The 72,089-nt window shown below is 45.8% G+C and overlaps 2 protein-coding genes and 1 long non-coding RNA gene across 3 annotated transcripts; 1 reads left to right on the plus strand and 2 right to left on the minus strand.

Annotated features, from left to right (window-relative positions):
* Positions 1 to 3,701: 3,701 nt before the first annotated feature.
* PRELID1 (PRELI domain containing 1) lies at positions 3,702 to 11,671 on the minus strand. Its single transcript, XM_073569337.1, has 6 exons — positions 11,526 to 11,671; positions 8,342 to 8,566; positions 7,803 to 8,028; positions 6,629 to 6,742; positions 4,553 to 4,631; positions 3,702 to 4,044 (listed from the first exon to the last, which is right to left on the minus strand). Exons 2-6 carry the CDS (start codon positions 8,431 to 8,433, stop codon positions 3,905 to 3,907), a joined length of 651 nt encoding a protein of 216 aa, XP_073425438.1. The 5' UTR covers positions 8,434 to 8,566; positions 11,526 to 11,671; the 3' UTR covers positions 3,702 to 3,904.
* Positions 11,672 to 11,765: 94 nt separating this feature from the next.
* On the plus strand, positions 11,766 to 41,334 carry RAB24 (RAB24, member RAS oncogene family). Its single transcript, XM_073569224.1, has 8 exons — positions 11,766 to 12,107; positions 27,143 to 27,211; positions 28,374 to 28,452; positions 31,951 to 32,018; positions 32,094 to 32,193; positions 36,334 to 36,384; positions 37,156 to 37,218; positions 40,808 to 41,334. The coding sequence occupies exons 1-8, from the start codon at positions 11,991 to 11,993 to the stop codon at positions 40,870 to 40,872; spliced, it is 612 nt and encodes a 203-aa protein (XP_073425325.1). The 5' UTR covers positions 11,766 to 11,990; the 3' UTR covers positions 40,873 to 41,334.
* LOC141084587 (uncharacterized) lies at positions 31,868 to 56,579 on the minus strand. The gene is made up of 3 exons (XR_012231056.1): positions 56,456 to 56,579; positions 36,981 to 37,050; positions 31,868 to 32,594 (listed from the first exon to the last, which is right to left on the minus strand). It is a non-coding gene; the product is annotated as an uncharacterized lncRNA (long non-coding RNA).
* Between the last annotated feature and the right edge of the window lie 15,510 nt (positions 56,580 to 72,089).

Genomic DNA, 72,089 nt, shown 5'->3' on the forward strand with positions numbered 1-72,089 from the left:
ATATCACTAGCAATATCGCTGTAAAGTCACCGATTTTGTGACGTTATAGCATTATTGCTAGCGATATCGCTGCATGTGATACTTACCTCCGACCGGCTCCCCCGCTGGTTATCGCTGATCGCGCGAGAAGCTGCTGGACCGAGCGACGCGTGGAGCCGGGTGGGAGGACGCAGGATCGCCGCGTCTGACAGGTAAGAACACCCTAGCTAGGTGGATTAGGGAGGCTCTCTCTTTTGCTTAAACAGCAGGTGGGCTGGAGGTTCCGGAAGGTATAAGAGCACACTCTACTCGGGACATGGACAATTCCGATCTCTCTGCCCAGGATGTTGCCATCGAGGACATATGTAAGGCGGCCACATGGTCCTCTCCATCAACTTTTTTCAACCACTATAGATTAGATTTAGGCTGGTCCGCCGACCTCATGTTCGGGAGAAAGGTGCTTGAGGCAGCTATCCCTCCCTAGAGCTCTCATCTCTGTAAATCTCTCGTGGTGCTGTCATGGCGACTGAATAAATGCTCAGCTACTTACCGGTAGCTGTGTTTTTCAGGAGCCCATGACAGCACCTTCACATTCCCTCCCTCTGCTTTCACGTCTTGGATCAGCACCTTTACTTCTGGTTAAAAAAATTTTCACTAGAATAAAGTATACTTAGTTTGACTGTGCATATATAAATTGCTACTAACCAGGGAGGTCCTCTCATGCTCTGTAATCCAACTGAGGGGGGAGAGAGGGCCGCCATTTTTTTATGTCTGTAGGTTTCCTGTCCCCGATGGGCGGATCCCCTCTCTCGTGGTGCTGTCATGGGCTCCTGAAAAACAACGCTACCAGTAAGTAGCTGAGCATTTTTTTCTAAGGCCGGGGTCACACTGACGCAAAATACGGTCCGTAGTTTACAGGCGTAATACGGATGAAATGACCCCTAAATAGTGCTCCGTATGTCATCCGTAAGCAAGGTGTGGTCGCGTATTTTGCGCATGTAAGCATCCGTATGTAATCCGTATGCTAAGATTTTCTCGCCGGCTTGCAAAATGGACATATAAAACCTGTCATAGGGCTCCATTATAACACAAACGAAAGAATAAATATAGACACATAGAATACACACATATATATATATATATACACACATGTCATTGAGACACATATATATTTATATTTCACAGAGTTCTTCATAGCAGAATAGCCACTAATTCAATTGGCGGCTTTTGTGAAATCATTCCCCAACCAGACATGAAATGTCACATGGTTTACATACAGTAAACCATTTCATGTTTTGTTTGTCTTTCATTAGTAATTAGATGAGGGTTGATGTGTAAAATTTGGGATCCCACACATTTTTTAACAACGAATTAACCCCTTAAATTAACACCTACACCTCCCAAATTTCACACATCAACCCTCATCTAATTACTAATGAAAGACATACAAAACATGAAATGAAATGGTTTACTGTATGTAAACCATGTGTCATTTCATGTCGGGTTGGGGAATGATTTAAAAAAAGCCGCCAATTGAATTAGCGGCTATTCTGCTTTGAAGAACTCTGTGAAATATATATATGTATGTATTATATGTGTCTATATCCTTTTGTTTGTGTTATAAAACCTGTCATTGTGATTTTACTGTATCGCGCACTGAATTGCCGGCTTTTCTAAAGGACACCGGGTGCGTATTTCTCGCAAGTCACACATCTGGTCCGTGTGTAATGCGTATTTTTAGCGCACCCATAGACTTGCATTGGCGTACTACGGGTGTAGTACGCTGACAATCGCAGCATGCTGCGATTGGCACGGACCGTAGAATACGGACGAGAAATATACGGCTGATGGGAGCTGCCCCAAAGAGAATTATTGGTCCGTGTGTAATGTGTGCTTTTAACGCCTCTCACTCGTCCGTATTCCTCGTCAGTGTGACCCCGGCCTTAATCCTATCCTATACACTGCCAACATGTCCACCACCATTTTTCATTATTTATTTAGACGTTTGTCCGAGAGGTCATATAAACCTTGATGGACATTTTACACACTTCAGCATTATACAGGAAATTCTACCAACTAGGGTGCTGCGATATTCCTTTTCTGTATCTTGTAAGTTTGGGGCTTTTTGGTCTTAGGGTATGTGCACACGCTGCGGATTCTGCTGTGGATCCGCAGCAAACTGCTGCGGTGTACAGTACCATTAAAATCAATGAAAAATGAAAACCACAGTGCAGACAGTGCAGATTTTTCAGCGCAGATTTGCTGTGGTTTCAAAACTGCAGCACGTCAATTTTTGTGCGGATTCTGCTGCGGTTTGGCACCTGCTCCATGGCAGGTGGCAAACCGCAGGAGAAAACCGCAGATTTACCTGCAGTCTTTGACAAATCCGCGCGGAAAAATCCGCAGGACAATCCGCAGCGTGTGCACACACCCTAAGCCTGACATCTAGTAATGAGCGAGTATACTTGTTGCTCGGGTCTCTCTGAGCATGCTCGGGTGATTTCCGAGTACTTTGGTGTGCTCGGAGATTTAGTTTTCGCCGTCTCATCTGCATCATTTGCGACTTGTAGACAGGCTGAATACATGTGGGGATTCCCTAACAAACAGGCGTTCCACACAAGTATTCAGCCTGTCCAGCAGCCACAAATCATGCAGATGAGACGACGAAAACTAAATCTCCAAACACATCAAAATACTCGGACACCCGAGCATGCTCGGAAAAACACGGGCAATGAGTATACTAGCTCATCACTACTGACATCACGCGTAATCACCTTTTTTGACTACCCTGACTGTTGTCATTCGGAGCGTTGTGCTGCTTTAATAGCCATTGGAGCTATTGTGAAAGTTACAGCTTTTGGTTGTCAACAGGCTAAAAGTAGTCTTCTAAAGACAAATGTGTATTTAGCAGAGGAGTAAATAAATTCACAGGACCCTGGTCGAATCGCCACGGCAGCAGTCCATAGCAACCCACTAACTCATGCCCAATTGTACTGAAGCTATAAATTGTAAAAAGCATTGGGGATGCTGAGAGGAAGGAGGCAATTCATTAGGATCCCCCATGACTGCTGGATCAGGGTCCTGCAAATTAATTTGCTCACCTTAAGTATTACGTGTTGATAAATGGGAACATTTTTTATTGATCACAAAGGCTGTTGAGGCCCTTCAGTATTTTCCATCCATATGCTCCTAAAATGACTAAGAATGAGGCTTGAATATCGATCAGTGTTTGAAGACAAAATATGTACTTATTTTCTTCCACTGCTGGGTTTGCATTTATAAAACTGATCAAAAGCGATGTGCAAATGGAGTCCTAATGGTTCAGTGAAGCAATGCTCTGCTACTGAATAATGGAGGGGATAATATGACGACAACCCCTGTCCATATGCCTGGTATAAACCACTCCCCAGTTCAGCACCCCACAACAAGCTAAGTGGAGAACCAGTTCTACATGACCTGGTTTCTTGCTCAGGTTTACTGTGGATGTTCAGTGTTGTGAGCAGACAACCATATGGATCACACAAGTTTTCACCTATACATATACTATTTATGAATCCTGGTTTACTGGAGTTTTGAAACTGAGCTTTCCCCCTTCTAATTCACTGTATGTGATCCCTGTAAATTTGGGATTTTCTGTAAATTACAGTTAAAAATCTACATTTACTGTAAAAGTTATTTCAAACAGTGCTTTTCCTACGTCAGGAAGAAAGAAGAGACTTGGATGCTTATTGAGAACATTGTTTAATCATAAGTTAAAGCTTAGAAAATAGTAATTGTCTGACATTTCATTGCTTGTTTTAACATTCAAGTTTTCTTCTTCACTTTTAATGCGAGTTGATTGAAATCTAGAAAGAGTTACATTTGGTTCAGAAGACCTATGAACCCAGCAGCACTGCCAGCCTCCAGTGATCTCAGATTCAGGACGTCACACAAACTGCTGCTTCTTACTAGTAGCTGCCTTATTGGCCAAGTCTTTGGCTCTCTCCTTTGCAGCAAGGGCAGTTTCTTTTGCTTTTTCTGTTGCCTCCTTTGCGGTTTCTACCAACGTCCTGGTAGGCAAATCGCCTGGGGGGAAAAAAAAACATGATTAGCTTGTTGTACAGCTTTTCAGGGTTAAATTTTACCTAGGATCAAAAGTGGGAATATCACCATCAGGAACTACGACAAGCTACAAGTGAACCCGCAGGATGCTACACAGGTAATCCTTACAACACAGTGGGCAAATACACAGTTACCAAATACATGAGCACCTTACATGGGTGTCACCTCTTTCTTTACTCCAGTGTTCAGACCTGCCTAAAACATATGTAGACTTTATCTATATCTAGTGTATTATTCTAGAACCCACATGGAGACATTCTTGGCAGCAGCTGAACGGGTAAAGCAATGTCCTCATTATCCCTGGAATGATGACATGTCATTAGCATGGAGCCCATGGCTCACTGCTCCGCTACCATTACCTTCCACGTGACCTCCTAGTCACACTTCCTGCCTTGTGACTCAGACATTGCTAACGGCACTGGTCAGCATTAAAGAAGAGCTATTAGAGCCCAACTTGTCCTTTATCACTTACCTTGCATTCTTGCCAAGATATATTCATAGCCTTTCATTGCCTTGGTCACGTTACTCTTAAACCTAGCCAGCCCAAACTCCTGGAAAACAGAACACACACTTGAGAATGCCATTTATAAAACGTGAAGGTTTACAGAGTAGTAAATATATAACTCTACTACATGATGACCTCCCTTTCACCGCAGCGTGAAGAACCACTTCCACTGTGTAATGTGGCCAGCTACACCTGCCAGCATCAGCAGATAAATGGGCATTATACTGGGTAGAGGCAGAAGACCAGAGACAGACAATTCCTATAGCACAAGACCTTGGCCCTCCATTCAAACATTTCGATTCTAATATATCCTTGTGTAAGACATACATTGAAATTAACGTCAAGAGCTGCAACATCTTAGTGTTAAGGTGACCATACGATTAGATTAGACCTAGGGAAACTAAGGTCTGCAGGCCCAATCTGGTCTTTAGCTGGTCCTATCAAGCACGGGACCAGGACTGCAAAAGGAAAGGAAGCTCTCCCCACCTACATCTCAATTTCACAGATATCTGTAATGGTGGAGGAGGGAGCCGTCGGCTTTGTCTTCCACCATTCAGCCTGTGCGAGTGCCACAGTGTCTTTGTGCAGCAGGCTCTGTGACGCCACCAAATCACGCCTGTGCCGGGGCAAGGTGAGTAGTGATAGTCGTGTTTTGTCATTCACTGATGGGGGGAATATCTGAGATCGTTATTTTGTATTTGAGGGCTGGGGTCATCATAATATGTGTTCAGGGCAGTGGGGGTCATCATTCTGTGTTTGGTGACTTATGGATCATAATGTGGGGGTTATTCTTTGTTGGGGGTTTAAGAGATTATAATATGTTGTTCAACAATCTGTTTGGGGGACTAAGCTATCATTCTGTGTTAAGGAGCTGTGAAGGATAGTGTGGGGGTCATTCTGTGTTGTGGGTGCTATCATACTGAGTTGGAGATTATACTGATCATAACACAAGGGCTGGATAACGAGCAGTATGATTTACTGACTTTTATAAACTTTAAAACAGATTTTATGGTTTTGATCTGCTCAACGACAAGCAAAAAAAAATTAATAGTAACAAAAATATATTCCTGTTAATATTGAAGAGAATTAATTTCAATATATTGGTCACAGTTTCATGTGGCTCCTCAGGAATATTCATTGCCCACTCCTGCTTTAGACTAATGTTAGCCAAAGCAGCTGCATATACTGGAAGAACCAGCCTACAGGCACTTTCCAATAGGGCCAGTAAGTGCTGCTCTTAGGCTAGCCTGATCGCTAGAGCCCACCGTTTGCTCCTGATCCTTTACTTGCAGCACCAGAGAGGGCATAATTCAGTCAGGTGGTTGAGATGGCAAGCCAGAGCAAGCTTTCCCCCTCCTCCCGCAAGCCAGAAGGCTTTTCCTAGAAAAATGCCATCACTCACAAAGAAGGTCAGAACCACCTAAAGTGGATGGGACATAATTCTACGAGTTTATTTAAAATAAACAAGGTTTTAATCTTTAAATTGGAAATCTTTACATGGATATAGACGATGACTAGTGATGAGGGAATCGACTGAAAGGACTCCAGTCCATCCACCGGTCAGTAATCCATGGCTACTGTATGGAAGGCCTGCGAATCACCTTCTGTGCATTCCTGGCTCTTTCAACACCATTGACACACAATATTGTGCCACCCTGGCTAATAAAACAATGCCAGGAGGTAAGATGATTGGCAAGCCTTCCGTATAGCGTCAACAGATTACAGACGTGGATGATGGACCGAAGTCCTGCGATTCACCCATCTCTGACAATGACCTTTGTTAAATCTTGTCACCTCGAGCACTGGTTGGTTTCACATGGCAGATTAATTCAGTCGACATTCATCGCAGACACAGTGCTGCTCATCAAAATAGAAATCCCAACGTCCAACACCACAAATTTAACAAAAAATAGGAAATTCTTCTATATTTTTCAGAATTCATTAAAATCCCAGCAGAGAAAACCATGTAACAAGTGAGCACAACAGGCCTATGCGTCTCCAGCAACTGACCAGTCTTAGTCAAGGTACTCGTATTTATCTCACCTGTATTGGTCTGCTAAACCCAAACACCCTGGAGGACACCCAAGCCTCTCTTCTTATCTCGGTCCAATTTTTGTTTCCTGAATTTTCACAGTATACACAGCGTTCTTCCACAGACTGCAAGGAAAGAGGTAAATAACTAACAATCTAATATATAAAGCTCAATGTGTGTGTATGTATGTATGTCTGGTATTGACATCCGCACCGTCGCAGCTACAGCCACAAAATTTTGCACTGTCACACGTCTGGACCCCGAGAGTGTCATAGGCTATGTTGTGAGGCAAAACTTTAACCCCGCACGTTCCAATTCACCAAACAATTTTGCCCCTATCTACATAATGGGGAAAAAGTGTATGTATGTATTGGCATCTGCACCGTCGTAGCTACAGCCACAAAATTTTGCACAGTCACACGTCTGGACCCCGAGAGTGTCATAGGCTATGTTGTGAGGCGAAATTTTAACCCAGCGCGTTCCAATTCACCAAACAATTTTGCCCCTATCTACATAATGGGGAAAAAGTGAAAGGAAAAGTGTTGGAGGCAAATTGACAGCTGCCAGATGTGAACAAGGGGGACTTAAAGAATGAGAGCGATGGCGCCAAAAGAGTATATACCGTACAGTTGCTAAGGTGGCGCCCTGACATGGGATACTTACCACACACGGGGATATGAACACACACACAAAATGCTTCAACACATATACCACCCTCAGCACACATTTCACCACACATACACCAACCTCGCCACATAAAAGTCGAAACACAAAAGTCGTCACTCAAAACTTGCCACTCTGTCCCAGAGCTGTTTAAAAGATGAAAAATGAGCTGTGATTGGTTGCTATCAGCAACAGTTTTCTTTGTAGACAGTTGTGGTAACTGAGGCCTATTATTCTTATTTCTATGGTGTTATCGTCCTTCTGTAAGGCTGGAAATAACACAATTACCGTGCCAACACAGATCACCCTCTGACACAGACTGCAGGGGGAGCCCAGTATCACACAGGATAGGATTAGATACACGGCTCAGCAGTCAGTATCACACAGGATAGGATTAGATACACAATGTGCAATATAATCATAACTAACCACAGTTGGTTACTGTGCCCAGGCAACGCCGGGCTCTTCAGCTAGTATACATAATAAACCTTAAAAACTATTCTTCCACATTGGCTTTCCTACCATGATAGTGCTGTGGTTTATGTTCCACGTGTACGTGGTCAGGGTCTTCTTGTGGACATCAATTATGGAGTCTTCTAAGACGTACACAGCATGGGCCACGTTAGCAGGGAAGAAGCGCTCTGCCCACCTTGGAAGGCGGTTGGTCTTGGTTAACAGTCTCCTGGTCAGTAGCTTGTGGTCAGTGGTTACCTCGCGGTACAGAATGTCTTCGGTCAGGACATGTTTGCTGCATTTCCAGAGGAAAATTGACATTCAAATATTTTATGCATTTAATAAATCACATAGTAAGTCAACAGGCAGCAATTGGACGTGGAACTAGTTTTTAACACACAACTTTAATATAATCTGGAATTTCATTTATACTGACTAATAATTTGCATCCACAGAATTAAACATGGCTCACAACTATCATGCCATGGCCATGACAAAGCACAAACGTCCCAGGAGGTTCCCTACAGCGGCCATTAGTCAGCAGCGGTAACATTTTTTACAGGTGTTGATAAACAAACATTTCCTCTCACCCAGAAGTCCAGTCCTACCTGTAGGGGTTTGGATAACGCTGCCAAAAAGCGGTGAACACTTGGTCCCACGAGCTTCGCAGCTCATTCAAGCCTAGAAAATACTTCACCATTGTTCCCAGGAGAATCACTGCGTCAAGCACGACAGGCTCAGGAAACCATCAGCGGGTGGCAGTGATGAGGGGAGGGCAGCTGGAGAAACCGTCTGAGTCCAGTGTGACGCTGGCGTGCGTCCTAATAACGGCACTGGGGACAAAACAGACAAGAGAAGTATTAGGCTCCAGCAGTGGTAATGCTGGGTCATCCATGGGTCGTACTGAGAGAAGGCAGCAGGGATGGTGCAGGTGTCACAGTGTTCTGCAGAGGACCCCCCTCCTACTGCCTCTATATGGCCCATCAGGGAGTATACCACCAGCAGCGATAACGCTGGGTCATCGATAGGTCATACTGAGAGAAGGCAGCAGGGATGGTGCAGGTATCACAGTGTCCTGCAAAGGACCCCCATCCAACTGCCTCTATATGGCCCATCAGGGAGTATACCACCAGCAGTGTGTGGCCCAGATGTGTTCACAGCCTGAAGGTTAGGTTACACTCTAAAGGTACTGTCACACTTAGCGATGCACCAGCGATCCCGACCAGCGATATGACGCTGTCAGGATCGCTGGTGCATCGCTAAGTGGTCGCTAGTGAGCTGCCACACAGGGAGATCTCACCAGCGACATCGCTGGGGACGGGGGTCGCTACTTACCTGTCAGATGAGGCGATCCTGCGTCCTCCCGCCCGGCTCCACGCTAGCCGCTCGTCTCTTCGCAGGAAGCTGACGACGAGAAACAGTCCAGCCTGTTCTCGCACGATCAGCGATAAGCAGCGGGGGAGCGGGTCGTAGGTATCAGACACAGCAATATCGCTATAACGTCACAAGTTATAGCGATATTGCTAGAGATATCGCTTAAGAGTATACTTTTTTTGTTTTGTTTTTTTCCCAGGATTTCCAAAGCCACAAGTTTCCGAGCAGAAATCGCCTCAGTAAGCTAAAATAAATTGGAAACATTTTTCAAGAGCTTTGGAGGATTTTGGAAAGGACCTGCTCCACAAACCTGAAAGTCCCCCGTGTGAACACAGGCCTATGCCGCCTCTGATTTCCTGGTTAGTTTTATGGTTTGCGGGAGATTCTCTTTAAGGCCGGGTGCAGACTATCCAGAACACCTTCAGTCTCGGACAGCTCATTGAATCTCATGGCTTTCAGTATCACCTCTATGCTGATGAGAAACAGATTACATCTCTGGACCAGATATCACCTCCCTACTAAACGGAATCCCTCAATGTCTGTCTGCCATTTCATCCTTCTTCTCCGCTAGATTTCTTAAACTTAATATGGACAAAACAGAATTCATCATCTTTCCCCCATCGGACCTATCCATTAAAGTAAACGGCTGCCCACTCTCTCCAGTCCCACAAGCTCGCTGCCTCGGGGTTATCCTTGACACTGATCTCTCTTTCAAACCACATATCCAAGCCCTTTCCACTTCAACTCAAAAACATTTCACGGATCCGTACATTCCTCAACCAAGAATCTGCATAAACCGTAGTCCACGCCCTCATCATCTCTCGCCTTGACTACTGTAACCTCCTGTTCTGTGGCTTCCCTTCTAACACTCTCGCACCCCTCCAATCTATTCTAAACTCTGCTGCCTGACTAATCCACCTGTCCTCCTGCTATTCCCCAGTCTCTCCCCTCTGTCAATCCCTGCAGTGGGTCTCTATTACCCAAAGACTCCTGTTCAAAACCCTAACCATGACATACAAACCCATCCACAACCTGAGTCCTCCATACATCTGTGACCTCATCTTCCGATACTTACCTGCATGCAACCTCCGATCCTCACAAGATCTCCTTCTCTACTCCCCTCTTATCTCCTCTTCCCACAATCGCATACAAGATTTCTCACGCGCATCAGCCCTACTCTGGAACTCTCTACCACAACATATCAGACTCTCGCCTACCATGGAAACCTTCAAAAAGAACCTGAAGACCTACCTCTTCCGACAAGCCTACAACCTGCAGTAACCACCAATCCTTTACACGACCAGCTCTACCCTCACCTACTGTATCCTCACCCATCCCATCTGGGTCCTCTCTCCTCCTGTACCAGTCGTGACTTGTATTGTTTAAGATTACTGTACTTGTATTTATTATGTATACCCCTCATCACATGTACAGCACCATGGAATAAATGGCGCTATAATCTACTATATAATCGTCTAATTCTGTCTGTAACGGAAATCCCGCGTCGCTGATTGGTCGCGCCCAGTGCAGCCGCGAATTGGAGCAGCATTCGAACGACGCACACCACTGCTACCATCGGGAGATCTGCGGCGCTAGCCGCAGATCTCCCGATGGTTGCCGCGGGTCATCTCCTGCCGCACGGAGGTCAGTGGCGACACAGCCGGGAGATGACCGGCTCAGCGCTCAATGTGCGGATGGTACCCAGGGTCCAGAGGAGAGGAGACTCCTCCAGGCCCTGGGTACCATAAACATATAAAAAATAGAATTAAAATAAAAAATAGTTATATACTCACCTTCCGACGGCCCCCGGACTCTTTCCCTCCTCTCTCCACGCTCCCGGCATCTTCCGATCCCAGTAATGCTTTGCGCGAAAGACCGCTGATGACGTCGCGCTCTCGCGAGTGACGTCATCTCCGATCCTTCGCGCTAAGCATTACTGGGACCGGAAGATGCCGGGAGCGTGGAGAGGAGATCGGGGGCGGTCGGAAGGTGAGTATAACCCCCGCTGGTTCAGGCCACCATCTAGTAATAAATAATAACTAGCGGCGTCATGTCCGCAGCATCCAAAGCGCTGCCGGCTACTGAACGCAGGTGACTCCTCTGTGATCCCGGAACCGTGTGGATCACGGCGTCCTATACATTGTATGGGTGAGATGAGAGACGCTGCACATGTCTGTCTCTGGAGCACAGGGGGCATGGCAGCTCTAGAGACCCCCTCCACCAGCTCCTCCTGCCCGTGTGCACCTTAGACCTCCATGCACAGGAGCTGTTACTCCCTGTTATCAGCCATTACATAACCTCTCCCATGCGACGAGGCGGAGGCTCGGGGCTCAGACACCCGGTCACGCCGTAGAGGGCACGGACTGCACAGAGCCGCCTCCTGACCACTGCTCGCTACACCCCGCGCCCTCTCCTTACCCGCCCCATGCGAGGTCTCAGCTTCTAGCGGTCGCCATGAGGGAGCCACAGGACGCCGCGAACTTCCGGCACGGCAGTAAGGGAAAGTTCACGCGTCACGTGCGGCGTCACGTACAGGAACTCCGGAACAAGGTTAATGGGCGGAGACTAGCCGGGAGGGGGCGGGGCAGCGGTCGGCTACAGGGCGTAGAGCATGAGGCTGTGGGCGTGCCTCTGGGCAGGAGGTGGGGCTGTTGTGGCTCAGTGACAGGCAAGGGGCCCGTGGCTGGAGAACAACGGCGACATGTCCCAGGATCCGGTGCAGCGCACAGAGCGGCTGTAGTGCCCGGCCTGCACCTGGGGGACGCGCCAGCGCTGTCACTACGTCTCTGCCTGTCGTCCCCATACCGGAGCGCTCCTGGATGCCCGGCCCTCACTAGTGACTGCTGGGTGGCAGATGACCGCCGCGGGCTCCCGTCACACAACATGAGCGGCCGGCGGATCGATGCCAAGGTGGTGATGCTGGGGAAGGAGTCGGTGGGGAAGACCAGCCTGGTGGAGAGATACGTCCATCACCGCTTCCTGCAAGGACCGTACCAGAACGTGAGTGTCCTGCGCTCCCGGTGCCGGCACAGGCTCCAACGCTGGTACTGCCCCATAGGAGGCCGAGCCTGGCCAGAGCTGTCACTTACCCACTGCCCCACAGGAGGCCGAGCCTGGCCCAGAGCTGTCACTTGCCCACTGCCCCACAGGAGGCCGAGCCTGGCCAGAGCTGTCACTTACCCACTGCCCCACAGGAGGCCGAGCCTGGCCCAGAGCTGTCACTTACCCACTGCCCCACAGGAGGCCGAGCCTGGCCCAGAGCTGTCACTTACCCACTGCCCCACAGGAGGCCGAGCCTGGCCCAGAGCTGTCACTTGCCCACTGCCCCACAGGAGGCCGAGCCTGGCCCAGAGCTGTCACTTGCCCACTGCCCCATAGGAGGCCGAGCCTGGCCAGAGCTGTCACTTACCCACTGCCCCACAGGAGGCCGAGCCTGGCCCAGAGCTGTCACTTACCCACTGCCCCACAGGAGGCCGAGCCTGGCCCAGAGCTGTCACTTGCCCACTGCCCCACAGGAGGCCGAGCCTGGCCCAGAGCTGTCACTTGCCCACTGCCCCACAGGAGGCCGAGCCTGGCCCAGAGCTGTCACTTGCCCACTGCCCCACAGGAGGCCGAGCCTGGCCCAGAGCTGTCACTTGCCCACTGCCCCACAGGAGGCCGAGCCTGGCCCAGAGCTGTCACTTGCCCACTGCTCCACAGGAGGCCGAGCCTGGCCCAGAGCTGTCACTTGCCCACTGCTCCACAGGAGGCCGAGCCTGGCCCAGAGCTGTCACTTACCCACTGTCCCACAGGAGGCCGAGCCTGGCCCAGAGCTGTCACTTACCCACTGCCCCACAGGAGGCCGAGCCTGGCCCAGAGCTGTCACTTACCCACTGCCCCACAGGAGGCCGAGCCTGGCCCAGAGCTGTCACTTACCCACTGCCCCACAGGAGGCCGAGCCTGGCCAGTGCTGTCACTTGCCCACTGCCCCACAGGAGGCCGAGCCTGGCCCAGTGCTGTCACTTGCCCACTTCCCCACAGGAGGCCGAGCCTGGCCCAGTGCTGTCACTTGCCCACTGCCCCACAGGAGGCCGAGCCTGGCCCAGTGCTGTCACTTGCCCACTGCCCCACAGGAGGCCGAGCCTGGCCCAGTGCTGTCACTTACCCACTGCTCCACAGGAGGCCGAGCCTGGCCCAGAGCTGTCACTTACCCACTGCTCCACAGGAGGCCGAGCCTGGCCCAGAGCTGTCACTTACCCACTGCTCCACAGGAGGCCGAGCCTGGCCCAGAGCTGTCACTTGCCCACTGCCCCACAGGAGGCCGAGCCTGGCCCAGAGCTGTCACTTACCCACTGCTCCACAGGAGGCCGAGCCTGGCCCAGAGCTGTCACTTACCCACTGCTCCACAGGAGGCCGAGCCTGGCCCAGAGCTGTCACTTGCCCACTGCTCCACAGGAGGCCGAGCCTGGCCAGAGCTGTCACCCACTGCTCCACAGGAGGCCGAGCCTGGCCAGAGCTGTCACTTACCCACTGCCCCACAGGAGGCCGAGCCTGGCCAGAGCTGTCACTTACCCACTGCTCCATAGGAGGCCGAGTCTGGCAGAGTTCTGTCACTTACCCACTGCTCCATAGGAGGCCGAGCCTGGCCAGAGCTGTCACCCACTGCTCCATAGGAGGCCTAGCCTTTCCAGAGCTGTCACTTACCCACTGCTCCATAGGAGACTGATCCTGCTCGATCTGTCACTTACCCACTGCACCAACCCTTTCCCCCAATGTCCTGACCCTGCACTTACCCTCTGCACCTCTCCATATATACACTGTGCAGAATTATCCGGCAGTTTGTATTTATGATTAATATTATTGGAACAGCTACAGCGCTGTCTGTCAATCCAAAAGGTCACTAACCCGGAGTAGAAAGTAAGAGTGAGGATTTCGTAGGAGAATCTCTGTGTGCAGAATTATTATGTAGCTGAATGACCTTTTCCCATCTCAATTGTTTATTTTCCTTGGATAAAGTGAGACTAATAACCACAGTGTACAAAATACATGTATGGCCTTTCCAGACATTTTTTAGTGACCAATCAGTTCGTTGCAATGGCCATCATTCTCCTTCCATCCATGGACTCTCACAAGCGCTGTGCAGAGAGGAGACGGTCCTCCTTCACCGTCAGTCTCCTATATCAGAAGGGCCACAAGTTCTCAGTAGGCTCCGGTGAGGAAGGGGCCACGTCATTATTCCGTCACCCTATTTTTCACCTATCAGCTGCTGGCACCGCCATCAGGGTCTAACCTGCAGCATTCTGTAATGCTATAGATAAGCCACCCCCCCCATGTAACCTGAAAGAGAAGAAAAACGAGTTAGATTATATTCACCCTGGCATTCGGTCCGATGGGCGCCTCCCATCTTCTTTGCTGCCTGTCGTGGACCTCTTCCATCACCTGCGCACTGCAGTATTCTGCTCTGCCCTCAACAGAGCAGTGCGCCGGAGCCACGACAGGCAGCAAAGAAGATGGGAGGCGCCCATCGGACCGAATGCCAGGGTGAGTATAATCTAACTCATTTTTCTTATCGTTCAGGTTACATCGGGGGGCGGGCTTATCTACAGCATTACTGTAGATAAGCCCCTGATGTTGGTGCCGGCAGTTGATAGTCATAAAATAAGGTGACAGATTCCCTTTAAGGCCGATATTGGCTAGGCAGGAAGTGAAGTTCTATGCATGTCCTGCAGAAAAAATCCTGTTTTTTATTTTTAAAGAAGACTTTTTCCTGGACCACAGCTTAGAGAAAGGGTCTTCTAACAACTGGCAGTAGGTTCAGGAGTTGATTTTGAGTTTACTGAAATGTACCCCACCACCTCCATCGTTCTGGCATCTGAGGTGAAGTGGAGCTCTGTGTCCATCACTGATCAGCCAGGACTTATCCAACTGGTTCATCATGAGTCCCTCATCTCATCAGTCCATGATAAAACCTTTGATAAATCTGTTAGAAATTTCTTGATACGGACCTAATGTTACACGTAGCGATGAGTGAGCACACTCGGGTGGTAATAGAGCAGATTAAGCTTGCTCTGACGCTATGTTCGATTCCCCACGCCTGCATGTCTCGTGGCTGTTCGACAGCTGCAACACATGCATGGATGGCCTGTTAGGCAGTCACTGCCCATGCTGTGGAGCAGCTACGAGACGAGACATACTGTGTTCGAGTCTGCGTGGCTGTATCAGAGCACGCCGAAGCTGCTCTATCAGAACCCGAGCGTGTTGGGGCAACACTACCTTCCATCTTCTGTGCCTTGCTCAGTGGTGGTCGGGTTTCAGCCTCCCTTACCTCAACCTTGTCTCTGAGCACTGAGCACCTTGTACCTCTGGGTCTCCAGGGAGGTTGCACCCTGGTCGCTTTACTTTTGATTCTTCACAAATACTTTGTTTTGCTTTTTTACGACTTTGATGGTTCTGGGATGATACCTCAATAGCTTAGCAATTTCAGGAGTGCTGCATCCCTCTGTTAGACTTTTAACAATTTTTTACTTTTCAGAGTCAGTTACCGTATATACTCAATTATAAGCCATGGCACCTAATTTTGCCACGGAAAACTGAGTAAGCTTATTGACTCAAGTATGAGCAAGGTATGCATTGTCCCCTCATCACTGTCCTTCTATACGTGCCTCCCCCCCCATCCCATCCTGCTATGCGTGGTTCCCCTTACCCCATCTTACTCACCCTCCTTGCGCCGTTGCTGCATCTCCGTCCAGGCGTCGGCAGCTCTTCCTGTGCTCAGCGGTCACATGGTACCGCTCATTAAGGTAATGATTATGTGCTCCATGCCTATGGGAGTGGAGATGCGTGCATTTTCATTACATTAATGAGCGGTACCACGTGACCACTGGGAACAGGAAGCGCTGTAGCGACGGCGCAAGGAGAGTGAGTATGACGTTTTCTGTTAGTCGCCGGCTTTCTGAACAGTGACTCGTGTATAAGCTGAGGGGGGGCGTTATCAGCACAAAAAAAGTGCTGAAAATCTCGGCTTATGCACGAGTATATACGGTTTGTTTGTTTTTTTTGGGGGGGGGGGGGCATTTTGACTGAGGAAACTAAGCTGCCTAATAATTCTGCACACCTTGATAAAGGGTGGGGATATCCTTAGGCCTCGCCCTCCCTCATAGCACAAGTACACATCACCTCATCTGCTTCATCCAATAAGCATTCACATCTATAAAGCTTGTAGATGGAAAATCTGCATAAAAAAAATGAGGATATGGTCAATATACTCACCCGTCTACTAGTTGTGCATAAGATGTCCGTCTATGCTGATACTTTACCACTATGTCCCTCCTCTAAGGGTATGGTTCCACGTTCCATATATGCAGCGCTTTGGACGCAGCTCCGCACAATGCGCGGCCGGCTTTTGTACGCGCGGTGATTCCGCAAGTGTTCATTGAATCACCGCATCCTATACATTAGGCTGTGTAATTTATCTTGCAGAGACCGAGCATATCCGCAAGATAAGTAGACATGCTGCGATCTACAAAGACGAGCCACATGTGCGTATACGCGGGTCTGCCGCCTGCGTCATTGTACCCATAGTGGAGATAGGATTTCATGAAATCCCCTCCACTATGCTGTAAGATCTGGACCCTGTGGCTGTACGCAGCGTCCAATCCGCAGCGTGTCCTGACCGTGGAAACATACCCTAACTTAGGATATGCTTCTATCCAACACCCTCTCACTGTACCCCTCTACCCTCATCTAGAATGTATTTCTACCTGGTACTTTCCGCTCATGTAGGATGTGTTCTGTCCTGCTATTTCCCGCACCGTCCCCCTCCACTTATATCGGGTGTTCCTTTATATTGGCACTTCCTCATAGCACACTCATCATTCACACACTTGACAGTTCCCTGCATCAGCCCTTCCCTCATCTTGAAATAAAGTCCTTCCATGCTGACACTCTCACTGCACCCCTCATTTAGGATATATCTTTCCATCCTTACCCTTCCTCACTGCATCGTGCTCCTCTCCTATGGGATGATTTTCCAGCTTTACTCTCTCATATAGGATCCCGAGTCTCTTTCACTGTACCTCAGTGAAATAAAAATAAATAAATATTATTACTACCTCATCTGCTCATAAAGGAGGTCTTTCCATCCTGACACTTTCTCACTGCACCTCCTTTTGTAGGCTCATGCCATATCGTAACACTTTTTGCCGTTCTTTCAGCACCTGCCACACAATAGCCATATCTCCTGGTAGGAAATGTACCCCTGTGTGCCTCGGAGTCATATAGACGTACAGTAGAGGTCCATAGTCTAAAATATGAGCGCGATCGCACATTTTTCATATATCCGTTATGTATTACAGTAGAAAAACAAAGATGATAGATAGGAAAGCATTAAAAGGTGTCTTCACTACTCTGATATTCTGTCCTTAGGATAGGTCCCCAATATCCGATTGGCATAGGTCTGACACCCCGCACCTCCACCACTCAGCTGTTACCAGCGCCAACGTAGGGCGAATGTAAACAGAATAAATGTGGTGGGCATTGGCAAAAATTGCAATTATACTCCTATTTTTGTCACAGAAACCCCTTATAAAATGGAAAAAAGTTTTCTGTTCTCCAGTGATCAAGCCGGAGAGGCTTCTTCCTGCCAGACGTCACTGTAGTGGCAGCATTACATGGCGGCCATTACAATCAATGGCTGTCCATGTGACAGATTGATGAACCAAATTCTTCATTGTGACTGATGGGATGGGGGGTTACCAAATCGGGGTGGTCTTCGTGAATCAACTTTAAAATTGCAAATCTGTATTACCTAGAAACCCAAAAAAAGAAGCATTAAGGTAACAGCCGCTATTTAAAAAAAATAGGCGTTATAAATATTTGGGCTAGAAAATGATGAGCTAAGGTCCCATTACTGGTTAATATATTAATTAACAGCAAAAATAGTATGACAATGATTCTGCTATCCATATGGCAGTCATAAAATTAACCATAACATGTCCTAAACAGAGACCCCCTCTGACAAATATACCCAAACTAACCAAAAGATACGAGATATCTATCTATCTACAGTGGGTACGGAAAGTATTCAGACCACTTTAAATTTTTCACTTTTTGTTTCATTGCAGCCATTTGGTAAATTCAAAAAAGTTAATTTTATTCAGTCTCCCATGACAGCACCACGAGAGAGGGGATCCACCCTTCAGGGACTGGAAACCTAAGAGATACAAAAGGGTGGCACCTCTCCCACGCATCAGTTGGTTTCCTGTTATGAATGGGTCACCGAGGAGGAAAACTAAACAAGCTAAGTCACAGAAAACCAGAGAGGTTGGTAACTATGCAGATTGCAGACCCCTGATCCTATCCACACAACTAACAGCAGCCGTGGAGCGTACCTACGATGATTCTAGACGCCTCGTCACAGCCGGAGGACTAAATAAGCCTAAAGCAAGAAAAGGGTAAAACTAACTTCCCCAGAGCAGACCCCAAAGGAATAGACAGCCCCCACACATGTATTGACTGTGAAACAAGATGAAAACACAAACACAGGCAGGAAAATAGGCTGAGCAAACGATGGGGCCCAAACTAACTAGAAAGGAAAAGAAAGACACTGTCTGCAATCTGCCCAAAAAACCCTACAAAAATAATGTCCAACACTTCTGATAACAAAATTAACCCTGAAGTCACTAGACTTCTCCCACTATATCAGCACTCTGAAATATTCAGAGAGAGCAAAAAAGAGGCCAATCTAATAAGGGACAAAAAGCAAATTGGCAAATACAGATAAATAAGAGTGGAAATTCAGCACAGCCCCAGCCGGGGCTGGCTGACCACACAAAAAACTGAATAGACCAACAAAATCAAGTGTGAACATTAGCAGAAACACTTAGCTTGAGATGACTGAAACAGAGCTGAAAACCAAGACCTGAAAAGCCAGAAGGAAAACCAGCACCAGAATAGGGCGTCGGCTGGCTTAAATCCAGTCTGAGATTCCAGAGATCCAATCGTTATCCTCATCATCAGGTGGAAGATTTCTACTAATTAAATCAACCTCACTACCTCCTGTCACCACCAGAGGGAGCCCGGAAGGAGAACTCAACTGGTAGACCAGAAAATGAGTTCACAACAGTTTCCTGTCCCTGACGGGGACCCTGTTCCTACAGATACCTGTCAGGATTCGACGGATCCCAGGCCTGGCCGGTCGGTTCAGGCAGCACGGGTCCCACTGCCTCGGCCGCTGCGGGGTCCCTGGAAGCGCCACGGTGGGTCCAGGGTGGACTGCACGACTGTGAGCGGGCAGGTGGAGCGGTGTCTGGAGGATTACCGTCTCCGGTGGGCCAGTGCCGGAAGAGATAATTATGTCCATCTGGACCTGTGCGGCTCCCGGTGTGTGCTGCCCAGCATGCTGCTAGGGCTCTGGATGTTGCGGGTTATGGCGGCATCCGGGGGCATGCTGGGGCAGTCCAGGGGCTCGACTGGTGACGCGTCCTGGGCAGTCCTCTGACGTGGTCGGCGTTCTCGTCTGAGGTCGCTATATTGACGCGTCGGGGTGTGGGCCTGGGGACGCGTCTCAGGTGCCGGCCGGCTAGGCGGATAATGGCGGCGCGCTCGCGGCGGGGCCTTGGGACTGCGGCCAGGGTCGGGGGCATCGGGGTCTGGGGCGATAGCTGATGTCCCTGTATCCTGTGAGGAACGGGATGGCACGTGACGCTGGGGGCATGACAGTTCCAGGGGAGGAAGACGTGCCCGGGCCAGGACCTCTGGTGGGAGGCGTGCATAAAGAGGAACACTGCACATGCACCTGTGCTTCTCAGCCCATTGGTCACAATGGAAGTAAGCAGGAGAACCTGCTCAGAAGCCCCGTACTGCCCGGTGAAAGACCTGTGAAGATGCGGGTAGTGTCCAGGCGAGTGGTCGGTCCAGCCATAGGAGTTCCTCCAAAGTAGACAAGTCAGAAGCGTCGGCTGAAACGTGCCCGCCTCGTGATCCAGTACCTACTTACTGCGACACTGGTAAGTGATCTTCTTGAATGTTTACTCGGTGATGCTGTATGCAGCCTTCCCCTTATTTTTCCTGTCCTGCCAGGGCAAGAAATGTTCCCTCTGCTGGACTTCTGTCTGAAAAAATTATGTCAGCCCTGTGTCCAGCAGACGGCGAGGCTTTACCGGGTGGGGGGGTTGCCATCAGGGTAGGGTACATTACCTCATGCTTACCCCCCCCCCCCCCCCCCCACAGGTAGCGGAAGAGACGCTCAACTTTGCCGCAAGCCTGAAGGAGATCATTAGAGTGGAAGTGAACGAGTCCATAAAGTCCCTATTTCAGGGAGAGCGTTCCAAAGGGAGGGGGAAAGTGTTAGGCAAGCTTTCCAGATTCGGACTCATCTCTGTACTACAGTTGTGGCCAAAAGTATTGACACCCCTGCAATTCTGTCAGATAATACTCAGTTTCTTCCTGAAAATGATTGCAAACACAAATTCTTTGGTATTATCTTCATTTAATTTGTCTTAAATGAAAAAACACAAAAGAGAATGAAGCAAAAAGCCAACATTGATCATTTCACACAAAACTCCAAAAATGGGCCAGACAAAAGTATTGGCACCCTCAGCCTAATACTTGGTTGCACAACCTTTAGCCAAAAATAACTGCGACCAACCGCTTCCGGTAACCATCAATGAGTTTCTTACAATGCTCTGCTGGAATTTTAGACCATTCTTCTTTGGCAAACTGCTCCAGGTCCCTGATATTTGAAGGGTGCCTTCTCCAAACTGCCATTTTTAGATCTCTCCACAGGTGTTCTATGGGATTCAGGTCTAGACTCATTGCTGGCCACCTTAGAAGTCTCCAGTGCTTTCTCTCAAACCATTTTCTAGTGCTTTTTGAAGTGTGTTTTGGGTCATTGTCCTGCTGGAAGACCCATGACCTCTGAGGGAGACCCAGCTTTCTCACACTGGGCCCTACATTATGCTGCAAAATTTGTTGGTAGTCTTCTGACTTCATAATGCCATGCCCACGGTCAAGCAGTCCAGTGCCAGAGGCAGCAAAGCAACCCCAAAACATCAGGGAACCTCCGCCATGTTTGACTGTAGGGACCGTGTTCTTTTCTTTGAATGCCTCTTTTTTTCTCCTGTAAACTCTATGTTGATGCCTTTGCCCAAAAAGCTCTACTTTTGTCTCATCTGACCAGAGAACATTCTTCCAAAACGTTTTAGGCTTTTTCAGGTAAGTTTTGGCAAACTCCAGCCTGGCTTTTTTATGTCTCAGGGTAAGAAGTGGGGTCTTCCTGGGTCTCCTACCATACAGTCCCTTTTCATTCAGACGCCGACGGATAGTACGGGTTGACACTGTTGTACCCTCGGACTGCAGGGCAGCTTGAACTTGTTTGGATGGTAGTCGAGGTTCTTTATCCAACATCCGCACAATCTTGCGTTGAAATCTCTTGTCAATTTTTCTTTTCCGTCCACATCTAGGGAGGTTAGCCACAGTGCCATGGGCTTTAAACTTCTTGATGACACTGCGCAGCGCACGATAGACACAGGAACATTCAGGTCTTTGGAGATGGACTTGTAGCCTTGAGATTGCTCATGCTTCCTCACAATTTGGTTTCTCAAGTCCTCAGACAGTTCTTTGGTCTTCTTTCTTTTCTCCATGCTCAATGTGGTACACACAAGGACACAGGACAGAGGTTGAGTCAACTTTAATCCATGTCAACTGGCTGCAAGTGTGATTTAGTTATTGCCATCACCTGTTAGGTGCCAAAGGTAAGTTACAGGTGCTGTTAATTACACAAATTAGAGAAGCATCACATGATTTTTCGAACAGTGCCAATACTTTTGTCCACCCTCTTTTTTATGTTTGGTGTGGAATTATATCCAATTTGGCTTTAGGACAATTCTTTTTGTGTTTTTTCATTTAAGACAAATTAAATGAAGATAATACCAAAGAATTTGTGTTTGCAATCATTTTCAGGAAGAAACTGAGTGTTATCTGACAGAATTGCAGGGGTGTCAATACTTTTGGCCACAACTGTATATGAGGAATGAGGATTCCTCTGGCTCATCTCCTTTAACTTCTTCCTCAGAAGAGGACTCTGGCCGCTTCTGCTTCCCCTTAGACCGTGTGGTCAAATTAGTAAAGGCGGTCAGAGGCACTATGGGGGTGTTAGAGTCCAGACTGGAACATTCTGTGCAGGACATAATGTTTGGGGGACTAGATCAGAAGAAGCGTAGGTCTTTTCCCTTAAATGAGAAAATTCAGAGCCTGGTAAACCGTGAATGGATGAGGCTGGAAAAAAAAGGGGCTCCTTGCCTGCAGCATTTATGTGAAGGTACCCCTTCGAGGATTTCGTAGTAAATACTTGGGATAAAGCCCCAAAACTTGATGTGGCGGTGGCCAAGGCATCAAAGAAGTCCTCATTGCCCTTTGAGGACCTGGGGATCCTGAACGACCCTCTGGATAGGAAGGCTGACACGTTCCTTAAGGGGGAATGGGAGATGTCGGCAGGATACCTGAGGCCAGCAGTGGCATCCACTTGGCTGGAACAACTAGAGACACAGTTGAAAGGGGGAGCCTCTCGTGAGAATATCCTAGGCGCCTTACCAGTGATTCAAGGTGCCGTGGCATTTTTGATGCTGCAGCAGATTCAGTCAGGATGGCAGCTAGGGCAGCGGGCCTTTCTAATGCACCTCAGAGAGCATTATGGCTAAAGTGCTGGCCAGTGGATATACAGGCCAGGTTCAGACTTTGTTCCATCCCATGTGAGGAGGAGTACCTCTTTGGACCGGTCCTGAATGAGTTTCTGGAGAAGGCAGGGGACGATAAAATTCCCCAGCTTGTCGACCCCCTCCTTTCGGCGTCCCTGCAACAGAAGAAGGTTCAGTTGTAGGAAGCCTTCCAGGTATCGAGCCTTCTACCCAGCCTGGTCACGAATTACCAATAGTAACTGAGATTAGAATATTCTTCTGTTCCGCCGGATAAGTTCATGGTAACCCCTTCCTGGTCATCCCCCTCCAAGCAGGCCGACCTAGAAGCGAAGGTCCTGGAACTATGTCATAAGGAGGTCCTGATGGAGGTTCCGGGGTCAGAGAGGGGTAGAGGATTCTACTCCCCCCTATTTTTGGTTCGGAAACCGGATGGTTCCTTCAGGACTGTCATTCTTAGAGCCCTAAATAAGATTTTGTTAGTGTGCCCCTTCAAGATGGAATCAATTGGCTCGGCAATAAAACTAATATTTGAAAACTGTTTTACGGCAGTGTTGGATCTCAAAGATGCATACTACCAAGTGCCTATTCACGTAGATCATCAGCTGTTCCTCAGGATGGCAGTAATCATGGGGGGCGCAGTTTGACATTTCCAGTTTAGGGCTCCCCTTTGGCCTTGCGGTTGCCCCTCGTGTTTTTACAAAGGTAATTGCTGAGGTCATGGCCCACCTACCTGAAACAGACATCCTGATTAAACCCTACTTGGACTACTTTCTTATTGTTTGCAGGTCAACAGATCAGTGTTCAGTTCAGGTAGAGAGGACCATGTATAATGCTTAATTGACACTGAATCCAATCATATTTTTACTTAATATGCGAAAAAAGTGGTGACAGATTCCCTTTAAAGGTGCCGCAGTTTCTGGGGCTCAATCTGGACTCAGAAAAACAGGAGTGTCATCTACCACCTGACAAGCTGATTCACCTTCGACACCAGGTTTTGAGAGCATCAAACAATCCCAGCATGTTCCTTAGGTGGGCTATGTCCCTGTTGGGCTCTCTAACCGCCTGCATCCTGGTGGTCCGGTGAGCGCAATTTCATACAAGAACCTTACAAAGAGACGTCTTAGTTAATGATATGGTCTTTAGGGGATACTTGCAGGGACTGCTGACCTTGTCCCCGGCTTCTATACATTCTCTTATGTGGTGGCTAGAGCGGGATAACCTGTCCACGGGAAGTTGCCTGGGAGAATCGCATAACCCAAGTGATCACCACGGATGCTAATCCTACTGGATTGGGGGCACATATGGGAGAGGTCATAGTTCAGGGCCTATGGGATCAACAGGCAGTGAGCTAATAGCATTAGAACTGGCAGTTAAACTCCTTATATACCTGCAGGGTCATCATGTAAGGATCCTCTCTGACAATCAGGTGGCAGTGGCCTATATCAACCACCAAGGTGGAACTCGATCCAAACCCCTGTTGGAAGTAGCAGAGCGGCTGATTCAGATAGAAAATGCTCCTCTGCTATCTTTGACAGCACTGCACATAAAAGGAAAGAATAATATCAGGACAGACTTTTTGAGCCGCAACTTACTAAGGCTGGGAGAATGGACGCTGAAAAGTGCCATCTTCGATCAGATTGTGCAGTTGGCTGGACGTAGACCTCTTTGCCAACAGGAAAGTGAAATAGTTCTGTTCTCTGGACCCCAGAGAGAGTCCTCTGGTGGTGGTTGCCTTCTTGATAAAGTGGGACTTATACCTGAGTTATGCCTTTCCCCCCCTTAGCTCTTTTGCCTCTAGTGGTGAGGAAGATCAGGGAAGACAGGGCAAGGATTATAGTAATATCCCCCTTTTGGCCCAGAAGGGCATGGTTCTCATGGTTAAGGACCATGTCGGTCTCAGATCCATGGGTGCTACCGGAACATCTGGATCTCCTCCCAAGGTCCTGTCTACCATCCACAAGTGGCAGGGCTCCACCTGACGGCGTGGAATTTGAAAGGTTGTTACTGATGGATAAAGGATTCTCCTCTAAAGTAGTAGCCACTCTCTTAAAAAGTAGGAAGGTAATTACGACAAGGATTGAACTTGGTGCTCAGAGCCATGATGGAGTCGCCGTTTGAGCCCATTATCTCTGCCTCGGCAAAACCGCTCTCCCTCAAAGTAGCCTTTTTAGTCACCTTAACATCGGCGCGGAGGGTGAGTGATATGCAGGATCTTTCTAAATTCCCTCCATCTATGCAGTTCCTGGATGACTGAGTGTTGCTTAAGCCAGATCCAGCTTACTTGCCCAAGGTAGCCTCCAGATTCCACAGGTCACAGGAGAGATTAGGATTGGGGAGGAAAGAAGGAAGAACTAACTAGAAAGAAATGAAGCTTCATGCTTTAGACATTAGAAGATGCCTGCTAGAGTACCGATCGGTCACTAATCCTTGGAAGAAGGACAATGCCTTATTTGTATCCTTCCAGGGAGCCAGGAAGGGTCTTAGAGTGTCAGAGTACTTTAGCTAGGTGGATTAGGGAGGCTATTTCTTTAGCATATACATCGAGTGGCCGGCCGGCACCGGAGGGGCTAAGGGTGCATTCCACTCGAGCCATGGCAACCTCATGGGCAGAGAGATCAGAAGTCTTCATCCACCAGATATGTAAGGCAGCTACATGGTCCCCTCCTTCCACCTTTTATAATCATCATAGGTTGGATATGGGTGCTTCCTCAGATCTCACCTTCGGTATAAGGGTGCTGCAGGCTGTGGTCCCTCCCTAAGGCAGTTATTACCTGTCTAATTCTCTCGTGGTGCTGTCATGGGAGACCGAATAAAGTCTTAGTTACTTACCGGTAACTGCATTTTTCGGAGCCCATGACAGCAATCTTGGATTCCTTTCACATGTGGGTGTGCACTTCTTCCTCTTATAAATTTTCACATGTGTGAGATTGTTTGGTGTTAGAGTATTGTAGATCATTTTTGCCATTAACCATGGTGGTTCCCTCAAGCTCTGTAATTCAACTGATGCGTGGGAGAGGTGCCGCCCTGTTGTATATGTAGGTTTCCTGTCCCTGAAGGGCGGATCCCCTTTCTCATGGTGCTGTCATGGGCTCCGAAAAGTACTGTTACCAGTAATTAACTTAAGTAACAGACTTTTTTCCTCATTAATGTATGCTCTGCACCCCATCTTGACTGAAAAAAACAAAAAAAACAAATGTAGAATTTTTTGCAAATTTATGAAAAGAAAAACTGAAATATCACATGGTCATAAATATTCAGACCCTTTGTTCATACACTCATTTAAGTCACATGCTGTCCATTTCCTTGTGATCCTCCTTGATATGGGTCTACTCCTTCACTGGAGTTCAGCTTAATTAAACAGATCATTGCCATCCAAAGTGAATGGGTCTGGACTACAATACCATCTATACAGCGCCAAAACAAGAACTATAGTGAGACCGTGCGCATGGAATAAAAATAAGTTTAGTTCCCTTTTGCTATAGTGTGTTCACTGATTCAATATTTTTATGAGCTATAACTTTTGGGCTGTGATCACACAAGTTTTTTATGTGGATTTTAATTCGTATGCATTTGGAAATTTATATCAAAAACAGCTTCAAATAGTGTTTGAATATTCTTTGATGTGAATTTTGAAGTTGCCAAACTGTGTGTGAACATACCCTTAAATTGGAATCAGTCAGCAGATTTTTGTTCTGTAATCAGACAGCAGCACACGATAGTGAAAAATACCTAGATTCCAGGGATGTGTCACTCTGTACAATGGGTTCAGCAGTTATGACAGTGATAATCTGCTGCTGATAATACACAGATTGTATTAAAACAGCGACATCCCAGTAATCACCATCATGGTGCTCTCAGATTACACAGCAAAAACCTGCTGACGGATTCCCTTTAAAGCATAAGTCATTTTAATTTCTATTCCATATATCAATAGAACATGTGAAAATAACAAAAAAAAACCTTTAATAAATCTTATCTGAGAAATCGGCTTCTTTCTCCCAGAGGACTGATCACTCATTGTCAAAATTCCCAATTCACAGGTAAAATGTGTATTAAGTGAAGACAGAATGTTAGACCGGAGATGGCATTTACTACAGATGAGATGATATGTAGTGGGCAGGAGATGGGACGAGCTGTGGACGGTTTCCTCCTCCCAAATCCCTTCTGTATAGACTTTTACTTCTATCTCCTATCTCTGTAATGTAACATTCTGGCTTCAGCTATAGCAGTTACACCACTTTTAGGTCAACCTGCTCCAGTGTCTTCCCCCAATGAGGAGTTTGTCCTGTCCACTGCATGAGCACTGACTATTCTTGGGAAACGCTGATTTCATATATCTCTTTATATGTGATTTTTTTTTAGACTATTGGGGCAGCATTTGTTGCCAAAGCTATAAATGTTGGAGGCCGGAACGTGACACTGGGAATCTGGGTAAGTAGTTATTGGAGAATCTCAGTATAATCAAAGAGTGAAGTGTAAAATGGAGGCTGGAGACCCTCTAATATATATTATAGAATCCAAATCTGTGGGGGGAAGGGGTGGCTGAGAATTTGATATACAAGTTAATGAGAAAATATGAAATATAATTTGTATTTATTCACTGAAATCCCTGCCCTGAGTGATTAGAAGTCAAGGGGGCGGTCCTAATGAGTGATCAGCAGCCATCTGGGTGTGTACACTTATACACAGATCGATTAGAACCGCCTCCTTGACTGATGAGCAGGGATTTTATTGATTATTATACAGGTTATACTAAATGTAACACAGAACTATAAAATCGATCTGTTCAGCTTTTCCTGCACGATAACAATATAAATATCACGGCATTTCTATGTGGAGAGATTCTCTATAAATGCATGTATTATGGGCTAAAAATTATATATATATATATATATATATATATATATATATATATATATATATATATATATATATATATATATATTTTTTTTTATTTTATTTTTTTTTTTAAAAAGTCACGGTTTGGCTTTTCCAGGCTCTTTGGGTATCTGGCTGTAGAATGAGCGAGTGGAGAATCCAATAGTCAGCTCATTCTGAGGAGAGATTGGAATTAGCCGTATTTTTCTGGGCTCCTGTCTGTGGATTTATGACCACATCAGAGTTCAGCTCAACCTTGTTGTGGTCTGTGGTCATAAATCAGCAGACGACATAAAAGTTACATATTGTCACTCAGAACAAACTCCCTGGTTGATTCTCACATGACTCCTTGTTCAGCTAGCAATATATGGCACGGCACATCCCCTATAGAACGCCAACAGTGCACATTTTGAATGACAGGACGATGAAGGCAGCCGCCAAGCATGAGAATGGGTCAGTGCTTCCCGATTTGCTCTGAGGAACATTATGCTTCCATCAGGAGTGGAAAAGGGTCGTGTAAAAGAGAAGCATAAAAGGGTCGTATAGATCTTCCCAATCCACTTTGGATTTTTGCCTGAAACACTGGTACAGAAAATGGCCGTGTAACACTACAGCCGCATTGTGAGGTTTGATCTATAGTAAGGCCTTGCCGTTAGTTTTGCATATTGACAGTGTTGTGTCGCTTATGTTGAAACATTTCCTTTCTTCTTTCCAGGATACTGCAGGTTCAGAACGTTATGAAGCCATGAGCCGTATTTACTATCGGGGAGCTAAAGCTGCCATTGTCTGCTATGGTAATATCTATAATGGTGTATTACCCTTTTTACCACTGACAGGTTCTGTACTCTGTAGGCAAAGTGCACTGACCGCCCAAACTTTGCACCTGAGACAGTCTATCCCATGGACATTCTAAGTAATCCACTACATATATGCCGGATAATGGGTTTGTGTATGGAGTGTCCTTATGAGCTGCGCCTGCATCGGGTTCTTAATAGCAGTGACCGGGGCCTGCTCTGGTCCCTACTGATTAATCCACTTAAATGCTCCTTTCAATTTCTGACAATAGCATTTAAAGTGGACCTGTCACCAGCTCAAGTGTTGCCAGTGCTCACTTTTGTTTTAGTCCCCGAGTAAGCCAGTTTTGTGTTTTTGTTTTTTAACTGCAATACCAATCTTTATGGTCTTTATAAGGGAGCATGGCTTTCAGGGTAATAGCCTAACATGACATGGATTTAAAAAAGTAAAGAGTGATTATTCAGGGGAGTAGAGGTAATAAAATACGAGCAAAAACTGGTGGATTTTCACCTGTTGATAGGACATCTAAGTGTCACAATTGTGTTGGGGCATCAGTTCTGGCAGCCATTGCCCCAAACCTTATACTTGCGATGGGATGCAGACAGTCCCATCAGGGAGCGGTTAAAGTTCTATTGAGAAAAGGAACGTGCATTTTTCTACATTGTAGGTGCATCCATGTGTGGTGGAGAAGATTGTGAGTTCTTGTGGAACCAGTCAGTAGAGCTTAGCTGAAGAGCATTCCATGCACAGATCCAACCTAAACCCAGGTTTACTTTTGCATAGTTATAAAAAAAAACAAAAAAAAACGGTTACATGGATGATTATTTTCGGTGTCCGGGGAGTCAAAAACTCAAGGCAAAAGATACATTTATAGTATAAGTAAACTTTTAAGACTGTTGACGTCCCTGAGAAGCACTATTGGGGTCTGGATCCTGAGCCATCGCATGCACAGAGGAGTGTACGGGCACAGTAGGCGGCTTTTGGGTCACTTCTCTGTGCTCTCTTGCATAAATTGAGCTCTTTTGTTCTACGGATTAAGTGATCAGTGGGGTCTCAGAGCCCAGACCTCTACTGGCCACAGTATTTTTAAGGAGCTGCAATATATTACAAACAGATTAAGGTTTTGTTACATTTTAAAACTACAATGAACTCTTTGCTCGCAGTGATCGGAGTTGATTTATTGTATGTTCTGACCATTTTTCCATAAGTATGACCTACAAACTTAAAAAAATAAACAGAATGGTAAATTTATTTTTTATTTCACCACTGGATAGGTATCAGTAATGTATGTTCCCTATTGTAGTAAAATACTTACTCGTGGCCGTCTTAACATTTCCAGTGCTGCTCCAGTCCCTGTCCATCATCTTAAGAGCACAGTTGTGACTGGCAAGAAGTCACTGCCTCTCTTAGGACTCAAACGAGCGTATAACACGGCCGAGTGCTATCCAATGTGGTGTCTGACAGCACTTGGCCCAATATTACAGCATTCGGCAGTGCAGTTTTAACTTCTCATGCTGATTCGGGTTACGTGCACCTTTATAAGTCTATGGGTGCGTGTGAAACATAGGGCTGCACTCAGATGTCATCCCAGTGCAGTCCGATATACGCCAAATCAGGCCATGGAGGAGATGGAGAAATTATGGACTGTGACACACAGATGTGTGAATGCAGCCAAAGTATTTACAATGCTAATTTATACGATATGTTACATATAAATAAAAAATCATACAGCCATATCAGTGGAAAAAAAATGTTAAGGCAGCTGAAAAGAAGCCGTAAAAAAAGGCCCTTAATAAGGACCTTTCAGTCCTATTCATTGCAGTCTTAGAAATATTCAAGCCAAAATGACCTGCTGCAAACCTGATGGAGAGCAATTTCCCTTAGAGACATTGGCCCATTCCTCATGGGAAATGGCATCCAGTTCACTAGTAACCTTGGGTTGATAAGAGTGCTCCGAAAAGTTAAGAAATTGTTTCCTTCCACAAGTTATGCTATAAATAGATATTAAGGCATTGAATGTTCCTGGTTGTTAACATAATTCACAAGCTGGAAGTTAAAGGAACACCACTGATAAAGGAAGCCCACACTGGCCACCACCAGGTTCCTGAGGCAGGTGGTCAAAAACCCTTGAGTGTCTGCAAAAGATCGACAGCAAGGTTTGGTGGCAGCAGGCACTGAGGTTTAAGATGGTACAGGTAGGGTTCACGCAGACCTCCTTGGAAATCAGTCTTATCTCAGACTGCAATGCATGGACTAGAACATGACAGCTACATATATGCCTATGAAGCGTTGACGCTCGGGTCAGTAGAGCCACAGCCAGTCCGTACTTTGTGGTCCCAGATTGGACATCTGAATGAGCCCCAAGTCTGATACTAAATGCTGATGGTCTTCATACCTGAATTCCAAGATGTAGACCTCTACTGATCCAAACGTAGAATAATATGCTGAAAATCCATATCGTAAGCCACCGAAGTTTCAGGAATCTGTTATGTGGAGTGATTAAACAAAACCAGAACTCTTCAGGCCTATGGATCAATGATATATCTGGAGGAAGAAGAATGAAACAGAAGCTGAAAAGTAACCCTCCCTTCCACAGTGAAGCATGACGGTGGTCTAGTTTCTCTGGCACTGGTAACCTGCAGCATTTGGAGGGCAAGATGGATCCAATCAAGTATCATGAAATACTAGGAGAAAAGGTCATACCTTCTTTAAAGAAGATGGACCTTGTGCCTTACAACAGGCCAACGATCTCAATCATACCTCAAAATCCATGAAGGTTTCAGAAGAAGTCTTGGAAGATTCTGGAATGGCTGTCAGTGTCACCTGACGTGGTGGGATTTTAAGAAAGCAAATGCAGCACGCAAACTCAAGAATATTAGTGAACTGGAGATCATGGAGGAATGGGCTAAGGTTCTTCAGGAACGATGAAAGAAGCTGCGGTCTGGCTACGTGTCAGGGTTTGCAGGAGGTTGTAACATTCAAGAGCCAAACAGGCAAAAAGGTTCTCTACTAAGCAGTTAAGATGCTTGTCACGAAGGGGTAGAGTATTTCTGAGATCTTAATCATCAGCAGAAGTGGCATTTGTAAGGAATTTAGGGAAAAACTTTATATTCGCTCTGCTGAGCTGCGGAAAAAAAAAAAAAAAAAAAAAATCAGTAGAACCTTTGCACATTGTTATTACCCTAATTTGCAATGGGTGTTGAACACTTGATTGCAATTGTGTAAATAAATATTATATATATATATATATACACATACACACACACACACACACATATACACATATACATATATATATATATACATACATATATATATACATATACACACACACACACACACACACACACACACACACACACACACACACCTTAGATGCACTGCACTGATCCTGAGTAACAGCCGGAGCAAGGATGGGGTCAGATTATTTTAATTGCACAGATAAGTTATTTTTTACTAGTTCGTGAAGTTATTACACAATTTTTCCTCTCCTCTAGATCTCACAGATCGCAGCAGTTTTGAAAGGGTAAAATTCTGGGTTAATGAACTGCAGAACTTCGAAGAGGTTGGTATACTCGAGTTATCATCTGGGAATGAGGCTTCCTCCGTGATCCCAATGACAATGTTTTTCTATTCCCAGCACTGCCGAATATATATTTGTGGCACAAAGAGCGACTTAGTTGAATATGACAAGGGCATGAGACAAGTGGACTTTCATGATGTGCAAGATTATGCAGATGGTAAAGTCTTTTATATTACTAGCCAAGCTTTTAGTAGTAGGATGTATTTTCCTTTAGCGTTAGCGGCAGGCAGACCAGGCAGCTGCCTAGGACAAGTGATGACTGTGATTGCTACGCCCCGACTCATGACCAAGAGCATTTACAGGGAGAATTAAAAGTTCATTTTCTTTGTAGCTGTGCTTCCAGTAAGCCGGCTACACAGTTAAACACCATTGATCTGCATATTAATGCTATATCTGCAGGTAAATAGTGTTTCTCAAGGCAAGATGTTCCCTTTAAACCACAGATTTTTTTGCTATTTTGTTCAGTCACAGGCTGGCGTTCTGTATGGACTCACTTCTGTACCCGGATATATATTACGAGACTTGCAATATATTGAAGATGTTTTGTGTGTACAGCTCCTATGCAGATAAGACACAAGAGGACAGAATATCAAAAATATAAATAATACAAATATATGTATAATACAAATTCTATATAAAAATATAAAACAGATAAACAGCTGCTTGAGAAAAATTGATGGCAGACCATCAGGGTACAAGGAAAAAACTGCTTAAAATGGGGGAATATAAAAAGGCAGGTACCGGTAATGCTGAGCTATGCACCTCATGGTCACAGACTACAAACAGGCCCTATGTGTAGAATGTGGCCTGCAGTCATGCGTTACTTCCCACCATGTAAGACTCCTTGCAAATCTGCTTCAGTATAGAGTTGAAATTAAAAAAAAATTATTATACACATACATACACACACGTACGCATTCTATATCATGGCTGAAAGTGGTGACACCGTTGAAATTGTTCCAGAAAATTAAACACAGAAAAAAAAGGCAAATTAGACATAATTTCACACAAAATGGGCAGGACAAAATTTTTGCCACCCTCAATTTAATATTTGGTTGCACACCCTTTTGGAACAAATAGCTGCAATCAATCCCTTAGTTAAGCATCAGCAAGCTTCTTACTCCGGTCAGCGGAAGGAGTGCACATATGGCGTAATAGTGCAGGGAGCAGGTACGCACTCCGGCAGGACAGAGCACACTGTTAGGACGTGTGGGGCAGTGAGATGTAATGCACGGATGTGCCGAGTCCTCCGGAGAATGATGCTCCAGGAGCAGCTCTTCACTTTGAATAATAAATGATGTTCCCGGAGAGGAATTCCGCCCCACCCGGCATTGACAAGGGAATACTGCCACAGTGCTCATGCAGAGTGGTACATTATAGTCCTGGGGGAACATGGGATTTGCAGGATTTTCTTAATTGGCAAGTTGGGTTTTTTTTTAATAAAAAATAAATATAAAATAAATTGGTATTTAGTTTTGACTGGACTTCAAGTGTTGTGCACACCGAGCCTGTAACCTATTCTCTTAGGTCCTGCAACAGCAGGCAAAGCAGAGGATGCGGCTGCAGGTTATGGAGAAAAGATTACAGATGGGAGAGCAGAAGCCACATCCTCTGGTCAGCAAGTAACTGTCTTAATACTAAGAGCCCCATACACATTAGATGGCTGTCAGACGATCATTGCTTCAGCTGATTTTATAATCATGAGCCATATTTCCCATGCACTGGAGCAAGAATTTGGCCAAGCGCTCCACTGCTCGCTTTGAGAACGTTGCCAAAGGACATCCCTAGAAGAGCAAAGTGATCCCATTGGCGTCTCACCCAATAAGTAGTTGGTTGGCGTTCCCATACATGTTAGCGTGAGCCGAACTTAACGATGTGCCAGATATTCCTCTAATTCCTCTAATGAAAGTAAGTAGCGAATGTCTGTCCTCTAAGGTTTAGCATTTATTAGCAGTTGATTATGGCATCTAGCACCGTAAAGTAATCTGCACAACACAGCTAGATGCCCAGTGAAATCTAGAAATGAAGCTGGCTTATGCCTACAATAACTACATAGCAATGTGGCTTACACGGTCCAGCAGGAGAGGGTATTGGGCATTACACCATTACTCCACCTTTGCAAAAAGGGCAATATGGTAATTGCCTGATGCTAGTAGTAATTGCAGTGCAATGTCAGTTACACCATCTGGCCTTAAGGGTAATGTTCACTAACACTCACTCCACCTATGGAAGGCTAATATGGTTGACCAGTGCTTACCTTAACTTTGTAGCCACATACATCTGCAATGCAAAGGGAAAATCTATGGAGGATGTGTGGAGTTGGGCATGTGGTGGCATTACATTACAGCTACCCTGTTTCCCCGAAAATAAGACACCTTCTTATATTAATTTTTGCTCCGAAAGTTGCACCATGTCTTATTTTCGGGGGGGGGGGGTCTTCTTTTCATGAGAAACATTCCAGCGCACTGTACCCTTACATAAGGAATGTTCTGTAGTGTAAAACCAGTAGTCAGACATATATAGACCGTTCAGCAGAAAAGCAGACAACAAATCAAAGTAAGGCTAGTTTCACACTAGCGTTTATGAGCGCAGCGACGGCCTGCGCACGGCCGCCGCTAAGCCCCGCCCCCTGCCGGTAGCTCCGCCCACCGGCGCATGACGCTGCATGCGCCCTGCGTCCCCTATCTATCACTGGGGGTGCAGGCCGTGCGCAGTATGCGTTTGGCGGCGCATGCGTCCTTTTGACGGTGCGCCGACCTGCACCAAACGCAACCTGCTGCAGTTTGGTTGCGTCGGCGCACCGTCAAAAAGGCGCATGCGCCGCCAAACGCATACTGCGCACGGCCTGCGCCCCCTGTGATAAAGATAGGGGACGCAGGGCGCATGCAGCGTCGTGGGCGGAGCTACCGGCGGGGCGTGGCAGGGGGCGGGGCTTAGCAGCGGCCGTGCGCAGGCCGTCGCTGCGCTCATAAACGCTAGTGTGAAACTAGCCTCACCCACTACGGTACGGTACTGTAATTGCCTGACTCCCACACAGGGCCACAAACCATAAGGGCTTTAAAATGGCTCCCACACACTTTCTGGACACTGTACCGCTACCGTAACAGTCACCCACAGCAGTTCCTTTACCGTAGCAGCCCCATCATTTTGCAGCCCCAAATATTCCCATCATCCCATTGCAGCCCTCATCATTCCTTTACAGTCCACAATACAGCACCCCCATCATTCCATTACAGCCCAGTACAGCAGCCTCCCATCATCCCGGTATCCCACTGCAGCCTCCCATTATCACAGTATCCCACCGCAGCCTCCCATGTGTGTACCGTACACACAGACACACATACCCGTCCATACACAGACACACACACTTTCACTTTCTTACTGGTTTCCTCCGCGGTGCTGCTTTCAGTGCTTTGGTGGTGCATGAGCCCTGGGCCAATCAGAGCGCAGGAGCCCTGGGCCAATCAGAGCGCAGGAACAATCAGAGGCTATGGATGACGTCAGCTGGCCCATGGTTCCTGTGCTGTGATTGGCACAGGGCTCATGGGCGCAGATCGGCACACAGCTCCGAGGCTGTGATTAACTCCTGCGAACAGCGCGGCTGCAGTGGCGGGCACCGGACAGCGGGAGCGAGACACAACTGCATTCCCCATGCACAGAACAAGGTATGCCTTATTTACGGGGGGGGGGGGGGGGTGCCTTATATTAGCAGGCACAGTGCTCCCCCTAGAATGCCTTACTTTCGGGGGCGCCCTATTTACGGGGAAACAGGGTAGAAGACAAATGCAGAAAACAATACCACCTAGTAAGTCCTGGAAGATTGCAATGTGGCATATACTCCTGTCTGTATTCTGAGCTTTCATAGCATTGAATTGGAAAGAACCAGCACATATGCCACCACATCTCCACTCATTGGTGGACAGAAGATTACCATAACAGGAGATCAGGGGACCCCTCGTGGATATGCAGTATCTTCCATAAGACAACCCCTTTAATGTTCCGGTGAGGGTGGACGTCACACACCACCCAGAAGGGAGAAGGAGTAGGTAATGATTGCAGCCTAGTAAGATCACAATGGTGAAGCGTTGTAAGTCTGGTGGGCAAGCTGCTTAGTGCCGTTTTCCTAATAGCAGCAGCCTATACCAGGGCGCAGTACGGTAATAGGTGTATTGGGCAAGGTCAGTTATTCTATAAAACCAGCCATTGCAAGGGTTTGAGTACACCTACAATACAGTATTGATATTTTTTGACTGGCGACTGTAAATTCGGCCATCTCATTGTGTCTCCTTTTCTGTAGAGATTAAAGCTCACCTCTGCGAAACATCCAGTAAAACCGGACAAAGTGTAGGTAAGTTCTGGTACAGCTGAGGTTGAGCGGTGAATTGGTAGACGGGGCAGAGTCTTATTTTAGTCATTTCCCTGTTGTATAGGTCAATGACTTCTCAGTGCAAGGGTTACAGAATCAAAAATAGAACATTTTCATAAAAAAAAAGAAACTTAGAAATACTTATAAAAAAAAAGTGTCTGAAATATGTCTCATGAATAGTGTTATTTAGTCAAACAAGAACCAATAGCATTTAGAAGTTTACAAAAAATAAAACCGCATTTCCTCCTTCTGGGCTACAACACTGACTGGTTATGTGCCGTCTGATAGCAAAACTATGCCCTTCTGTAATATGGATGTAGCAGGCAAAGGTTCAGCTGCTCTACCTGTGTGACAAGCTGATGGCTCGGTTAGTACCGCTTGTCACGCATAGCGGCGTCTTCTCCTTTCATTTCGGAGGTCATAATGTGGGAACACTTTTCCAGTTACTACTAAAATGGCCAAACCTAGAGAAAACGGGGACATTTTCCCTAAGTGTTTAAGAATACTTATTTTTGCCTACAAAGCTCATTCCCAATATTCATTAAATCAGTTGACACTAGATCCACAGTGGTACTCACCCAAGTCTAGTCTGAAGGTGCTTTTTTTTTGCAGACTGCAAGTGACCCATGTAGGTTTTGCCAAGAAAATCTGCGTAGGAGACAAAATACAGATATCAACATAGTATTTGTATTCATTAGTGTGTTCTTCGCATTCATTCTTGTACAGTACATTCATGCTTTTGTGTATATACAGATGAACTATTTCAAAAAGTGGCAGAAGACTATGTGAATTACAGTGATTTTCAGGTCCAATCAGGTGGGTATAATATCTACTATTCCGTAGCTTTATTTTATTACAAAGTGTTCTACTAGCTGCACGTTACATAGGATTTTCCTGTGACCAGAAGAATAGCGTTGTGCCCTGTAAAGCAGGGCTTCTCAAACTTTTTTGAGACCTCCCCAGATAGACCCAGGTGATGAGTGAACCTCCACATCTAGGAGCAAAGGCCTTTCCAAATTCTCCTAAACAGTCACTAATTTTGTGCTTTCTCTTAAGTTATACAATTATGTAAAAAAACAAAAAACAGCGATTGCTATAAAACTTGCCTCCTCAGATGGGTTTTGCCACTAACTAGGGAAACCTCACGGATGAGAACCGTCTCATAATTTGAGCAGTCTTGTAAAGTATATACGGGGCTCATTAAAACCGCTGATAAGCCAAAGCATTGATTTTTATTTTATATATATTAACCCTTTCATTCATAATGAGGTGACTACATCCTGCATTGGAGTGACAGTGTGTAGAGCCGGACCAGGTGCGGAGCTCCCTCCACACACCGCTAATGACGCAGCTGTTAAATATGTACAGCTCTGGCAAAAATTAAGAGACCACTGCAAAGTTTTATAAAAATCAGCTTCTCTACATGTCTGACAGCCATTCCAGTGTCCGTTGAATTCCAACCAGAGTACACCTCATTCTACTTAATGTGCTTCTGAATAGCTGATCACCTGAACCAAATCTTATTTAAAGGGAATCTGTCACATCAGTTTGGCACGGTATGTAAATGAGTTGTGTCCGGTCGGATGGACGGTGTTGTGGCTCCTTCCCTCCACCCTCTTTGGCTGCTGTACGCAATCTTTCTTGGAATTTCCGTAGTTGGCGTCCAGATTACGCGCGTGCGCAGTATGCTTTGCCCAACTGCGGGCAAAGCCGAAAAGGGTTTATGCGCATGCCCCGGTGAACTATGCCCCGGAACACAGAAATGACAGCAAAATACTTCTAGGGCATAGTTCACCGGTGCATGCACACTAATGCTTTTCGGCTTTGCCCGCGGTTGAGCAAAGCATACTGTGCACGCACGATAGGATATTGCAGTGCACACGCGCATAATCTGGACACCAACTACGGAAATTCCAAGAAAGCATACAGCGGCCAAAGAGGGGTGGAGAGAAGGAACCACAACACCGCCCATCGGACCGACCACAACTCATTTACATACCGTGCCAAATTGAGGTGACAGATTCCCTTTAAAGAAGGAAAATATAAAAAAAAAAAAAAAACCTGCTGTGGTGTTCACGTTCCTTTTGCAATAGGACAAGCTGGATGGCAAAACAAGTGCTAATAATATCCCAAAAGTAATAGGAATAAAAAAATAACTTTTAACCATGCCAAAGGAGTTGAAAAGAAAAAAGTATTGGAGTGAGGAAAAGAAAGGCTCAATTCTGGCTTTACTAGCAGAGGGATACAGTGAGTGTCATGTTGCCACCATCCGTAAAATTTCTAAGAGGGCAGTGCATTACAACAAGGTCAAGCAGCAGATATTCGGGACAACAAAGCTACAGACCGGCAGAGAGCGCGAACGACTGTCTACTGACCAGGATGACCGTCATCTTATTCGAATGTCACTCAGCAAACGCAGGATGACATCAAGTGACCTACAAAAGGAATGGCAGCTGGGGTGAAGTGCACGGCAAGAAGAGTTCCTAACAGGCTCCGAGAGGTAGGGCTCAAGTCATGTAAAGGTAGAAAAATGCCTTTCATCAATGAGAAGCAAAGGAGATCCAGGCTGAAGTTTGCCAAAGACCATAAGGATTGGACCATAGAGGACTGAAGTAAGGTATTCTTCTCTGACGAGTCTAATTTTCATCTTTGCCCAACACCTGGTTGTCTAATGATTAGACGGAGACCTGGAAAGGCGTACAAGCCAGAGTGTCATGCACCCACTGTGAAATTTGGTGGAGGATCGGTGATGATCTTGATCTGGGGATGCTTCAGCAAGGCTGGAATTGGGCAGGTTAATCTTTGCGAAGGATGTATGAATTAAGCCGCATACAAGGTTATCCTGGAAAAACAGTTGATTCCTTCTGCTCAGGCAATGTTCCCCAACTCTGAGGACTGTTTATTTCCAGCAGGACAATGCGCCATGCCACACAGCTAGGTCAATGTGTGGATGAAGGACCACCACATCAAATCGCTGTCATGACCAGCCCAATCTCCAGACCTGAACCCCATTGAAAACCTCTGGAATGTAATCAAGAGGAATATGGATAGTCACAAGCCATCAACCAAAGAAGAACTGCTTAAATTTTTGTACCAGGAGTGGCATAAGGTCACCGAAAAGCAGTGTGAAAGACTGGTGGAAAGCATGCCAAGACGTATCAAAGCTGTGATTAAAAATCATGGTTATTCCACAAAATATTGATTTCTGAACTCTTCCCGAGTTAAAACATTAGTATTGTTGTTTCTAAATGATTATGAACTTGTTTTCTTAGCATTATTTGAGGTCTGCAATCTCTGCATTTTGTTATTTTTGACCATTTCTCATTTTTTGAAAATAAATACAAAGTTTAGTGCTTATAGAATAAAAGAGCAATTTACATTTTACTCAAAAATGTACCTATAGAGAGAAAAATCAGGCAAACTGAAAATTTTGCAGTGGTCTCTTAATTTTTGCCAGAGCTGTAGGTGCCGCTATCACTGTCAGTTACATTTGACAGCCATTGCGCATAAGCCAACTCCTATCGGGCCCCCTTGTCGCCATCATGGGTTGCTGATGAATTACTATGACAGCTGAGGGGCCCCTGTTGCTTCCATCTTTGTCCTCCTCTGCAATTTATACTACATACTGCAATACTCTTACAAACTAACCAGAAAAAACTAAGCAAGCCCAAATTGTGTTCATTTCTGTCACCAAATCACCCAAAAATAAAATATACTTTAAGTGATCAAAACATCTTATTCACCCCAAATTGTATCAATGAAAAATCCAACTCACCATGCAAAAAAAAAAAAATTCAGAAGTCCTATTTGCTGTGGTTTATAAGCAGCGTTTTTACTGCCAAGACTGACAGTTTTGGCTACAGAAAAAGAACGCTGCAAAAATGCCACGTGTGAACATGCCTCTATATAGGCGGATTTTGTGCCATAAGAAGATGATGCAGACTGTATGGGGATGAATAATGGTTCTTATAATCATCTCTTCCCTATAAAGTTTGCACCTTTTCAGCAGCACATGCCTGTTTGCACATGCCGATGACCATCTTTAGGCTGCATAAACGTTGCGATCAGTTGAAGAACCATAGTTTGCTTTGTCATGAGCCGATCCCTCACGTTTACACCAGCCAGTTATCAAGAAGCGGCGTTCTTACAAATGTTCTTTCGGCTGATCGGCCCTTGTAAAAGGGGCCTTAAGAGTTGTGTTTATTTATCCAGAGTCTTTCCAATCTGTAAGGATTTTAATATTAGGGGAGTCTGCGTTTGATTATGAAAGGTTATTGGAAAGGAAAATTAATGGATAATAATCCAAAATTAGTAACTCCATCCCTGTGCGCACCCTAAATGCCCCTGCATGTACTATTGCATTATTAGCCAACATGGATGACACGCTTGTTTTTAATATTTGCAGAGCCAAAGGGAGTGGACTTGAGCTCTAGGAGAGACCTGACTTCTTATGCCTGCTGCCATCACTAGAAACGAAGGAGCTTGTGGCCTCGGCAATTTCATCTCTCTGACAGGCCGCGCTATATATTATTTTTATCTTAAGCATATGAGGAGTTGACATCTGCCCTGTGATTGTAACACCTAGCGTCCATGCCTTCTTTGGGAGAAGTCATCTTCTTCCATCTATGCCAAAACCTATTTATGCACATTATAGGAAGAGACAAAAAAAAAAAAAAGTAAAAGAAGATTATGGATGGGAAAAAATGAACCTCACCTCGATACACTGGATTTGGTTTCTTAGAACTTGTGAATAAACGTTGGATGATCAGTTTCTTGGAGCAGAAACCCATGAAAAGAATGAAGGAATCTGACTACAGAGTCACGTGGACAATACAATTTCTGTTACTGACCGGTTTGCGGCGGGAGTGTTTTTGGGTTTTATTTTTCCCCTCCAGTTTGTGTTTCCAAATAAAAATTATTCGCAAGTCTCAATTTTATTTTTTTTTTAAAAGCATTATATAATTACGGTAAACTTTGAAAAGTATATTACAAGTGATCTCCAGTAAAGGGAGACCTGTACTCTGATATACATGAGGACATCACACAATGGTCAGGAATAAAAATTAGGGTTACACCATAAGGTCCCCTTCACATGGCCGTATAAAACAAGTCCTGGAAAAAACAGGACCGATGTCCGTGTTTTTCTGGGATAGCAAAGAATTCACAAAGTTTCTCCTATACTTCTCCTAATAGAAAATGTGTCTGAACGCTACATTGTGGCTTCTGTTATTCTTCCTAGAATGTATGAATAAATTGTGTTACCACTTGTAGGTGTCCCGATACCGTCTGATAACGGCCGATCACTACCGCCAGTCTGTACGAACATGCCACTCAGTGACAGACAACACCGACTTGTGGATTTATTGATACATTTCTAGGGGCAGAGTTCAAAGAAATAGCGCTCAGAATTCTATGGAGAATAAGTTGTATTTTTTGGGGGGTATGGATGGCACTTATACTCCATGAAAAAAACACAGCATGTGCTGTACCAGTAAATTGAATAAGACCTGTGAATGTACACGCTGCTGTTATTTCCTTGCAAATTTCACGCAGTTTCCAATCTGCAGTATGTCAATGCTTTAATTTTTCACCCAAATGAATGGAGAAAATAGAATTAGATTTACCGGTAATTCGGTTTCTAGAAACCTTCCACGACAGCATAGGAGGTGGTCTCCACGCACAAATGGGGGACAGGAAGCACAAAGATTAAAAGGTCCCTCCCACCTCCCGCTCACCAGTGACATAACTGAGCTCCGTAGCACCGGTTACCCTAAGATTCTCAGAATTTGTCCAAGAATACAGGGAGGGAAATAGTGCTGTCGTGGAAGGTTTCTAGAAACCGAATTACCGGTAAGTCTAATTCTATTTTCTCTAGCAACCTTCCAAGACAGCATAGGAGGCATACCAACCTATACTGCACTAGGGGGGGGGACAACGGCCTGAAGAATTTTTCGGCCAAAGACTAAATCCCTGTTGGACACAAGGTTCAACCTATAGTGTTTAGCAAAGGTATGTAACGAGGACCAAGTTGCAGCCCTGCAGATTTGCTCTGAGGATGCACCTGCCCTCTCAACCCATGAGACAGAAGTAGACCGCATTGAATGAGCCTTGATTCCTGTAAGGGGTGTGATGTTCTGTGCTAAATATGCTTCAGAGATGGCCTTCTTGATCCAGTTGGCAATGGTGTTCTTTGTCACCTTCTTTCCTTTAGTTGCACCCGACGAATGGATAAACAGGTTGAGGTCGATTTTATAGGGCTTAGTACAACTCAAATAGTGAAAGATTATGCGCCTTACGCCAAGCGTATGAAACCCTTTCCTCTTTAGGATTTACTGGGTTTTGGGGAAGAATTATATTCTGTGACCTATGAAAGTCAGATCAACCTTTGGGAGAACGATGGATCAAGGGAGAGAACTAGGGAATCATCCCTGATGGTTAGGTAGGGCTCTCTAATTAAGAGAGCCTGGAGCTCTCTTATGCACCTCGCTGAGGTTATTGCTTAAAAGGAAGGCTGCTTTACCGGAGAGGAGCTGAGAAGTATAAGATGATAGGTGCTCAAGAGGGGGATTGAGTGAGTCCCTAAAGCACCACCTTTAAGTCCCATGGAAGAATGACAATTTGTTTTTTCGGATGTAGTCTAGTGGCTGATGTCATGAATCTTCTTATCCCCTGGTGGCTGGCTAAGTCGCAGTCGAACATGGAGCTTAAGGCCTAGACTTGTACCTTCAGTTTGCTAGGTTTTAGGCCTAACCCGAGCCCCTTCCGTAAGAAATCCAGATAACGATGGGTCAGGAGGCTTTGGCAGACACCATGATGAAAATCTCTTCCATACTTTGTCGTATATGGCATTGGTGACTGGCTTCCTTGATTTCTGAAGGGTCTCAACTACCGGCCCTGAATAGACCCCTGGCCCTCAGGATCTGGGCTTCAGTAACCAGGCCGCTAACTTCACTCCTCGAAGGTTTGGGTGGTGTAGGGGGCCCTGCAGGCGGAGGTCGTCCTCCAATGGTAAGAGGAGCAGTACATCTACCTGGAGTTCGGTAATTAAGGAAAAAACAGCTCCTCTGTTGTGAATTTGCTTTCTGGCCTACCTCTGGTTACTGGTGAAGATGGTGGAGCTGGTTGTATTGACAGAGGGGTCGCGGGTTCTCTTTCCGGGCTCCCTCTGGTGGTTACAGAAGGTAATGGAGCTGATCTAATTAACAGAGGCCTGCCAACTGATAATGAGGACGACGATTGGACATTGGGAGTTTCTGACTGGATTTAAGACAGCCGACTCCCTCTATCCCTGCTGGTGATTTTTTCCTGCCTCCTGAGGTCTTAGTTTCCAGCTCAGTCTCTGCATGCTCAAGCTAAGTGTTCTTTTGCTATTGTTCACATTTGATTTGGTTTTGTCTATTTCAGTTTTGTGTGGTCAGCCAGCCCCGGCTGGGGCTGTGCTGAATTTCCATCCATATGTTACTGTTTGTGCCAGTTTGTTTTTGTCCCTTATTAGATTGACCTCTCTTTGCTCTGCTTTCAGAATATACCAGAGTGCTAATATAGTGGGCGAAGTTTAGTGACTTCAGTATTTTTTCTATCAGACGTGTTGGGCATTTTTTGCAGGGTTTTTTTGCGTGATTGCAGACAGTGTCTTTCCTTTCCTGTCTAGTTAGTTTGGGCCCCATCGTTTGCTCAGTCTATTTTCCTACCTGCGTTTGTGTTTTCATCTTGTCTCACCGATAATATATGTTTGGGGGCTATCTATTCCTTTGGGGTCTGCTCTGGGGCAGTTTAGATTTCCCCTTTCTTGCTTTAGGCTTATTTAGTTCTCCGGCTGTGTCAAGGCGTCTAGAATCATCGTAGGTGCGCTCCACGGCTACAGATAGTTGTGTGGATAGGATCAGGGGTCTGCAATAACGCTTAGTTACCAACCTCTCTGGTTTTCTGTGGCTTAGCTTGGTCTTGCTTTCCTCCTCGGTGACCCAATCATAACACTCCTCCTTGGCCACAGTGGCGCCAGCAAGTTGGTCGGGGTTCGATCTTCTCGGATCTTTCTCAGGGTTGCGGCAAGGATGGGTATTGGGGGGAAAGACCTGTGCCAAAAGAAATTCCCACCTGTGAGCAAAGCCATCTACCCCCAGTGATCTGTACCTGGTGTTCAGGGAGAAGTAGTTTCCTACTTGAGCATTTCTGCTTGATTCTAGCAGATCCACCCTTGGAAGACCTCACTTGTTTACTATTTTCTGAAAGATTCCCCCATTCAGACTCCACTCACCAGGCTGGATACCACTTCTGCTCAGGAAGTCTGCCTGAAGATTGGAGGTCCCCTTTAGGTGGACTGCTGTCTTTTTTTTTTTTTTTGAGGGAGGTGAGCCCGCAGGTGGAGGAGGGGAGAAACCTGAACACAGGGAGAACACACAAACCCCTTGCAGATGTCATCCACCCATGCTGCAAAGTACCAGTGCTTTGCGCTCTAACCTCTCCATCTGCATGCCTTGACAATTTTTCTCCCCATGCTGAGGGGAGTTTTATGTTTACATATGGCGCATTCGACGGACTTTTTGGTGGTATTGGTGCCTTTATGGGAGGACTTGTATCCCTACAAGAAAGAGAAGTATTTTGAGAATTTAGACCCCTATACCCAGGACAGCACCACTAGGACCCACCCCATTCATGGTGGCTGGGGCAGTGCTGGGCTCTGCAGATGCAGGGCAGGAAGAACAATCCATGCTGACAAGGGATTTCACCTTACCTGTCGGCGTCTTCGGCGGGCTTGTAAAAGGGTTAAACCCACCCTCAGCGCTTCTTACATTTTTCCCCCTCCTCCTCCCAGGGTCCGGAGCAGGCACAGTCGTTTCTGGCGTGCTTTGCACGCTGTCAGCTATCCGGGGACCGCCATAAGCCAGACCGGAAGTCACCTGCGCTCCAGGGTGGAACGCATACCCCGGGAGTGTACCACTTCCGGGACGCCGACAGCCGCACGGGAGGAGGAGACACCGGAGAGCTGCGGGAGGCCTCTAGTTAGGGATCACTGGCCCGCTTTACCCCCAAGGGAGCGCAGATGGGCCAGGAAGGTCCCGAATTCAAAGGAAGACGGGAGCAGCACGGAGGAGGGAAGGCAGAGCCACCGACCACCACTGCCCGGCTTTTGAGATCCATCAGGTACACTGCAGCAGCCGGCCACACAGCATACCCTTAACCTCTCCATGCCCCATAGAGGACAGGAAAGACACTGGTGAGAGGGAGGTGGGAGGGACCTTTTAACCTCTTTGTGCTTCCTGTCCCCCATTAGGGCGTGGGGCAACCTCCTATGCTGTTGTGGAAGGTTTGCTAGAGAAAAAAAAACTGCATCAAAACACACGCATTTCCTGCCAGGTGACACTTTTGGCACACAAACTTGCTGGAGCATTTTAAATAAAGACATGGTAAAAAAAACAACAAAAAAAAAACGAGTACAGATTCTTCTTTAGAGGATCGGTTTTGTTTTATGTAATCTGAGAGCAGCATGAGAGACCCCAATTCCAGTGAGATGTAACTTTCTAGGCTGTTTGCTGCAGTTTTGATGAAATCCCTGTTTTATCTGCTGCAGATCTAGCAGTTTCCGGAATGCTGAAGCTCTTCATGACCCCGCCCACCACTGATTGGCAGACAGCTGTTAATCGGGGGGTGGGGGGAGCGTGGTTCCATAGAGCAGGAGGACGACATGCCATTAGTCAACTAGTCTTATAGTAATCTCTTACTGATAAAACACTGATTGAAACTACAAGCAGCAGCCTAATAAGCAACATCACTGGAATCAGGGTCTCTGTCCCTACATCATGCTGCTCTTGGATTACATAGCGAAAATCTGATGACAAATTCCCTTTAAGGTTCATTCCCTTAGTTTACAAATAATCCTAGGTGCAATATTCAGAGTGTAGAAGTCACGGAGCAGAAACTTTAAAAATACAACCACCACACACATTAGGGTATGTGCACATGATGCGGTTGTCACGTTTTTTTTTTTCTGCACAGTTTTGTCACAAAACCTGAAGTGTTTCCTGATGCCAGCAAAGTGAATGCGATTCCTAAAATCTCATGCAGATGTTGCTCATTTTTTTCCTTGCAGATTTATATCTCCAGCATGTCAACCCCTTCAGCATTTTTCACCCATACTAATGAGTGGAAGGAAAATCTGCAACAAAAGTGCATGGAAAGAAATGCAGCAAAAATACTTATTTTACATAACGAGCGTTCTTAATAAAGCTCCTTCACAATTATTTTTCAGAGTAAATGCAGCCTAATTTTACCATCATGTAGGATCGTGGAGATTTGGTCCAATTCTGGCTTCGATTGGGTCTGACTAAGGCTGGTTTCACATTTGCGTTTTTTAGCGCTGGAAAAAAACGCATACCTGCGCATGCGTTTTTTCCCCTATATTTAACATGGGTGCGCATACCTGCGCGCTGCTAAGCGCATGTATGCGATTTTCATGCGCTGCGTTTTTTTGGGGTGTGCGTTGGTATTTTCCAGACGCAGCATGTTGCATTTTTTGGCCCTGCAAAAAAGCGCATGCGCACATATGCGCACGTTTTGCGCTAAAAATGTCCATTATAGCCTATGGATGCGCATATGTGCGCACTGGCATGCTCATGTATGCGTTTTTTTGCATATGCGTTTTTTTTTTTTTTAACCATGGAATTTAGGGGTTTGGGTTAGAGTTAGGGTTAGTTAAGGGGGTTTAGGGTTAGGGTTAGGGTCAGGGTTAGGGTTGGGGTTTGGGTCAGGGTTAAGTATGGTTTGGTTAAGGGTTAGGGTCAGGGTTAGGGTCAGGATTAGGGTTAAGTATGGTTAGGGTTAGGGTCAGGGTTAGGGTTAGGGTCAGGGTTAGGGTCAGGGTCAGGGTTAAGTATGGTTTTGTTAAGGATTAGGGTCAGGGTTAGGGTCAGGATTAGGGTTAAGTATGGTTTTGTTAAGGGTTAGGGTCAGGGTTAGGGTCAGGGTTAGGGTTAGGGTCAGAGTTAGGGTTAAGTATGGTTTTGTTAAGGATTAGGGTCAGGGTTAGGGTTAAGTATGGTTTGGTTAAGGGTTAGGGTCAGGGTTAGGGTCAGGGTTAAGTATGGTTTTGTTAAGGATTAGGGTCAGGGTTAGGGTCAGGATTAGGGTTAAGTATGGTTTTGTTAAGGGTTAGGGTCAGGGTTAGGGTCAGGGTTAGGGTCAGGATTAGGGTTAAGTATGGTTTGGTTAAGGGTTAGGGTCAGGGTTAGGGTTAGGGTCAGGGTTAGGGTTAAGTATGGTTTTGTTAAGGGTTAGGGTCAGGGTTAGGGTCAGGGTTAGGGTCAGGGTTAGGGTTAGGGTTTAGGGTTTGGGTTAGGGTTAAGTATGATTTGGTTAAGGGTTAGGGTCAGGGTTAGGGTCAGGGTTAGGGTTAGTAAAGTCATGGTTTGGGTAGTGTGAGGGGCCACCTAAAAATGTTGGAGAAAAACGCAAACGCGGTAAAAACGCACTAAAAACGCATACAAACGCATAAAAACGCTGCGTTTTTTTCATGCATGCTCATAAAAATGCTTGAAAAAAACGCAGCAGTTGTATGCTTATGTATGCGTTTTTTCAATGCGTTTTTTTGCGGGAAAAACGCGCTGCAAAAAAAAGCAAGTGTGAAACTAGCCTAAGCCACAAACTCATTTTTACAACTTTTTTAGGTAACCTTATGGTTTGATGCAAAATTACAAGGCGCTTAGTGTAAAGTGCTGGGTCCCTGAAAATTTATGGATACAATTTTTTTTTATTGTTTCTCAGTTTTATGCATTAGGGTGAAAGACATGCCATGCAGCAGATATCTCAACACAGCAGCCATTGACCGCATGATTATGAAACAAAGCCGTTTTACCCTTTGTTTGCTTTGAGTGAGCACTTAGATCCTGCTCTCACCCATCTGGCCCAGGCAATGCTCCGAGCCACAGGCTCCAGCCCAGATCTCACTGCTGGTCTGCTGCAATGTTTATGTGTAGGGTACAAAGGCGATTAAAGACGCTCCCATGAATAATTTCATTATTAAAATTGAATTGTAAAGCGCTTCGGAATATGTTGGCACTATATAAGATTACGATTGCGTGTATGGTGTATGTCAGGGGTCCACAAACTGGTTTAAAGGGCCATGATGTGTGGCTTGCGGCTGTCCGCCAGCTAGGTGCAGAAACGCCAGGTTTAGCAAACAGCTACGGAGAGCAGGTGTCCAGGTGGTGACACTTGTGGGTGCACGGAATAGCAGATCTGGAAGTGCCGTATACTGACGGAGGACAAGGGGAGGGGATAAATATGGTACGCGGAGATAGGATGATCCTTCCAATTAAAAGGGAGCTTGAAGCCAGATGCTAATGTGCTTGATGTGATGATACAGAGTGGGTAAAGTGAAAACCTGGATGTAAGTATATTATCCACTAGGGAATGTAGCACAAAGTGCTTTCTGTTTGGATGAGGGCTTTGTGGGTCACTACAGTGGGGTGGGGAGGCACTGGATGTATCTTGCCATCATCTTTCAGAATAAATGTTAAGGTAAGGAGGCTTGGGGACCACTGGGGTGTGTTAATATACGCACCTGCCGCCGCCTTCTCTGGCATCCAGCGCCGTTCTGCTCCTCTTCTTAGTGATGTCGCTATGCGTGAGCTGAAAGTCTCATACCATGTAAGCCTAGAATGTCTCTGGCACTGCATGAGCTTACACTGTAAGGCTAAGTGCCCACATTGCAGAAATTCTGCGGAAATGTCCGCAGCATTTCCGCATCTCCCTGCCGCTGGTAAAACACATGTGGAATTCGCATGCATTTTCCCGAAAAAAAAAAGCGTTTTGCAAGCGTTTGTAGCTTGCAGAATGCTTGCGCTTTCCAAGCGATTTGAAGCATCGCTTGGAAAAGTGATTGACAGGTTGATCACACTGGTCAAGTATAGTGCTTGACAAGTGTGAGCAACTTTTTACTATTGGTGCTGCCTATGCAGCATCAATAGTAAAAGATAGAATGTTAAAAATAATAAAAAACAAAATAAACAAATCAGGATATACTTACCTTCTGTAAGCCCCCGGAGCCCTCTTCGGCGCTGGCGGCAACTTCCGTTCCCAGGGATGCATTGCGAGAATCGCCCCAGATGACGTCACGCTCGCGAGACCGCTACGTCATCAGAGGTCATTCGCGCAATGCATCCCTGGGAACAGATGATGTTGGCAGCGTAGCTGAGAGGCGGTAGGACTCCGGGGGCCGATAGAGGGTAAGTATATCCAGATTTTTTTATTTTAATTCTATTTTTTACAGGAATATGGTACCCAGGGCATGAAGGAGAGTCTCCTGTCCTCCAGACCCTGGGTACCATCCGCACATGAAGCGCTCACTTCACGCATGGCGGGCATAGCCGCATGCTTAAAGTGTTTCAATGCAATCCTAAGGCGGCGGAATCGCCGTGATTCCGCAGAAATAATGGACATGCTGCGGATTTTACCGCTATGCGATTCCACAGCGGTAAAATCCGCAGCATTGACACAGCAACTGCGGAATCCCATAGGATTGCATGGGGATGCTTTTTATTAGCATTTTTTTAAGCGTTTCCCCGCCTAACAGCCGCTTCAGGAGAGGTGACGTCACTGAGAAGAGGAGCAGAACGGTGCTGGATCCCAGAGAGAGTGGCGGTAGGTGAGTGTAATACACTCCCACTACACACCATACAAATATTAGAGTGATTCCTCAACCTCAGCAGTACCAACCGATCATTGGGAAGTAGAGAAAACAACCACATGAGACAATCACACATGTACTGTATATCTATTCATGTGGGATGCAACTCCACAAACTCCTTGTGACACAACATTAGTCATACACGGACAAGCCAGTCTAACCACATTCTGCCAAGTATATAACTAGCTGTAACAATACCAAATATCAGCCTGGGAAATCGGTCACTTGGAATAGCAGCCTGGCATCTGGGAAACTATTCAAAAAGGAATCTACACACCATTACCCTTTACTTATTTCACATGCACTGTTTTCAGGTTTTTAAGTCACTTTTGCCTTGTAGTATTAGTTGCGTTTTTTGGACCAAAATTCAAAATGACAACGCAGTTTATGAATTTTGTGCAAAAAAACAGGCTCAAGTGCAATAATGAATGGGCACCTGAATGTAATTAGAAGTTATAAACCTGCCATACACAAGTTTTTGATCTTCTTAGAGGGGTTGGCCACTTTTTAATGTTCAGGTATTAATATAAGGTTACTATCACAGCAGTGCCAGTCTCCTTGTTCCCTATGGTGTAGTTCACTTATTCAATGGTTCATTTTTCCTGATCAAGGCTGCTGATGTAGGGTCATAGGACCAATAGAAAACAAAATCAGACTGGTACTGCTCTGCAGGTCCCAGGTGACGCACACATTTATAGACTAACCGCCTACTCATCCATGGAGCCAAGCGGCACTGTAACGATCCATAATGCATTTTAATAAAAGAATAGTGATGACACTCTCCCAAGCATAGACAGAAACCTGTATTTTATTCCATCAGCAACACCAGGACATGGTATAGAATCTACAGCTGTTTCGCATTCCAATGCTTCCTCAGGGTCAGAGCAGGTGTTCTTCTACATGAAAGTGATATACACTATATTATACTCCGACTCCACTAATTAAATAAAATACAAGTTTCCTATTATTGTTGGCGACCACCACAACACATTTTTTTCTATTAAGAGGAGACATGAGACCAGATATATGTCAGAAGCCTCCAATAACTGCATGGCAGTATTACTCAATGGAGACGTCTAGTGACTTGACCTTCCAGCAGCGGCCATGTACTAGAAAGAGCGGCTGTAAAGTCTGCGAATCAGACTGCAGTAAACAGCAATGCGCTGGATCATACCTAGTGAAATGGTTTATATTGCAATGCCTTTATGGATAGGATGTACGTCACTTTGTATAAAAATACGGTGCCAGGATAGGATACCACTCCATAAATAGGATTCAGTGCCCTTGAGGTTTGCGCTGACCTTATGGGTATTGAATCCTATTCCCCACAGCACTGTTACATGCAGTGTACCATGTGCAATCTGAGTGTTGCACTACTGTACATAGATAAAATAAATGGTATATTTTTATTAAAAAAAAAAAAAAAAATAGGCCTTAACATGACAAGGCCCAGTATAAGCACAATAATATCTGCCTGTGAGTGGCTACTCGCAAAAGTAATCATCTGGAGAACTGCTCTTCATAATACATAGATTATACCCACTCTCCTTAGACCTCATTCAGACAGCCATTTTTCACTAAATGTTCTATGAATGTTCTTCAGAAATTGAATACATACCCATTATAGCACCGGTCCATTGTTGTTGTTTTTTGGCCAATCTGTGTATGCAAAATAAATTGAGAAATGTCTGTTTTCCATCCGAAACAAATTAAACTCAGCCAAATAAAAGTCTCGGACTGGATCAATTGTTCACGGAATGTTTTTGTATACGAGAAAGGTTGATGTAACGTGGATGGCAAACGCTGAACAAAGACTGATGTAAAAATGATCCAGAACACCGCCCAAAATCAGCTTGTTCATTCTAAAGAAACCGCGCCACCCCCTAAAACTGAACATCTGAATGAGACAGTTCACTTAAGACAGTTTGTGTCCTAGGATCAGAAGCAGCCTAAATTAACAGATGTCAGATATCCAGACTAATGAAGAAAGGCACAGAAAGGCAACACCACAAGAATGGGGAGATCTGTGTCCTCTACTGAAGATTTTGACGCCTTTTTAGGAGGACAAAATCACCTTTTCTACTTGGTTTCATTGGGCAACTATGTGATATCCTAAGGCCAAGTTCACACTGGCCGTTTTTCCTGCCAAGCTCCTGAGTGCTTGGCAGGAAAGAAGGTTTTGCTGTGTTTTTTTACATTCAATTGAATGGTTGAAAAATGCTGAAAAACACTGAAAGGAGTGACATGCTCTTTGTCCAATAAAACAAGCAAAGCACAAAATATTGACAAAAAAAAAAAAAAAAAGCTGCCTGCATGAGATTTCTGAAATCTCACATAGCTGGTACTGTCAAACGCAGCTGAAAATTAGCATAAAAACACGCAGAAAAAACAGCCAGTGTGCACTTAGCCTTAGGCAGGCAAGCCCGGAAGCGAGAAGAGAACAGGAAGTCCGCTAGTCATCAGATTCACAAAGGTTGTAGACCAGGAATCATGTATCAGCCTGTCGCATCTGAAAATGTAATGACCAGGAAACACCAAACAGGCAAACTGCAGGAATCCAGAAAAGTGAATCTACACTAAGGCCTCTTTCACATGTCCATTTATTTCCTGTACCGAAAAAAAACGTACCGGAAATATCTGTGTGTCAATTTGTGCAATACTTGCGGCATGTGTGGCAACTGTGTGCCGCATCAGTACCACACTGACGGCCACCGGGGAAGAAGCACTACAGTAAGTGCTGTACCCCGGCAGCGGGTCCTGAAGGCGGCTTATCATTCTCCCCTGCTCTGCTGGCGATCGGCGCAAGCAAGGGATCATGATGAGAGTTATAGTACAGTCAGAACGATGATAGCAGGTGGGGTCTTTTGAGACTATTACGCCCATCAACCTACACCTGCTGCCGCTAAAAACAGTGACAAGAGGAGCGGATGATGAGGGCATCTCTCACCCGCCGCCAGCGCTATAACTAAATAAATGAGTGAAAAACCTGGCGTGGTTTCTCCTGTTTTTATAACCAGCCTGGCAAAACTCACAGCTGGGGGCTGCAACCCTCAGCTGTCAGCTTCAGCAAGGTTGGTTATCAAGAATAGAGGGGTCCCCAGGCTGTTTATTTAAATAATTTTAAAAAACGGTGTGGTGTCCCCCATTTTTTTTTTGGTTCAATCGTTTTTATTGAATTTTCTCACATAACAGACATTTACATGAAACATACAAATCCTGGCTGCGCATGGCCCTGACAAAGGCAATTGAGCCAAGATATTGCCAAGAATATTTCAAAACAATATGAGTAACAGATGACGTACACTACTTCCTATGGTCCCCCCATTTTTGACAACCAGCCTTGCTAAAGCTCACAGCTGAGGGCTGGTATTCTCAGACTGATTATGGGCCATTGATATACCCCCCAGCCCAAAAACAGCAGCTTGCAGCTACCCAGAAAAGGCACATTAGATGCACCAATTCTGGCGCTTTGCCCGGCTTTTCCCACACGCCCAGTAGCGGTGGCAAGTGGTGTGATAGTTGGGGGAGTTGATGTCACCTTTGCATTGTCAGTTGACATCAAGGCCCGAGGTTAGTAATGTAGAGGCATCAAAAAGACGCCCCCATAACTAACCCCATAGTCACATTGTAAGAGAACACAGACACCAAGACTAAAGTCCTTTAATTGAAAAAATGACTCAGATTCCATACTTTTTTTACTTCCTCCCCTGCCCAGTAGCTGTGGTATGATCAGACCATGTTCCTGCACTGTCAGACACAACCATTACACATGGGACAATCCCTATAATTTCAATACTTGCCTAATGGAGGTCACTACACCCAGAATGCAAACTTTAAAGAGTTGGAAAGGGGACAGTCATGAAAAGTTTAAGTTGAAGTAACAGTAAATAAATTAAAATCCCTTAGAAGTACCTGAATATCTGAAATAGCAGGACTCTATATGAAATCCTCTGTAGGGAAGTGTCGACATTAAACCTAAATGCCACGTTTCTGAAAGAAATTTGGACTGCAAAAGACTAACACTTTAAGGAACTAAGGTGTTAGCTACTGTTTCTTTTAGGACAGTAGCTTTAAAATCCATACTTTTAAAGCAACTGCAAATTCAGGTGGAAAAAGTAGGCATTAGTCCTACCGGTAATAGGTTTTCCAGGAGTCCATCATGACAGCACCATCAGGATGTAGTCATTCATATCGTTGTTAGGGACAGGAACACACAAGAGGTTAAAAGGCCCCTCCCTCCACCACCACTCATTAATTTTTTTCAAGTACTACACCAAGATAGAAGCAACTATTTTATTTGGTTTCCTTCTGCTTACATTACCTTCACATATTTTAAGAAAGGGAATGTAATAGGTTTTCCAGAAGTCCATAATGACAGCACCTATTACCGGTAGAACTAATGCCTATTTTCCAGGACGTCCCTCATGACAGCATTATCAGGAGAATACCAGAGGATACATTCAGGTCGTGACTACTGCTTGGAGGCTTTTTCTCCGAAAAGCCATTTTTTGGCCAGATAAAACGCTCAGTTTATAGTGTCTGAGAAAGGTGTTACGTTTGTCCCACGTTGCAGCACTGTAGATCTTGTCCACTGAGGCCCTTGCTTGCTCTGCCCAAGATGTGGCCACTGCTCTAGTAGAATGTGCTCGGATGTTGACCGGAGACTTTCCTTCTGAAGAGTAGGTCAGGCTGATCACAGACCTAATCCGTCTCACCAGCGTTTGCCTTTGACGTCTTTTTCCCCGCAAACTGTACGAACAGATTGAGATCTCTTTGCCAGTCCTTTGTTGATTCCAAGTACTGGAGGACTACTCTTCTAACATCTAGGGAATGAACTGTCCGTTCTTGACTATTTTTATGGTCCTGGCAGAAAGAGGGCAGGACTACTTGTCTCATGTGGAAGGTTGTTACTAATTTCAATAGGAATGCTGGATCTAGCCTGAGGATAATGCAGTCACCCAAGATCTTTAGGTATGGATTTTTGATGGAAAACTCCTGTATTTCCCCAATCCACCTGGCTGTTATGGCGACCAGAAATGCAGTCTTTCGGGAGAGAGATTTTATACCTGAATTCTCATTTAGGACTATGTTTAAATTCCATTGTGGGACACGGGCTCTAACTGTGGGTCTTATTCTGCTTGTGGCTTTAATGAATCTCTCAATCCATGGATGCCCTGCTAATGGATAGTCCATGAACGCACTCAGACGAAATTTGCACATTCAGAGCGATAGGCCTTTATCAAATCCTTCTTGGAGAAATTAACATTTTGGGGATATTAGGACTAGAGATTTCTTCAGTCGCCTCCGGATATTGTGCACAAAATTTTCTCCAAATTTTTGTGTATATTGCCGATGTTACTGGCTTCCTACTTTTTTGTATAGCTGTGACGGAGTCAGAAAGGCCTTTGGATCTCAAGATCTGCCACCAGCTTGGTGAAGATGCATGGCGCTGAGGAAAGCCCAAACGGCAGGCATTTGAATTGGTAACACTGAATGTTTTCTTCCTCTTTCAACACAAATCTTATATACCACTGACGGTGAGGCACGTGACAATACGCTTGTTTGAGATCTGGCGTACACATTACCATGTTTTACTTGATCAATGGAATGGTAGATAATAATACATTTTATTTCTACAGCGCCGACATATTCTGCAGCACTTTACACTTCAGATGGGACTTGTACAGAAAATATACATTATAGCATAACAATAATCACATAGATCATAACAGATACCAAGAGGAATGAGGGCCCTGCTCGCAAGCTTACAATCTATGAGGAAAAAAGGGTAACAGTTGCCCTGATTGTATGGACCAGCCATAATGTTAAGTGTGTAACAGTACAGATGCAGAGGGCTAATGGATGCATAAAGCATGTGGGAACATGATGCGGGGAACCTGGTTATGGTAAAAAAAAACTTTTGGCTTTTGTAGATCTGATCGATTCCATCTTGAACATCTTGTAGGATACCCATCTATTTAAAGACTATAGATTTATTATTGTGCAATAGTGGCCACTGGGTTTCTTTATTGAAAATAGGCTTGAATAGTATCCCAGAAGCCATTCTGATTCTGGCGCTGCTAGACTTGCCCCTGAATACACCAACTTCTGTACGTCCATCAGTAGCCTTCCTGCAACCTGGTGGGGACTGAATAGTTGTTACGTGGAATCTTCCCTGAGGGATCTCCACAATCTGTATTTTGCATCTCAAAAAAAAAAAGGGCTATTCCAGGCACCACATTACAGCTTTCAGTCTGTTGACACAACCTAAGTCCCCTTGATTAACCTTGCAGGATCTCTTCTGGATGGTGCAAATGCTTAAAGTGCATATAGTGAATTCTCAAAGGTAAAAAGAAATGCAGCACTCACCTGGTCCTGTTTCAACTTGTGGTTTAATCCATTACAGAGATAACATTATATGCGGAGGTGCAGGTGTCAGGGGAGTATTTTATAGGAATAGAAGACCTGACGGACTACGGCCATTTCACGTCTTTCTGGCGCTTCTACGAGTCCATAAATGTCAGTGATGTTACAACACTTCCTTTTGTGGAGGGAGGAAAGGGGTGTGATTCCAACATAGTGCAGGTGATAATAAATTAACATACAATTAAAAAACGTGACAATATGCTTCTTTGAGATCTAGCATACACACTACCATGTTTTCCTTGATCAATGGAATCGTAGATCTTATAGATTCCATCTCAAACTTCTTGTAGGATACCCATTTACTTAAAAACTTTAGATTTATTATTGTGCGATAGTGGCCCCTAGGTTTATTGAAAATAGGCTTGAATAGTATCCTAGAAATCATTCTGATTCTGGCACTGGTAAGACCGCCCCTGCATCCACCAACTTCTGTACGTCCGTCAGTAGACTTCTCGCAACCTGGGGGGACCAATTAGTTGTTAAGTGGAATCTTCCCTCTGGAAACTGCACAATTTTGTATCCTCCCACTATTGTTTAAAGAATCCATGAATTCTTGAATAGTTCTGTCCAGGCTCTGAGAAAGCATTGGAGTCTTCTTCCCACTTTCTTGGCATTATTGTCTACCAGTGCTATTTGCCGAACTGGGAAAGGTACTCCTTCCTTTGCCTCCCTTCGGGTAGCTCAATCTACCGGTCTTCCCTTTACAAGTATATTTCGGTTTGGGAACGAGGCCTCCGAAAGGACAATACTCTTAGGGTTTTCTTCTGAAAAACCTCTTCTCATCTGAGACTCTCTCTCGAATGTCGTCTAGTACAGGACCAAACACTCGAAGGCAGGAAAAGGGAATGGAGCACATTTTGCTTTTGGAGTTACTATCCCCCAACCAGGTTCTTAGCCAGATTGCTTGCCTAGCAGTTTTGGAGAGTGCCCCATTCCTTGCAGCAAATCTAATTGACTCGGCTGAGGCGTCGACCATAAATCCTGTTGCCATCTTGAGTAATGGCGTAGACTCAAGGATAGCATCCATGGATGTCTTTTTTTCTTAGATGAGCCTCTAACTCTTCTATCCATATATTAATGAATCTTGCTACAGAAGTAGCTGCTTTATTAGCCTTAATTATAGCTGCAGAGGCCTCCCATGTTTTTTGAGAAGACCATCTGCTTTCTGTCCATAGGATACTTTAAAAATGACGAGTCCTTAAAAGGGATAGCAGTTTTGTTTGCTACCCTACCTATAAAGATATCTACTTTAGGAATCTCTCGTAATTTTATTTCCTTGGGCTCAAAGGGTAGATGTGACTTGAAACTTCTAAGGAATTAGTCTCTTTTCCAAGTCTTCCCACTCTTCAAGGATCATAGCCGTTGTAGGTTTATTAACATGAAAAATGCTTCATACTGCTCCTCAAACGTCTGAACATTTCATCCTGTATTGAAGAGGGCTGGTGAGTATACTCAATCTTCATGATATTTCTAACAACTGGCAATAGTGTGTCAGTGTCTTCCCAAGAGAAAAATGGTACTTTTTCTCTTATGGGGGTTTTGAAATAAATTCTTCCCTTACCTCCTGTTCAGGGTGAGTAACCTGACAATTCTTCCTCCTCTGAACTGGATTTCATCTCCCACCATGGTCTTGTATTGCGGGGCAACTTACTTAATGGTGTCAGACGTTTTAGGAATTTTTTTGGCCTATAAGGAACAAAGGATCGTAAAATATACACTACAGATGGTGGATCTATCAGAGTGTGTGAGGAAAAAAACAAGACACCCAGATAACTCACTTGTACCAGGTGTTCAGCAGGGGTATCAGAACAGCCAGTGGTTTGTCCTTCCATGGCTGGCAGTCTAGATTCTCTGGTAACCTCAGTTTCCCTCTGGAAATACTTTAAATATTATTGTTTCATCTGTCTTGTACCTGAATTGTCAAAATGCAGTTTCCCTTAAATTAGGATTCGGCACTTTTTTTTTCCAAATTCTGGAAGTGTATTCCATGCTGGAACACATGTTGGGTACTTGAGGCCTGCGCGTTATCCCTCTGTAACCGGAAGTGGCTTTGCAGCATTCAGTCTTCGGCACGTACAGGAGTCGAGCGCAGGGATGGGGCAGTGTGAGCAGAGAGCCCCCCTGAAAGGGAAACGGTTCACCCCAGGAACCATAGCTCAACTGGACAGGCTGAGGGACCCCTTGATCGGCAGGTTTGTCGGCCTGCAGACTTCCATCAGAAGGAAGGGGAGGGATGAGAGGACCTTATCCAGGTCCTCCTGCGCCCGGCATCAAGAGCTCCTGCTCTACTGGAAGATACGAATACACCTCTCTGCTTCCATCCCTGATAGGGACAGGAAAAACACTGAGGGCTTTGCGTGTTCCTGTCCCTATCAAAAATATGAAGCGGACAACCTCTTGATGGTGCTGTCAAGAGGGACTTGCTGGAAAAGGTAGTTAAGATAAGAGATCTAAATAGCTTAACATGCATATAGACACATCTGCAATAATTATGCACATCCCCATACCAGGGCAAATTCACAGTTACTATGACCGAGAAGCTCCTACTACCTTGATCTTCCTATGGGGCAGAGGAAGAGTGGAAACTGAGTTGAGCGACTTTGGTCGGATCGGGTTTCATGAAACAAAATTTGTTTCAGATAAAACTGGTCCGACTAGGGCAAAAAAGTCGGAGTTTCGTCCGAAACCTGACCCCAATGCAAGTCAATGGGGAATAAAAGTCGGCATTGAGTGGATGAATGGCGTCCGCTCAATGCCGACTTTTATTTCCCATTGACTTGCATTGGGGTCGGGTTTCAGACGAAACGCCGACTTTTTTTGCCCTAGTTGGACCAGTTTCATCTGAAACAAATTTTATTTCATGAAACCCGATCCGACCAAAGTCACTCAACTCTAGTGGAAAGATTTAAGGCAGGTAAAACACAGTTTATGGGACATCCAGAGTGACAATTTTTAAAGAGTTATGTAGACAAACTGTAGTACCTTGTGATCTATGCCTTATTCCATAGGGACACCCCATGACTTGACCTAACACTTGCAGAGCTGGCAAAATATATAAAAATGGAGAGACTGCGCTTCAGGGTACAACTTTTCCGTGACCAAGGGTGCAGTCAGATGGCCGTACAAATCGGGCCAAGATCGGAATACAGTGCAGACTGGTTGGTGTATCTCCCAACCCAAGCGTGACCAGTCCGATGTCAGTCCAATTTATATGGCTGTCTCACTGTGCTCCAATTGTCAATGACCTAATTTTCAATATAAGACAAACTGAGAATATAGCACATAATACCCTTCAAGGATTCCAATGGCCTCGAGTTGTGGAGGACAAACACTCCTCTTTTGCCCATGGTCAGAATTAGCCAGTGGACTAGCAAATAGTAAAGACCCTGGAGACTCAAAGGGGCATGATGGCATCTTCACTGGGAAAAGCTAATTTTCCACTTGAAAAGGATGAAGATCTGGTGAGATCTTGAATTGGGTAAAGGCATTCGATTCCATGACAGCTACCATGCTGTTCAGGGCAATGTACAGTACAGACGAAAAGTTTGGACACCTTCTCATTCAAAGAGTTTTCTTTATTTTCATGACTATGAAAATTGTAGATTCACTCTGGGGGGCTTCAAAACTATGAATTAACACATGTGGAATTATATAATTAATAAAGTGTGAAACAACTGAAAATATGTCTTATATTCTAGGTTGTTCTTCAAAGTAGCCACCTTTTGCTTTGATTACTGCTTTGCACACTCATGGCATTCTCTTGATGAGCTTCAAGAGGTAGTCACCGGAAATGGTCTTCCAACAGTCTTGAAGGAGTTCCCAGAGATGCTTAGCACTTGTTGGCCCTTTTGTCTTCACTCTGTGGTCCAGCTCACCCCTAACCATCTCGATTGGGTTCAGGTCTGGTGACTGTGGAGGCCAGGTCATCTGGCGTAGCATCCCATCACTCTCCTTCTTGCTCAAATAGCCCTTACACAGCCTGGAGGTGTGTTTGGGGTCATTGTCCTGCTGAAAAATAAGTGATGGTCCAACTAAACGCAAACCGGATGGAATAGCATGCCGCTGCAAGATGCTTTGGCAGCCATGCTGGTTCAGACTGCTTTCAATTTTGAATAAATCCCCAACAGTGTCACCAGCAAAGCACCCCCACACCATCACACCTCCTCCTTCATGCTTCACGGTGGGAACCAGGCATGTAGAGTCCATCCGTTCACCTTTTCTGCGTCGCACAGACCCGGTGGTTGGAACCAAAGATCTCAAATTTGGACTCCTCAGACCAAAGCACAGATTTCCAATGGCCTAATGTCCATTCCTTGTGTTCTTTAGCCCAAACAAGTCTCTTCTGCTTGTTGCCTGTCCTTAGCATTGGTTTCCTAGTAGCTATTTTACCATGAAGGCCTGCTGCACAAAGTCTCCTCTTAACAGTTGTTGTAGAGATGTGTCTGCTGCTAGAACTCTGTGTGGCATTGACCTGGTCTCTAACCTGAGCTGCTGTAAACCTGTGATTTCTGAGGTTGGTGACTCGGATGAACTTATCCTCCGCAGCAGAGGTGACTCTTGGTCTTCCTTTCCTGGGGCGAGCCAGTTTCTTTGTAGAGCTTGATGGTTTTTGCCACTGCACTTGGGGACACTTTCAAAGTTTTCCCAATTTTTTGGACTGACGGACCTTCATTTCTTAAAGTAATGATGGCCACTCATTTTTCTTTACTTAGAATTTGTATTATGGCAAGAAAAAAGCAGCTAACAGTCTACTCAGTAGGTCTATCAGCTGTGTATCCACCAGACACAACACAACTGATTGTCCCAACCCCATTTATAAGGCAAGAAATCCCACTTATTAAACCTGACAGGGCACACCTGTGAAGTGAAAACCATTTCCGGTGACTACCTCTTGAAGCTCATCAAGAGAATGCCAAGAGTGTGCAAAGCAGTAATCAAAGCAAAAGGTGGCTGCTTTGAAGAACCTAGAATATAAGACACAGTATTTTCAGTTGTTTCACACTTTTGTTACTTATATAATTCCACATGTGTTAATTCATAGTTTTGATGCCTTCAGAGTGAATCTACAATTTTCATAGTCATGAAAATAAAGAAAACTCTTTCAATGAGGGGTGTCCAAACTTTTGGTCTGTACTGTATGTAAAAGTGGAGAATTAAAAAAAAAAAACTTATAAAAAAACCCCTGCTGTGGTGTCGACAATCCTCTTGCAATAGAACAAGCTGGATGGCAAAACAAGTGCTAGTAACATCCCAAAAGTAATAGGAAAGAAAAAAATAACTTTTAACCATGCCAAAGGAGTTGAAAAGTCTTGAGTGAGGAAAAGAAGGGCTCAATTCTGGCTTTACTAGCAGAGGGATACAGTGAGCGTCATGTTGCCTCCATCCTTAAAATTTCTAAGATGGCAGTCCTTTACAACAAGGTCAAGCAGCAGACATTGGGGACAACAAAGCTACAGACCGGCAGAGAGCGCGAACGACTGTCCACTGACCGGGATGACCGTCATCTTATTCGAATGTCACTCAGCAACCACAGGATGACATCAAGTGACCTACAAAAGGAATGGCAAATGGCAGCTGGGGTGAAGTGCGGGCAAGAACAGTTCGTAACAGGCTCCTAGAGGCAGAGCTCAAGTCATATAAAGCTACAAAAAAGCCTTTCATCAATGAGAAGCAAAGGAGAGACAGGCTGAAGTTTGCCAAAAGACCATAAGGATTGGACCACAGAGGACTGGAGTAATGTAATCTTCTCCGACGAGTCTAATTTTCAGCTTTGACCAACACCTGGTCATCTAATGGTTAGACGGAGACCTGGAGAGGTGTACAAGCCACAGTGTCTTGCACTCACAGTGAAATTTGGTGGAGGATCGGTGATGATCTGGGGATACTTCAGCAAGGCTGGAATTGGGCAGGTTAATCTTTGCGAAGGATGTATGAATCAAGCCGCATACAAGGTTATCCTGGAAAAAAGTGGATTCCTTCTGCTTTCGAGCAGGACAATGCACGATGCCACAATGCACAGCTAGGTCAATCAGTGTGTGGATGAAGGACCACCACATCAAATCCCTGTCATGGCCAGCCCAATCTCCAGACCTGAACCCCATTGAAAACCTCTGGATTGTGATCAAAAGGAAGATGAATAGTCACAAGCCATTAAAGAAGAACTGCTTAAATTTTTGTACCAGGAGTGGCATAAGGTCACCCAAAAGCAGTGTGAAAGACTGGTGGAAAGCATGCCAGGATGCATGAAAGCCATGATTAAAAGTCATGGTTATTCCACAAAATATTGATTTCTGAACTCTTCCCGAGTTAAAACGTTAGTATTGTTGTTTCTAAATGATTATCAACTTGTTCTCTTAGCATTTAAGGTCTGCAAGCACTGCATTTTTCTATTATGACAATTTCTCATTTTTTTTAAATAAATACAAGATTTAGTGCTTGGAAATTCAAAGACATGTCAGTAGTTTATAGAATAAAAGAGCAATTTACATTTTACTCAAAAATATCTATAAAGAGAAAAATCAGGCAAACTGAAAATTTTGCAGTGGACTCTTATTCTTCTTTGCCAGAGCATGTATGATATATATTTTTATCTATAATATATATTATATATACACATACATATACATTCACACACACACACAAATGCTTCTCACTAAATTAGATCAAAAAGTTAATTTCAGTTCTTCAATACAAAAGTGCAAAAAGTGAAACTCGTATTCTAAAGAGTCATTACAAACAGTGATCTATTTCAAGTGTTTATTTCTGTTAATGTTGATGATTATGGCTTACAGCCAATGAAAACCCAAAAGTCATTATCTCAGTAAATTAAGCGTTTAAAAAGGTCTCTTGGTCTTTTTAAGTAGGCTCCACAATCATGGGGAAGACTGCTGACTTGACAATTGTTCAGAAGGAAGTCATTGACACCCTCCACAAGGAGGGTAAGCCACAAAAGGTCATTGCTAAAGAAGATAGCTGTTCACAGAGTGCTGTATCCAAGCATATTAATGGAAAGTTGAGTGGAATGAAAAAGTGTGGTAGAAAAAGATGCACAAGCAACCAGGATAACCGCAGCTTTGAAAGGATTGTTAAGAAAAAACCATTCAAATATTTGGGGGCGATTCACAAAGAGTGGACTGCTGCTGGAGTCACTGCTTCAAGAACCACCACACACAGACGTATCCAGGACATGGGCTACAAGTGTCGCATTCCTTGTGTCAAGCCACTCATGACCAATAGACAATGCCAGAAGAGTCTTACCTGGACCAAGGAGAAAACAGAACTGGAGTGTTGCTCACTGGTCCAAGGTGTTGTTTTCAGATGAAAGAAAATTTTGTATTTCATTTGGAATACAAGGTCCCAGAGTCTGGAGGAAGAGTGGAGAGGCACAAAATCCAAGCTGCTTGAGGTCTAGTGTGAAGTTTCAACAATCAGTGATGGTTTGGGGAGCCATGTCATCTGCTGATTGCTGATGTAGGTTCACTGTGTTTTATGAAGACCAAAGTTAGCGCAACCGTCTACCAGGAAATTTTAGAGCACTTCATGCTTCCCTCTGCCGACAAACATTTTTGGAGATGGAAATTTCATTCTCCAGCAGGACTTGGCACCTGTTGACACTGTCCAAAGTACCAATATCATGGTTTAAACACAACAGTTTCACTGTCCTTGATTGGACAGCAAATTCGCCTGACATTATCTCTATGGGGTGTTGTCAAGAGGAAGATGAGAGACACAAGACCCAACAATGCAGACGAGCTGAAGGCTGCTATCAAAGCAACCTGGGCTTCCATAACACCTCAGCAGTGCCATAGGCCGATCGCCTCCATGCCACGCCGCATTGATGTAGTAATTGATGCAAAAGGAGCCCCGACCAAGTATTGAGTGCAGAGGCGTAGCTATGGTTTTGTTTCAGGGGGGGCGAAACTTCTGAGTGGGCTCCTAACCAGAAAACCTCAGCAGATGACCGCACTGTTGCCAAAAATATAAATATATATATATTCCATTATTGCGGCAGCAGCGTGGCCCCCCAGTGCACGCCGCAATAATGGAAGAGAGCGTCCCATCATTGCCCTCTTCCTCTGACACAAAGCGGGTGCGCGATGACGTCACTTCATCGCATCCCCGCTGTGTGCCGGTCTGACTGCTGGGCAGCTTCCTGACATCAGAGCAGAGCCGCCGCCGGAGGAGAGGCGAGTATAGTTTTTTTAAATTTATATAGCGAGTCCTGGTTGCATGGATTATGAAACCCCATATGTGGGGGCAGCATAATACCCTATGAGGGGGCAACATGATATACCCCATATGAGGAGGGTGCAGCATGATACCTCGTATGATGGGGGGCAGCATGATACCCCGTATGAGTGGGGTAGTATGATACGCCGTATGAGGGGGCAGCATGATACCCCATCTGAGGGGGGTACTATGATACCCCACTTGAGGGGGGCAGCATGATACTCTATGAGAGGGGCTGCATTATATTCTGAAGGGTCTACATTATATTGTTTTTTTGGGGGGCTGTATTATACCATATGAAGGGGGCTACATCATAGAGAAAGAAAGAACAGAGAAAGAGAACGAGTAATTAAAGAACAGAGAGAAAGGAAGAAAGATTAGAGAAAGAAAGAGGGGAAAGAAAGAACAGAAAGAAAGAACAGAGAGAGAGGAAAGAAAACAGAGAAAGAACAGAGAGAAAGATTAGAGAGAAAGAACAGAGCGAAAGAAAGAACAGAGAGAGTAAGAGGGGAAAGATAGAACATAGAGAAAGAAAGAACAGAGAGAGAGAGAGAGAGAGAGAGAGAGAGAGAAACAGAGAAAGAAAGGAAAGATTCTATAAAGATACTATAGCAGCCCGGCTCCCATTGTAGTGCCCACCTGAGCCTCCCAGTGCAGGACATATCATGATCCACTCACATGGCCGACATCCCCGAGTCCAAGGCGATCATGCTGTCCGTGCTGTCGGAGGAGACGGTGATGGATCTGAAGCATTCCCTGAGGTGCCTCCATGGTTCCGTCACAATCTCCTCCTGAAATTACCTAATTTCCGGTCCGCTTCCAGCACATCACTTTCGGTGGAACATCACATGCAAATTTTAAAGTGCTCCTCGGGGCTCTGCCATGTACTCCTGTGTCCACGGGAAAAGTAAGCTCCCGAACGGGGCAGACTTTCTCTCAAAATCGAGACGGTTGGGAGGTATGAATGCTCCCCACCATACACCTTGTACATGCATAGCTCCGCATACCTCATACACGGTTCCGCTTTCTATGCCTCGTACACCTCGCATACACGCGTCTCCGCTCCGTACACGTCTCACATGTGGCTCCGCACCGTACACGTCGCACACACGCGGCTCTGCTCAGTATACCTCGTACACACATGGCTCCTCTCCGTACACTTCGTACACACATGGCTCCTCTCCGTACACCTCGTACACACATGGCTCCTCTCCATGCACCTCGTACACACGGCTCCATGCACCTCGTACACGGCTCCATGCACCTCGTACACACGGCTCCATGCACCTCGTACACACACGGCTCCGCTCCGTACACCTCATATACATACACAGCTCTACTACATGCACCCTGTAAACCCCTCCTGACCCCACACAAACTTCCCTTCATCCAGCACCATGAGAACCAGGACAGCAGAGCCACACATACACTGAGACCCCTGATCATGTGACCTCGACTCCTCCCCTCCTGTGACCTCATCACAGGTCCTGTGCACCCAGAAGAAATTAGAGCTACGCTACTACTCCAATACCAGCGCGCCATGACAACCAGCACAGCAGAGTCCTGCATAGTGCATACAGTGAGGCCCCTGATCATGTGAACTCGACTTCTCCCCTCCTGTGACCTCATCACAGGTCCTGTGGCCGAGGAGACATAGGGGCAGAGCAGGGAGATGATTGATTCTCCCTCTCTGCCGCATACAGTTAAGTGTAAATACGGGTGGGCCCCCTCACAGCGCGGGGCCCAGGGCGACCGGCCCCTCTGCCTCCCCCGGTAGCTACGCCACTGATTGAGTGCATTTGCTGAACATACTTTTCAGTAGGCCGACATTTCGGATTTTAAAATCATTTTTCGGTGTGGCCTTGGACACAGCACATGTGAGACACAGGAAGACTGAGCTCCCGAGGTGCAACCTCAATCTACTTTCATCTCGGCCAGAAATCATCTTATATCCTAGATTACAAAGTGATCGTATAAGGATTACAATTGTGCACATTTTAAATCTGGTTTGGACTGTTTCGGAAGCTCCTGAGTGAAGATAAACCACCTAGAAGCTGAAGAGAATCTGATCTGAGGCTTAGGCCTCCCACATTGCTACAGTACTTAACTGGGGCCTAGCTGGACCACAGGCTCCCGTGGGCTCCACACAGCACCATAAAGGATTATTCAAGATGATTTACCTTTCCGGAGTCAAATCAAGCACCTCTCTCATATTGGAGCTATGAAAACCACGGGAATCTGTAACTGCTATAAGCGGCTGATAACAGAGAACCACGCAGCAATAGCTCTCCGCTTGCGTGACTTTTCCCTGACCCTCACCAAGGATAAGAACCTGGGAGACATGATACCTGGGACCCAGGACCAACCACTGAAAAGGTACCGTATTTTTTGCTTTATAAGACGCACCTAGGTTTCAGAGGAGGAAAATAAGAAAAATATATTTTGAGCCAAATAATATGCAAAAACCTTTATTTAAATAAAATATTTTAACACAGTAGACTCAACAGCAGCATTGCGAGTAACATATAAGAACAGTCCCATGTACCGTAAGTAACAGCAAAAACCATGTTCTGGCTAATTATGGAGGAGAAACTTTAATCGTCAGACACCGCAATCTTCTAGTCAGAGAATCCCAGGAATTCCTCATCACTGCTGTCAGAGTCTAGGAAGCTCAGGTCCTCACAGTCATTAGTATCACTTTCCTCACTGTCCTCATAAAGCAAAACCATCTTTGGTGCCATCTAAGGCATTGCTAATCCCACATTTTATTAATGAACGTATAACCGTTTCATCTTTCCCTGATTACCATGATGTTTTCACCCTCTCAAACTTGAGTAATAGTGGGCCTCTTCATGCGTCCAGTTGGTGTCAGGTCATGATTGCCAGCAACCATCCATTTATTCCACTCTTCTCGCATGTGGACTTTAAACGGCTTGTTTATAGAAACATCGAGAGGTTGCAGCTGGCTGGTAAGCCCCCCTGGAATTACCGCGAGATGGGTCTTCACTTCTTAAACACCTTTTTTGTGTTTTCACCAATATGTGCTCTAAACTTGTCTAGCACTAACAGGGATGTTTTTTTTTTCAGAAGCCCTCCAGGACGTTTGGACCACACTTTGTCAACCCACAATCTCATTCCATTATCGTCCATCCATCCTTTCTCATGAAAGTGCACAACTCCTCCTCATAGGATAGCTTCTTTGGGCATGTTCTTTCTTTTAAAAATTTAACATTGGCGGTAGTTCGTGCCTTTGGCACAGCAGGACCCCGCAGCTGTGTAATGTTTTTTTTTCTGCTTTGACATGCTTGAAACATGCACAATATGCAGCAGCTAACTGTACTGTATTTTTCTGCAACAAAATACAGTATTGAAACAATTGTCAGCTTTGTCATTCATAGTTATGGAGGCAACTGAGAGCATGAATGAATACGGTACTATTGCTGTAGAAAAGACATGGGCCTCACATCCAAAAATCACAAGTTGATCTATTGATGTTAGGCAAAAATGTACTGTATTCAACTGAACAAGAAGTTTTTAGTTTAACATTATGATCAGACTTATGAAGCCTACTGCCACGTCATGGCGAATGTGTCCGTAACTTTAAATACTGTAGCCATAAAGGCGTGGAGTAATGTGCCGACCACCACCACAACAACAATGAACCAGCAGGGTGGGCACCTGGTGCCCCACAGTACCCATGCTGCAAGGCTGGAGACTGTAAGAGGGGTTCCGCCAATTTTTGCTCACTAAGAGGTTCGTCATGTGCTAGTGGCTTCATACAGTCTAATCAGAATGTTAAACGAAGAACTTCATGTTCAGTTTCATTTTGCCTAGTGGCATTAGATCAACTTATGATTTTAGATGTGTGGCCCATGTCTTTCTACACCTATGATGAATGAAAAACATTGTTATGGGAGATCCGTGGTGACGCGCTGCTAAGGGGGACCCGTGGTGACGCGCTGCTATGGGAGACCCGTGGTGACGCGCTGCTATGGGAGACCCGTGGTGACGCGCTGCTATGGGAGATCCGTGGTGACGCGCTGCTATGGGAGATCCGTGGTGACGCGCTGCTATGGGAGATCCGTGGTGACGCGCTGCTATGGGAGATCCGTGGTGACGCGCTGCTATGGGAGATCCGTGGTGACGCGCTGCTATGGGAGATCCGTGGTGACGCGCTGCTATGGGAGATCCGTGGTGACGCGCTGCTATGGGAGATCCGTGGTGACGCGCTGCTATGGGAGATCCGTGGTGACGCGCTGCTATGGGAGATCCGTGGTGACGCGCTGCTATGGGAGATCCGTGGTGACGCGCTGTTATGGGAGATCCGTGGTGACGCGCTGTTATGGGAGATCCGTGGTGACGCGCTGTTATGGGAGATCCGTGGTGACGCGCTGCTATGGGAGATCCGTGGTGACGCGCTGTTATGGGAGATCCGTGGTGACGCGCTGTTATGGGAGATCCGTGGTGACGCGCTGCTATGGGAGATCCGTGGTGACGCGCTGCTATGGGAGATCCGTGGTGACGCGCTGCTATGGGAGATCCGTGGTGACGCGCTGCTATGGGAGATCCGTGGTGACACTTATGGGGATCTATGGTGATGCAGTTATGGGGATCTGCAGATGACGCACTATTATGGGGATTTGTATATTACAGTACAGTGTGTGGAGTACCATATATTGTGACTACCACCCCCCTCATCATTAGGAATACACCCATGTACTGTATACATGGTTGAATTCTGAAACATGAGGGAGGTGGTAGTCACAGTTGCAATAAACACTTTGGGCACTATCCCTATTTACACCAAATATGGCTACAACCCCCGTCATCCATCAGAATACACCCAGTGATGCAGTATACGGTATTCTGAAGGATGATGGGGGTTGTGCTTCCCTTCAATGTGTGCACTGCTCACCTCTCCCAAGGATCTCGGACTAATGTGTGGTAAATGAAAGTGCTACACTCTACATTTTGCAGGGATAGATATCTGATTGGTGGAGGCAACTTAGCAACAGTTCCCTCCACCAATTAATATCCATCCCTGCAGAGGAGGAGGAGAAACAAGCTTCTCTCCCTCCTCTGCTTTAGGTCTCTGTGTGCAGCAGAGCCTCCTGTTCCTGCTGCCAGCTTTTTGCCTCAGCTACTGCAGCGCATGTACAGATCAAATTCAGTGACCGAGAGCTCCAACTGTGCATGCGCTGGTTCAGTGGCCATTTTCTTGTAGTCCTGCAGACATAGGCGGTTATAGAGGTATTCAATCTGCAAACCGGAAACTCACAGCCTGTTCCCAGAAGTGTAATGGCGCCGCCTGGTTAACCGCAGCGATACTCCCAGCTCCAGGCCTGCTGCATTGCCCCACCAGAGACACTGCCTTCTACCAGGCTGCTCCGCAGCCATTGCTACCACCGCCGCCACTGCCTCAGTAAGTTTTTTTCCCATATTTTTTTCACTATACAATTGTAAGACGCACCCCCATTTCCCCCACACTTTGGGGGAAACAAAAGTGCGTCTTACAATCCGAAAAATACGGTACCTTTAGTATAATCTACAAAGAACGGGGGGTGAATCCCTTTAATACGGGTACCCCCCTCTCCCCGTTGGAGAATCTTATATGTGACTGATGCAGCCTTTAATCTCTCTCCACTGGCTCAAATTGCCATGGACCTGTTCGGCTTAACAAATCCCAAACCGGCGTGTCAGATCATTGCTACATCACTGGGAGCCGCAGGCTTAACTGGCTGCAAAGTGGCTAACACCAGCTTAAAAATCCAGCAATAGATTTTCTTTTAAGAACTGCAAGTAGTTCTGGCCCCCACTGAATACCCACTAACCGCTCGCCTATAGCACAATCCCCGGGTCATATTCTTCCACCGCCGCAACTGCTGCAGACAGGACCCGGACATAAGCAGCGACACAGTTATACTGCGGCTGTCATCCCTGATCAGGCACAGCAACAGTATCCGCACACATGCTGCAGGGAAAGCCGCATCTGGAACAGAACACCACTGCTTCCCCTCAAATCATCTGCTCCCCATATCCTATCTGTTGCTGGGGGACCCACATCCCATCACCTATAAACCAATAAACAGAGGTCCATACATCCTTTAACCCCTTCACGACCCATGACGCCTACGTAGGCATCATGAAAAGTCGTGCCCAAACGACCTATGACACCTACGTAGGCGTCATGCTATAAATAGCCCCTCTGCGGGTCGGGTGACCGGGGTCACTGAAAGGTCACCCGACCCGCACACAGAGGACACTCTACAGTTAATCCCTGGGGGCGTGGCTTAGCCCCCACGTGCCTACGATTGCTCTGATTGGCTGTTAAAAGTGAAACAGCCAATCAGAGCGATTTGTAATATTTCACCAACGAAATTTGGTGAAATATTACAATCCAGCCATGGCCAATGCTGTAATAGCATCGGACATGGCTGGACACCGACACCCGACCCCCCCACACACCGATTGGCCCCCGCCACCGATGGACGGCGTCGATCGGTCGCCGCCATCATCTGCTCCCCCTCCCCTTCCTATCGCTCCCTCCCACTTTCAGATCCCCCCGGGACCTCCGATCGTGCTCCCGGTGTCCCGCCGTGGCTCCCGGCATCCGGATCATGGGCGCCGCCATCTTGCAAAATGGCGGGCGCATGCGCAGTGCGCCTGCCATTGTCCAAGATGGCGGCGCCCATGAATTTGCAGGTTGCCCGTTCATTTTTCATTTTGATCACTGTGATACACTCTCAGTGTGATCAAAATGAAAAAAAAAAAGTAAATACACCCCCCTTTTATCACCCCCATAGCCAGGCGCAAATAAATTAAAAAAAAATATATATTTTTTCCATTTAGGGTTCGAACTAGGGCGAGGGCTGGAATTGGGGCGAGGGCTGGAATTGGGGCGAGGGCTGGAATTAGGGTTAGGGGTGGATTGGGATTAGGGTTGGGTTAGGGGTGTGTTGGGGTTAGAGTTGGAGTTAGAATTGAGGGGTTTCCACTGTTTAGGCACATCACGGGGTCTCCGAACGCGACATGGCGCCACGATTTATTCCAGCCAATTTTGCGTTCAAAATGTCAAACAGCACTCTCTCGATTCCGATCCCCAACGTGTGCCCAAACAGTGGTTTACACCCACATATGGGGTATCAGCGTACTCAGGAAAAATTGCACAACAACTTTGTGAGTCTAATTTCTCCTGTTACCCTTGTGAAAATAAAAAATTGCGGGCTAAAAAATCATTTTTTGAGGAAAAAAAATAGATTTTTTATTTTCACGGTTCTACGTTATAAACTTCTGTGAAGCACTTGGGGGTTCAAAGTGCTCACCACATATCTAGATAAGTTCCTTGGGT

This window comes from Dendrobates tinctorius, unplaced genomic scaffold (genome assembly GCF_039654945.1).
Source record: "Dendrobates tinctorius isolate UK_male_01 unplaced genomic scaffold, ASM3965494v1 ptg000001l, whole genome shotgun sequence".
Taxonomy (NCBI): Eukaryota; Metazoa; Chordata; class Amphibia; order Anura; family Dendrobatidae; genus Dendrobates; species Dendrobates tinctorius.

Coding starts and splice junctions, on each gene's coding strand:
- PRELID1 (XM_073569337.1), bottom strand. CDS start 8,433: ATGGTGAAGTATTTTCTAGGCTTGAATGAGCTGCGAAGCTCGTGGGAC. Junction 4,632..6,628: donor GGTTTAGCAGACCAATACAG/GTGAGATAAATA, acceptor TCTGTTTTCCAG/GAGTTTGGGCTGGCTAGGTT. Junction 4,045..4,552: donor TATCTTGGCAAGAATGCAAG/GTAAGTGATAAA, acceptor TTTTCCCCCCAG/GCGATTTGCCTACCAGGACG.
- RAB24 (XM_073569224.1), top strand. CDS start 11,991: ATGAGCGGCCGGCGGATCGATGCCAAGGTGGTGATGCTGGGGAAGGAG. Junction 12,108..27,142: donor TGCAAGGACCGTACCAGAAC/GTGAGTGTCCTG, acceptor ATTTTTTTTTAG/ACTATTGGGGCAGCATTTGT. Junction 32,194..36,333: donor TGTGCAAGATTATGCAGATG/GTAAAGTCTTTT, acceptor CCTTTTCTGTAG/AGATTAAAGCTCACCTCTGC.